This window comes from Lynx canadensis, chromosome C2, assembly GCF_007474595.2.
Source record: "Lynx canadensis isolate LIC74 chromosome C2, mLynCan4.pri.v2, whole genome shotgun sequence".
NCBI classification, from domain to species: Eukaryota; Metazoa; Chordata; class Mammalia; order Carnivora; family Felidae; genus Lynx; species Lynx canadensis.
This window is the reverse complement of record NC_044311.2, coordinates 11,518,351-11,590,439: the sequence shown is the minus strand read 5'-3', so window position 1 is coordinate 11,590,439 and position 72,089 is coordinate 11,518,351.

The window sequence follows — 72,089 nt, the reverse complement described above, 5'->3', positions numbered from 1 at the left end:
TCTTTAAGGGTCAGTGAAATTGTTCCTGGAAGCCCAGTAGTACATTTCACTAGCCCTAATCATCCCTTCTTGAATCAATAATGGGTGATGGGGAAGGAATTACTAACGTTGTCCTAAAATGGAAGGTGAATATCCGATTGCAATGAGCATTACCATGTGCCACCCACAGTTAAGATTCTACTTCAAGTCATTTCCCTTCCCTGTGCCTCAGTTTCCTCATCTGTAAAACCGGACGGTTTCTGAATTGCATTCTGACTCTAACACTCAGTGACTCATGAGTCTTGGGGAGAAACAGTGAGCGATGAAAATAACAATACCTCTGACGCTCAAATTTGTCATCTGTAAAACAGGGGTAATAATGCCTGCCTCACAGAGTGCTTGATAGAACTGACTGAGGTAATGCAGTTGAAGAGTCTAGCACTATGCCTGTCACCTCGTGGTTCCTCAACAAATGACATAATAATGTTGATAATAATTTGTGGAGAAAATGCTGATATTCCTAAGAAAACTTAAGAACTCATAGAGAGCAAGGAGTTCCTTTTCCAAAGAAAACAAATTAATTCTCTCTGTTTGGCTTGGCTTGCTTTGGTTTTGGTAGCCCTTTAACTTAATTCTTTTAAAATCATCTTTTGAGCTGAAAATAGCTTCATCATTTTCAAGACACATTTCCAGAAGGAAATTACATTAGGATTACTATGCCCTTGTCACCCTTAACTGTTATTTGCATCTGAAGAGGAAACATAGCATTTAAATTCCAGATGCTGACTGTATAATTTATCTTTCTGTGGGCACAGGCATGTTTCCTTATTGTTCAGTTCTACTCTGCCTGCATTTCACAAATCATGGGTGCATAAAATTAACACTTAAATGATTTCCAATTCGGTCTTCATGCCGTCTTTGGGGAAGGATGCGATGGCTAATGGTTCAAATGATCCACTATACCCACTGTACTCTCTAAGTGAAAGGTCTTTGCCCCTTTACACACGGGGAACAGGGAATGCTTTGCTCAAAAGTAGGAAGCAATCACACTTATTAACTCCTGTTGGGACACACTGCCGTTCTGGTAAGAACCATTTATACAGCAACATAGGGTCAAACCCTTTTGAAGAGGAAATACAAGTGTCAAATTATTTCTGACTGAGCAGAAACAAAATAGACTACTTCACCCATTGAAAGATACTTGACTCACTTAGTCTGTGAAAACTTCAGTGGTTTTTAAAAGCGGAAAACAAAGTCTTCTCTGTCCCAGGAATCTCTCGTCACCTTAGCTCAACCCCGGTGGGTTTAAGTAATTCAGGTCAGATTTCAATAATCACCACCACGCGAACGGTGCAGATCCTAATTGTGAGAACAGTTAGAGAAAAGATATTTGCGAATGGCTTGGGTTATAATTTTAGAGTCTCCAAAAGACCTGCCAGGTTTTCCGCCTACCCTGAGAACCGAAAGCAGCAGACTTTCCTGGCCTTGCTCTAAACAATTCTGGGACAGGGCATAAAGATTTAATTACCTGATCCAGGAAACAGTTGCACCTAGGAGATAATACTGTGAAACAGTTTACTTTTGAAAACTTAGAACTGACACAGCGACGCGCACACCTCAAGACCTTCTCCTCTATATTATGTAAAATACGATGTCAAAACTCTAGCCAATACCAATTAGTTCTTTGCCTCGTAAGACTCTCCTTAAAATCATCCAGCCCAGGTCCTAAACCCAACAAATGCCCTCCCTGACTGCCCCTTCTGTGATGTCACTAAGATTCGGTCAAGGCAGTGTTCACCCCAACTCCCGTAGACCTATTCCACTTAGTTTGCCTTGACCCACAGGCTTTTCTACTGATCTTTCTGGAGTGATGACAGCCCAAAATTCTTTCCTGCAGAAAAACCTCTCAGAGGACACCACAGAGATGGGTAAAACATTTCCAATCCTCCTTTCCCATAAACCTCCTTTTCCTGGTCAATCATAACAAATATATAGTTTATATTCTCTACCTATTGGTCTGGGCATCAGGAATTGTACCAGAGTGTCACATATAGAACATGTGGGCCTATAGATAGCTTAGAGTCGGATCAAGGACTGAGAAGCTCCCCAACATGAGCAGTCACTACTTGCTTGACACAGGACGACGGGTACAGACACCAAGGCCAGGAGGCCTCAGAGGAGAGATACCCCCTGGGGCCTGGAACCAGTTGCTTCCCCTTTCCCTCCCCGCTCAGAGCCACCCAGGATGCTTTTCCTCACCTCTCTCTTCCAGAGCCTTAACTGAGGCCGAAACAGGACCTTTCATAATTCATGAATCTACTTGATGAGTTTGCTTCTCATTCAAACTGCAGAAGACAATAAAAGATGTCTGAAGGAAAATCCAATTAAGTAGTCACATGATTACAAGGGCCAGGAGAGACCTGAATCGCTTTCCCTCGGTCCTTCCTTGTTGCCATTTAAATTCTGCCCAATCACATGCAATAGTTGTTTATTCATTTGAAGGCTCATCTCCCCAAATGCCAAGGCATCATCAAAGCCTTTCCATGTGGCATGCAGAAATCCTTCTGAATGGAACTTCTGTATCTATTCTCAAAAAGCAACCAACAATTAAAACTCTCCACAATGTCATGGCTATAAAATACAAAATGTCCAAAGCGGATCCAGACACACTTCCACGCTCTTTTCTTCTCTAAGCTTATAACTGAAAGGACAGAGCAATTGAATAAAACTAAACACAGTAGCAGAGTGTAAGAACCTCCCCACCCCTCGCTGAGCCTCAAGGTCCCAACTACCGTCACCACCAAGACCTAGGTACCTTTCTCCTAATATGTGCCCAGCACTAGCAATACAGAGGTTAATAAAACAAGCTCAGCTTCTGCTCCTACAGACCTTTATAGGCAAGAAAAGGAGACGTACATTAAAAACATACAAGTAAAAAAATACCTAGTGGGCATATCATCGTAAACCGAGTACTTTTCATGAAAAGAGGTAGACATTATGAAAAATAATAACTGGTGGCTGTGAGGCTAAATTTTACCCCAAGATGTAATTTTGGGGTTTTTTTTTTTAGATCAAAGATTGCCTTACTTCTCCACCTTTGAAAAATCAGAACGTTCGTAATAAACACCTAGATTTCTGGCTTCTCTTGAAATCTGTGAGATTTGGCCACTCAAGATCCCAAAGTCGTGCTGGCAGCTTCCCCTTTAGAGAAGCCTGTGTATTCCCCATTTGCCACGGCCCCTGCCCAGTGGTCTTCACGAATTTGGGTCACCTGGCTTCCACAGGAATTTGAGCTGATCGCCCCTTTTCTGAACCAAGCTGTTTGGGCACAGGGATTCCAATTTCATGGAGGTGAGGTGTGGCCAGAGCATTAAGGATATTTTTTAACTCCTCAGGAGGTAATTCTCAATGAGGCTGAGGTTGAAAACCACTGTAGTGGAGGGTTTTAAATAGGGGAAGGATACTATTTGATTTTGAAAGTTCTGTAACACTAACTCTGTACTGATTATAAACATAGTTATCACGGTTCCCTCCTTCTAAGAATCAAGCCTTACCTGAAACTCTTTTACCATAAACAACATTGGAAGGGTGATAACAAATTCCATTACTGAGAACAAGGACGCCCACAGTGCCTGGGGAAATGGGCCAGTTTTTTCTTCAAATTCAGAACAGAACACCTGTTGTGGTACAAATCGAGTCCACCTGGAAGAGTAAATGCCAAGCAGTTCATAGCTCGTCCTACCCAAACGTGGGAGGGACGAGCTTGCATCCAATTTTCTGTCTTCTAGGGTCTCCATGTGCTCACCCCTCTCTCAGGCTGAGGAAGAAGTCTAGCCCCATGGATCCCTGTCTCTTAAACCTTCTTCTCCAGCCTGCTCCTCACCAGGGTCCCACCTCCTCTTCCTCTCCACCTTCACTTTGGGTCGTTGGTCATTTATTTCAATCACCTGAGGACCCAGAGGAAGCTTTTGAACCACTCGGGTGGAAGGGGAAGGAGGGAGACGAGGAAAGCAGTTTCCATCACTGATGTGATTCAAGCCCAGTGGTTCCTGAAATGTCAACCCAGACCAGGAGCATCAGCATCACCTGAGAAATTGGAGATGCAAATTCTTGGCCACCAACCCAGACCTACTGAATCAAACATTCTGGGGAGGGAGCCCAGCGATCTGTGTTTTAACGAATTGTTCAGTTGATTCTGATGCACGGAACGGTCGGTTGGGAACCACTATTCAAAACAATCACACATATTAACCCATCGAGAGAAATCGCCTCTTAACCACAATGCCTATGTGTTACGATGCTATGAGAATGTCTACCTCCTCTCAGCTTTGAGTTGCACCCCTTTCTGTCCTCTTACTCTGGTACATGTCTACCCCCAAAGGGTATGGCTGTGTAACATGACTGAGATAGAGAGTAAACTCAAAAGAAAAAAAAAAAAACAACCCAGCACATAATAAGGCAAAAAGACATTAAATTGGGGGAAGCTTCTTATTACAAAACAAAATTATCCCGAACAAAAGTGCTGTGTCATTAGCCCCTGTACATCCTGAAGTAAACTCTCTGTGACCAAATATCACGTTAAAAAAAAAAATTCTCACGTGCTTCAACACACATGAAGAAAAGAGCATTCATGAGCTGGACACAATTGTGTTCAGTATAATTATTATAAATCTCTGAGAAAAAAGGCCATACAGCCAAAGTGGTTCTTATGGTGTTTAGTTGTAATTACATTTTTATTTCATCAAGTTATTGCAACGAGTTGTTCATACACACACACACACACACACACACACACACACACACACACACATAGTGCCTATAGAGGTTAATTTTATTTAGACATTTTTTAACAGATGCTTCAATTCCAACAAGCTGGATTTGGGGTACCAGTACAAACATCAACAAGGCCAATAATTCCTAACTGCTTCTTCCCACTCCAAGACTGAGATTTATTTGAACAGATAAGAATTGGTGTTTAAACAGATCCAGCCTGAGAAAGGACAGACTCAGGCCACACCAGTTCATGATCTTATTCTTAATGAAAGCCATTTGGTCTCCACTACAGATGCCCCAAATCCTCACCTCCCCCAGGCAAGTAAATCTAGAAAGCCATCACTCATGTTTTTGTTTCTTTCTTCTTACACTTAAAATCACACTCTGTGTGCGTGTACGTGTATGTGTGGGTGAATGTGCACATAATAAAGTTTAATACACATGATGTTACGTATCTATTGATCTAAGATATTACCATATATACATATACATATATATATGTGCATAATAGACATATGACTTATTTTATGCCATTAAATATTCTTCAAAAGCATAGTTTTTGATAGAGAAAAGATACCCCAACCTATGATATATTGTAATTTCTTGAGCCATTCCTATTATTGGACAGTTAGGCTGTTTTCAATTCTTTCACAATAATAAATAATGCAGCAACAGACATCCCTGCACATAAATCTTTGTCCACACCTTTGACTACTTTCTTAGGATAAATTGCTAGAGAATAAATAATTGGGTCAAAGGGAAGAAACATTTTTTAATGTTTGGTACTCAATGCCAAAATGCTTTCCAGAAAGTTTATATTAATTTTTCATCCCACAAAGAGTAAGAAATTACTCTTTTACTGACACATGAAAATTGGGCCTAAAAGCAACGGCCATAACAGTGCAACCTTAAAGCAATGCTCAATTTGGACACTTCTATCCCCAGGGGACATTTGGTGATGGCTAGAGATATTTTTCGTTGTCATATCTGGTAGGATGCTACTGATACCTATCTGCCTACTGATCTCCAGTAGGTAGAAGCCAGGAATGCCGCTAAACAGCCTATGATGTTCCAGACATCCCTCACAACCGAGGATTATCCATCCCCAAATGTCAACAGTGTGAAAGTTGAAAACTCCCTCACTAGAAGCATCCTCTTCAAGATCAGGACCCAAACAGGATGCTATCACCTGCATCGTTCTCCTGGAAGTCCTGACCTCTGTAATAGGGACAAAATATAAATAAAATACAGAATTGATGACAAAATTATTGATATCTCATAATGCACAAGCGCAGATTTAAAAATGAAACAGAATTAACTGGAAAGAAGTATTGCGTGAATAGAAATTATTACCCTGCTCTTTCTTACTGATTCCCAGTAAAGAACTAAGCAGCTACCAGGTAAAGCTGACTGTATATCACTCCCATGGATTTACATACTTATTGAGTCAAATATTAGGTCCCTGACGTTATTCTAGAGTTACACCCATGAATCAGAAACATCTCTTAGCTGATGGAGCTTACACGTAAGTATAAGAAGACAGCAAAAAAAAAAAAAAAGCATATAAACAAGGACACAGGGTATTCATTGGTGATAAATTCTGTGGAAAAAATAATAAGGCAGGGCACAGAAGAGGAAGAATTCCTAGAGGGGCAAAGGAATGAGCTCTAATAGATGTTTGTCCTATAAAGATTTGAGCTTCTACTCTGGGGAGCTTCAGAGTCCACTGGAGGATTTTAAGCAGGACAGTGACATGTTCTGAGAGACATTTTCACGGGCAACACAGCCAGTGTGTAGAGAACAGACCGTCAGGAGTAACGATGGAACCTGGTAACAGAGAAAACAGAGGAGTAACCTCTAGGTGGGAATCTGTAAGCCCCAGTGAGAATTTGGAATTTTACTCTGAGGGAAGTGGGAGGTCCCCCGGAGAGTTTTGAGCAAAGCTGTGACATGACAGGACTCAAGTTTTCAAAGGAGCACTCTGGCTGTTGTGAGGAAAACACACCGTGTGGGGAGGAGAGGCAAACGCAAAACAGCAGCGAATGAAAGTCCTTTAATGCTAACAGGACGGGCCTAGCTCCTTCCCCCTTCCTCATTTGCCCTGTCCATTCCTAGATGGTTCAGATCCACAAGCAAGGAAACAACAATGTTTTTCTTTCTCTTGGCAGGCAAATATCAGTTTAAAAAAAAAAAAAAAAAAAAAAAAGGCTTTCAAAAAAATTAGGTTGGAAAATTTCCTGTTTCATCTTGGCTTCATTGGACCACCTGGAAGTTTCTTTTGCACGAGGGAGGAGAGAGTTCCTTGACCCTGGGACATTAGGGAGGAGTTAAATCTCACAGCCAGAGTCGGCTGTCAGATTCTGAAGTCGGCCCTAATCATTCTTGGGGATGATGTGTTAGATTTGCTGACTAGAGCCATCCGTACCTGGGGATTTTTAAGCAAGCAGAATGTTGGAAGTGCTCCCAGGTCTCATTGGTTCCCTTTCATGACTCCTTTGAACAACGTCAGGCTCTGCGCGTTCATGTCTGGTTCTGATAGGAAGGAATCACATCCTCCTCTAGACAGACACCTTGTGGTGATTCCAAGGTTCGAGGTTTCTGTAATGAAGAGTGAAGCCAGACCACAAAAGGCTTCATCAATTCTGACTCAAAGAAGAATGGGGACGCGTGCCCACGCTGAAACTAGCATTCCTTAATGATTCTTTCCAAGAACTTGAAATTTTCTTTAGCTTGACAGCCCACTTTGAGAAATGAAGACCAAGGTTATCGTTTTACTACATTACACATTTTTGTTTAGTGGCTACCACCTCTGTGAGGGCTGTATTTGGTTAGCAGTGATAGGAGACATGGTTTTGTGCACAGACAAGTTGTTGTCACCAGTTAGGAACGAGGAATGGTAGGAATATCCAGAGGCGCACAGAGCAGAGGAGGGAAAGGCTTGACTCATGAACCAGGTCAAGTAGGTCCTAGGGGATGTGCCCTGAGTTCAGGACATGCCCCAGACTTGATGGAGATAGGGAGTTCAGGGGGGAGCGATGGGGGGCAGTAGGCACCCAGCCTTACGTACTAGTCAACATGGAAAGTGGCTGGAAACGCTAGGTCTTAAGGGGACACATGTCATCCAAAACTCAGTCCTAGGATTCTCAGATCCTAGGTCTGTCAGCAATGCATCTCAGAAGCAGCTGTGACTGAGACACTGAATTGGACAGTTCTTGAAAGAGCCTTTCTGATACCCTGTAGTTTCTCAATGACTTTCCACTGAACCGAAGAATGTTTGCATGAATGGATGGATGGGATGGATGGATGAATCGAGGTAAATGGCTTAATTGTAAGTGAGCAGATGGAAAAGCAGAAGCTGCTAGCATATTTCCTTAATTGGTTTATCTCTAAACCTATATACAGGATCGTTAGTGTCCTTGATTTTGACTCACTGGGAAAGGCCAAGGGAGCTGATGTGACTCAGAGTCTGGTCTTAATGCTCTTTACGCTACGATCTCATCAAACAAAAACAACCTTTCAGTGGATTCAGGGGCTTCCTTTACCCTTATTACAGGGTGGCATGATTTTCTTTTAATGCCTTTAGAGCCACCAGTGGTGATTTACAGAGCAAAGAAGCAGAGGGAATTCTAAGACCACAGGGAAGATGCTGAACTAACAGAATTCCTGGCTGTGGGGGAGGGGGGATACTAGCATGAAAACAGAAGGAAGGCAGAGTCAGAGAGCCTGCTTGGAGAGATAGCACCTCACCTCCATTCCAAAAGAGATCTGGACTGTCTTCCACCGATCGCTCTGCCTGCCCTTTCCTCTTAACCCACACCACTGGTCAAAGGCAAGAGGCAAGTCACCTGGCTGAAGATGGCTCATTGGAGGGCAATTTTAAAAGGTATAATGGGGGGCGCCCGGGTGGCTCAGTCAGTCAAAACTCCGACTTCGGCTCAGGTCATGATCTCACGGTTCGTGAGTTCAAGTCCCACATTGGGATCTCTGCTGTCAACATAAATTCTGCTTTAGATCCTCCACCCCCCTTGCTCTCTGCCCCTCTCTTGCTGTCTCTCTCAAAAATGAATAAACAAACGCTAAAAAAATTAATAAAATAAAAGGCATAACGGTACTTCTTCGCTAGCTCTTATTCTTGATTTTTCCTACATTTTTACTTACCTCTGAGCCGACTGGGCTACATGTGGTGCCCTGAACAAGCCCCCTAACCTCCCACCTAGTTGTCTCTGCTGGTATGATTGTCCCTACCTGACAAGACCTTCTTCCCATCTTTCCCTTTTGAAACCTTGGCTGTTCCTTAAAGCTTGCTTCTCACACATCTTCTTACCTTTATGGTGCCTTCCAGGGTATTTGGTCCTGCCTTTGGACCACCGCTGGCCCTTTCTTTACGGTCTGATCTTTAAAAGGCTGCATAGTTTTCATTATCTACTAAGAAATCATCTACGGTAAGGCTCAACTTTACCATCTGTGAAATGGGGATGTCACCTTCATTGCCTCTCTGACAAACCTGCTAAAATGCGTGATATTTCTGGAGACACTGTGCAAACTGTAAGATGCTGAGCAGGTAAGGCGAGGACTATTACAGGAACCCCTGCGCCTCATAATCGTGGCCAGATAAGGACTTTTAAATGTCCTAGATTCTGAAAAGATGATGATGTTCCCCCAACAGAAAAAAAGAAACTACAAAAATAGAAGTAATAGTTAAGCTTAATATGTGTTGTAAGTGTGAAAAAAAAAAGTTGGAGGATGACTATTTTCATGCTTTTTCTTTTTGAAAAATTAACTTCTGCTTTTTCTCTGCCTTTTCGGTTTTGTATCTCAGCTTTGCTGCCTTCCTAAGTCTAATGATTATTTGGTGATGCATTTTTTAGATGTTGGTTTGTTTGTTTGTTTGTTTGCTCGCTCATTCATTCATTCATTCATTTTGAGAGAGAGAGAGCAGGGGAGGGGAAGAGAGGGAAAGAGAGAGAGAATCCCAAGCAGGGATCTCACAAACCGTGAGATCATGACCTGCGCCGAAATCAAGAGTTGGATGCTTAACATCTGAGCCACCCAGGTGCCCCTGGTGATGCATTTTATCTCATCCACTAGATTGGGAATTCCTTGAAGCCTCTGTCCTTGCTTGCACATAGCCAGCATTCAATAAACATTTGCTAAGTTAAATTCTTCCTTCTGACGCTCTCCAGAAATTTGTCTTCTGTATTAGCAGAAAAAGCTCCACAAATAGTAGAAAACATAAATGCCTCTGAGCAGTCACGCCTCAATCACGCAACAGGAAATTATTAAAAGCAAAACATGTGTATAATTCAGAACCTGAAACCATGGGAAATATAAACAAAATGAAAGCAGTCCTCAAAAAGTCTACAAAGGGTCAGGGGAAGGAAATGGAACAAGAGAGTCAAGGGAAGGGAGGACTGGGAGGGAGATCAGGAAGTTCTCAAGCAAAAAACTTAAAAATACTTGCTTAAAAAAAAAAAACTTGCTTAAAAATAGCAAGTTCTTAGGAAACAGAGCTGGAATGAAGATTGAAATGGACTTTAGATGATACTTTGCCAACCCCCCTACCTGAATGTAAGCTCTTACCCACATACAAGAACAGCATGTGGCCACGTGATGCAGGACGATCTCCATGGCGTGATGGCACTTCTCTGGTCTGCCTTCTGTCTGTGCTGATGCAGGTTCCTAGAAAGAAGGTTATGACTGGGCACTTTCTGTGGTTCTATTCTGTCCTAGAAATCCGAGGCATTTTACTTTCCATGGACACATACATGGATATTCTCAGTGGCCTCATTTCTTTCTCTTGCTTTCTTTCAATATTTCTTTGCCTCTGGTTCTCCGTCATCAGCATTTTATCTGCCCAGCGGGGTTCCTTTACCATTCTTTCTCTGTGCTGTCCAGGCTTTTGGCAAAATGCATTCTCCTGGGGGGACTACCTACTCCAGAAGCTCATACTCAGCATTTCCGAGCTTCCCAGAGCTACTGGGAAAGGAATAAACAGGTTTGTTTCTTTTTTTTAATAAAAAAATAAGAGAGAATCACTTCGAACCAAAGCATTACACTGGGGGAAAAAAAAAAGCTTTATTACGTTTATTTTAGCTTTTCATTTGCATCTTATCTTTGCTTTCCTATTTGGGACATAAATTGCTGAGCGCCGTGGTTACAAGACGGCCTTTGCCACCAGAAAAAAAAAACTCTGCTGCTCACCAGCTGTGGGTCTCGGGAAAGCCACCTCACCTCCTTAAGCTTTAGTTTCCTCTTCTGTAAAATGGGAATAACAGTGACATGACACAGAAAACCCACTTTGCCTGGCACCATGCCATGTTTAACTTCCCCACACCCCCGTGGTTTGCCTGCGCTCCCCAGAGAAACTCCTTGTTCTGGAATTCTTGTCTCAGGATCTGCTTCCGGTGTGGAGAGAGGCAGACATTAACAAGACACCTCAGAGTGACCTTCTTTGCTCAGACAGCAGTCACTGGCATGTTCTTCCCTGGTTTTCTCAGCGTAGGACAAACAGACACTGGGGAGTCCACCTCCAGTCGAAAATCCCGTATGTGATCTTTCAGACCTGACCACAGGCCATTGCAGAGGCTTTTCCTGGCAGGCTCATGGCGGAAAGCTGCCCTCCCACACCAGCCTAGATGCTCCATCCGGAGGGAGTTGCGGTCAAGGACCAGGTGCCAGCCATGTGTTGAGGCGTAGCTTCATTCCTAGCCCGGGACTCTCCATTTGGAGGCCCCATCACTGGGGCCCCTCAACCGATGCCTTTCTCAGGCACCGCTGCCACAACCACCTTATCCAATGGGCCTTGAAGACACTTTTCTGACTCGGGATTCGGTACTTTTTCACTCCTAACCCTACTTTCTCTTCTTTCCCGGCAGCCCCCAGGTCCATAAAGCAGCAGAAGCCTTTGTTCAGGGCTCCCCAGGAGTGGGATGATCCCCACGTCTGTGCTAATGCACCTGACCCTTGCCCGGGTCACTTTTCATACGCAGCATACACTTTTCATACGCAGCATGTAGGGGGATCTGGCACTGTTACTTGTGTCACCTCTTGCTTTGTACTGTCGCGGTATGTGATGAAAGGCCTGACCGCGGCTTTCATTGTGGCTTGGTGTTTTAACTGCCCACCTCCACACCTGGAAGCTCAGCTCTTTTTAGCTCACCTCTTGACGGAGATCATGGACCTACGAAAAGGTTACAATAGGACTTTTCGTGGCCTGACAAATGCAGGCCTCTTTTTATTCAGACCTGGCCTCAGAGACCAACTTGCATGAGCTCTTAGGTCTTCTGGAAAGGAAGAGAGACAGATCTCTTCTACCACTGCTCCCGGGGCTCTAAAGTTCAGGGAGTCTATCAGTGTAGGTCAGAGCTGTCCTGGCCACCAGTACCCCAAAGAAGAACTCGACAGGAGTGCAGGGGGAGTCTGGGAACCTGCACATGGGATCCAAACTTAGAGTCGTAGGAGTCTAGGGAGATGGCTAAATCTGGAATAGCACATAGGCCACATTGGAAGTCCCTCGGGAGCCAGCTGGACAGCATATTGGCGTATGTGGGAGACCAACGGCTAAGGGTGCAAGGACTAGGAGACCACGCAGACATGAGCACAGCCACTGGGCAGTCTTACTGGGCATGGGCACTATTCTAGCTGCAGGCATGGCGTGCACGGATCCACTATGCAGGACTAGTGTACAACTGAAATAAAGGTTCTAGTGTTTCTATGCAGTTCAAATGTGTGTGTGTGTGTGTGTGTGTGTGTGTGCGTGTGTGTGTGTGCAAACCTGCACATGCATAGGGGTATGTGTACATGTGTCTTCTATTTTCATGACCACACCCTGAGGGAGATGGCTAGCTTCCTGCTTCTAAAGGCAGTTCCCTCTCCATTCTGCACACTGCTTTCCAGGAAAGGCAATACTGGTTACTGACTTTTCAGGGCATAGCTGGGTTTGACCCAATTAACGCTAAGGCCAAAACTTCTGGACATTTTTTTGTTACTTTTTTTTATTTTGTTTTTAATGTTTATTATTGAGAGACAGAGAGACACAGAGCATGAGCAGGGGAGGGGTAGAGAGAGGGGAGACACAGAATCAGAAGCAGGCTCCAGGCTCTGAGCTGTCAGCACAGAGCCCGATGCGGGGCTTGAACTCACGAACTGTGAGATCATGACCTGAGCCGAAGTCGATCGCCTAACCAACTGAACCACCCAGACGCCCCTCATTATGTTTTTTATTTAGTTTTGTCCTTAAAACAAAAGTAGTATATTAAATTAATTATATAGATCTAATGAAAAGCAAGAAACATATACTAAAAGTCACCGATAATCTCACTATGCACAGATAACCACTGTTAACCATGTTTGCAAAATTATTTTTAGTATCTTCTTTTTTTCCATAAAATTAGGATCACAGAGTGTGTATATATATATATATATATATATATATATATATATATGGAACATGGTAATCTGCTGTATCAGTCAAAATCCCAGCAGGAACAGAAGATGTGCTTAAATTAAGGTAATTTAAGAACAGTTTAATAAAGGGCTATTTGCATAGGTATGGGCAAAGGTTCAGGAAACCTGGAGAGATAGTGCAGGGCCCTAGGACTGATGACAGCAGGAAGGGGTTATCCCTGGGCCTGAAGGATCGGGTGAGATTACCAGAACCTGAAGGCAGAGAGGGCCGATTGGAGAGGGACCTTGAGAAAGCCTGAGACCTTCCATCCAGAAAGAGTGGTAACCACACAAGGAGGCAACAAAAGGAATAAAGTCCTCAACTCCCCTCTCCTTCCCTTCAGTCTCCTGTCATGCTCCCCAGTGACTGAACCCAACTGGGACCAAGAGGGCAAAGGAGCCAGGGATACAGACTAGGGGATGACAACCATTTTCTGTAAAGAGCTGGATAACAAAGAGTTTAGACTTTGTGGGCCATATGGTCTCTGTGGCAAATACTCAGGTCGTCAGGTGTAGCATATAAACAGTCATCGACAATACTTAACTAAGCAAGGTAGAAAATGTGCAGGAGAGATCTAACCGGGTTAAAGAAAGACACCTAGCAACTTGCCTTACTGGTTTAACAAATTGTGAACATTTTACCAAGTTCAAATCTTTTCTTCATGGACCTTCTGGTAAGATAACTTTAAGGTGCATGCTGGGCATGTACAATTCAGCAAATATTACAGAAATAGCATCTAAGCTAAGAAAATATCCAATTCTTGTCATTTATTTGATGTATTTATTTGTACCTCATAATGTTGCAAAAAAGGTCTTAAGGAGGCTTGAATATGTAATATGAGTTGAAGTTAAATTTGAAATAAATGAACTTTTAGGAATTTACCCTATAGATATAATCATTTATGTGCGCAAGGCTTTACATATTCAATAAGAGTCAAATTAAACTAAAAATAAATGAATGAGCTTGTAGGAATTTACCCTGTAGATATAAGCATGTATGTGCACAAAGACATACAGAAAAGATATTCAGCATTCCTCTTAATGGGAAAAAAAATTGAAATGATCTAAATCAATTGAGAAATGATTAAATAATTTAAAGCCTATCCACAGAATGGATACTTTCCAGCTATCATTAAAGAAATTCTACAGGAACTGATGTGGAATGATCTCCAGGATGTAGCGTTCAATGAAAAACAAATTGTAAAACATTACAAAGGGTATGCTGTTATCTGTATTATAATATATGTATGTATGTGCATATGTATGTGGTTGTATATGTATATGTATACACTATATGTATGTATGTATATGTATACACAAACATATATACATACAAACATATCAAAACGTGTGTGTGTGTGTATTTTTCTTAAGACTTTGTTATTGGGTAGATAGATAAGAAATTACAAATAGTCGTTGTCCTTAGGAAGGGGAATTAAGTGACTTGGGTAGAGAATAGCAGGGAAATGCAATTTTACCCGTGAATACTTTAGTATATTTTAAATTTTGTACTATTCATCGGTGTTACCCATTCGAAATCACTCATTTATTCATAGAAATCTCAAAAGGGGATGAGAAAATACGTAAGCTGGTACGTATATACAGCATGTGCAGAAGTATATATTTCTGGCTTATATTAACTCTCCTGCTCGTTACCTGCTCTGAGGGACCCTGACCACCCAGCCATTCCCGAGTATCACACTGGTCCCCCACACTGATGACGCCTTGCCAATTGAACCTAGGAAATAAAAAGTACTTTCTATTCAGGAAGAGTCTCGGTAAGACACGGACATGTCAGAGGGTGAAAGATAAACCCATCGAACCAGGAACCTACATCTTAAGTGAAGTTCCTAGGGGTGCAGTAGTCTGGAGCATGCTGGAGTATTTCCTTTAAAGTAAAAGACAAATCGCTATACTTTATATAACCCACCACTAAGCAGAAACACAACTGTTGGGCTGCTTTGTATTTTGGAGGCAATATATACTACATGTGCCATTTATCAAATAATAAAGTTGCTACCATTTTCAGGGGCCCGGAGCAAGAGAAGCCTGTACAATAAGTCCAGGGTGCAGTGCCACTGGTCCAGCAGTGATAATGGTACCCAGAGTGTTGTGGCAAATAGGGATGCTTAATGGAACTTCTGGAAAATCCCCGTAGGTGAATTAGAGAACAGACCCATAGAACTTGGAACGATATCATATCTTCTTCTGTCAATAATTATTCCGATTTTAAGAAATAGATTGTGCCTGCCTTCTATGACCTATGAGAAACTGAACATCTAACCGGGGGTAAGGTGACCGTGTTGTCTGAGCATCCCATCATTGACTTGCCACCATTATCTGACCCATCAACCATAAAGTCGGATGTACACAGCACGGTACATCACCAGATCCCGTCATCAGATGAAAGTGGTTTATCTAAGATCAGGTTTAACCAGGTCCTAAGTACAAGTACGTTGCGCTGGTTTAGACTCCCATTGCAATCACTCTCGCTGCATTGACATTTACCCCCTAGTTCATACCTTACAGCCTCATGGAAGTTTCCTGTGACCATTTGACCGAAGAAGATAAAACTTGGGTCTGGTTTACAGATAGTCTGCACAATACTGAGACATAAGCCAGAAGGAAATATTACGGATCCACTCTGAAGTGTCTGAAAAATGATGAAGAATCCTTTGCCTGGGCAAAACTTTTAAGTAACACATCTGATTGCCCACTTTGCCTGCGACAATGAGATGGTACGAGGGAAAGACCTATCCCGACTCTTGGCTGGTGGCTAATGGTGTCACCACATGGTCTGGGAATTGGACAAAAACCACCTGGAAAACTGAAGAGAAAAGGTTTGAGGAAGAGACACCAGCACTTACATTCCAGCAACTACTGCAGAAGCAGAATCCAAGATACCGCAGGTCAGCGGGGTGCAGCAGGAAGGATGGAATAAGGACCCTGGAAATCTGCTTTTCCATAAATGCAAAGAGAAATCAGAAAAATCGTGAAAATCACCTTTTCCAAAACTCTGGAAATTAACCAAGGGCTTGCGGCAATCCAAGGAGTGTGTATTCAAGAAAAAGAACTGAATCTTGGTAAGAATAGCCAGCCTTGTAGCATTTTAACTTGCCCTGTCCCACCCCTCACCCCCAGCTTCAAAGTAGCCTTGAAAACCACAGTTCGGGGCGCCTGGGTGGCGCAGTCGGTTAAGCGTCCGACTTCAGCCAGGTCACGATCTCGCGGTCCGTGAGTTCGAGCCCCGCGTCGGGCTCTGGGCTGATGTCTCAGAGCCTGGAGCCTGTTTCTGATTCTGTGTCTCCCTCTCTCTGCCCCTCCCCCGTTCATGCTCTGTCTCTCTCTGTCCCAAAAATAAATAAACGTTGAAAACCACAGTTCCACAATCAGAGTGAAAACTAGCCACTCAGCGGTCACTGGAGAAAACTGGTAGTTTTAGAGCTCCCCAAAACCACCACTCCAGAGAATCATCATTATTTGACCCCTCTGGCTAGCAGGTGTTCATGGGACCAAATCAGAGTTCACTCAGTGTGAACAACATTCTCCTCGGGGGTATTTATCAAACAGAACCGGCAGCAATTGTTGAATATCGCACTTGCCTCAGGGGGCAACAACAGTTGGGACAGACAACAAGCTGACCAAAAAACTTCAAAGGTAAAGCAAAGTTCATAAAGGTCTTTGGAGAGCTCTGACACATTCCTAGGAATCTAGAAGGCTGTGAATATACGCACAGGGCTCTGTATATGCCCAGGGCTGTGCATGAGGCCAGAAAACCACTGAGCAAACCCTAAGCTCTCACCTCTGGCTTACCTCGAGGCTGTGTTCAAGTAGAAAGTAAAGGTTAAGGTGAAAAAAATTTTTTTCAAAAGGCTGCCTGAGCATTGAATGCGTGCCCCAACATGTACACAAAGTCCCTCTGCAAGGACTGGGAGATTTGTTCATTCAAAGCAACGCAGGACGTCTGTGCCATTGACCTCTAAGCTAACCGAGCAGAGGCTTCAGAGGCCACACGTGACAAAGAATGCAGACCTTACCAAATTGGTTCAGGAAAGTCAGTAAACAAACAAATAGCATCTGCAAGATAGCAACAGAAACACCAAACAACAGATATTACAAACCCTGGGGAAGAGGAGAATCCAATTTCCAGAACTGCCATGGAATATTTTAAATGTTGTTGTATTTTTTAAATTTTTTTAATGTTTACTTATGATTTTTGAGAGAGAGACAGAACATGAGTGGGGGAGGGGCAGAGAGAGAGGGAGACACAGCACCCGAAGCAGGCTCCGGGCTCTGAGCGGTCAGCCCAGAGCCCATCGCGGGGCTCGAACTCACAGACCGAGAGATCATGACCTGAGCCGAAGCCGGACGCTTAACTGACTGAGCCACCCAGGAGCCCCCAAATGTTTAGTTTTCAACAACAGTTATAAGACATACAAAGAGACAAGAAAGTGTAGCCCTACAAATGGAAGGGGTCAGAAACAGTCACTAAACTGTCCTCAAGGAAAGCTGACATTGGGCTTACTAGACAAAGACTTTAGATCAGCTTTTAAAAATACATTCAAAGAATAAAGAGAAATTACATGTAAAGAACTAGAGAAAAGAATGAGAGTGACATTTCACCAAACAGAGTGCTAATAGATTTAAAATTATTTTCAAAAAATTACCAAATAAAGTCTGGAGTTAAAAAAAATTCAGTAACTGAAATGAACACTTCATGAGAGTGTCTCAAAGGCATATTTGACCCGAGAAAAAAATAATCAATGAATGTGAAAATAAATTAATTAAGACGATCCAGTTTGAGAAAGAGAAAGGCAAAAGAATGAAAAAAAAAGCAGAATTTCAGAAACCAGTGAGACATGATGAAACATATTAGTATATGCATGATGGGGAGTCCGTCCCAGAAGAAGAGACAAGAGCAAAAAGAATTTGCAGAGTAATAGTCAAAGACTTCCCAAATTTGACGTAAAACATTCATTGACACATTCAAGAAGATCAATGAAGTCCAAGTTGGATAAATTTAAAGAGATCCACACCTAGATACATCACCCTCAAACTGTCAAAAAACAAGTCAGCAGGATAGAAAACATAGCATCCAGCGTCACCAGTCCCTAGAGGAACCAGCCAGTCACCAGGCAGCAGGCTGCTTTCGTTGGACTATTTCCATCATGAAGGTGGCATCGATGTGTTCATTGTAACAGACATTTATTGTCAAAATGAATTTGCCTTCTTTGTTCTCAATGCTTATGCTAGCAACACCATCCAGGAACTTACAGAATACCTTCTTCATCATTATAGTGTCCACACACAACATTACTTCTGACCCAGGAATTCATTTTATTGAAAAAAAAAAACCCACAGTAAAAGGTTCACATATTCACAGGATTTACTGGTCTTCACATGTTCCCCATTACCTAGAAGCAGCTAGCTTAGTCGAGTACTGAAAAGAGGACCATGGGGTAAGGGAAGGGGAAAAAAAATAGTTACAAATAGAGAGGGAGGGAGGCAAACCACAAGAGACTCTTAAATACTGAGAACAAAATGAGGGTGGATGGGAGGGCGTGGGGGAGAGGGAAAATGGGCATTGAGGAGGGCACTTGGGATGAGCACTGGGTGTTGGATGTAAGCCAATTTGACAATAAATATATTCATAAAAATTTTTTAATAAAAAAAATGGCCCAATGAATGTCAATTGGGAGATAGGAAACTAAAGTTTGATACTGAGACAGATGGAACTTTGTGTGTGCAGTGTATGAAGACTACATTCCACAGCCAGAAAAAAACTCTAATCACACACACACACACACACACACACACACACACACACACACACTTTTTGTTATCACTTCTTATAGCATTAGGGAACCTGGCATTGAGTTGCCAGATTTTGGGGGCCTATGACATTTTTTTTAATTTTTTTAACCTTTATTTATTTTTGAGACAGAGCATGAACGGGGGAGGGTCAGAGAGAGGGAGACACAGAATCTGAAACAAGCTCCAGGGTCTGAGCTGTCAGCACAGAGCCCGACGCGGGGCTCAAACCCACAGACCGCGAGATCATGACCTGAGCTGAAGTCGGACGCTTAACCGACTGAGCCACCCAGGCACCCCAGGGGCCTATGAAATTTTTAAAAAATTGTTTAGGAGAAGCACAACCATTCCTGAAAAAATTTTGAGACAAAATATATCTCCTTCAGGTTCTTCTAAAAGGGAAAACAATGCGTCAACAACATCTTCAGCCACATTCTTACTATAAATACAGCAATCAGCTTCTCGGTTATGTACATTATTCTGACCCTCAAGAGTAATAGGTCTTCACCTATACTTTATCTGGTATGCACTTTTTGTGCCATTATTTGTCTACATCCTCATATGGTAGTCCTTTTTAGTACGTATCTTGGTTTCCTGGTTAAACTATAAGCTCCTACTGGACAAGAAGTATTTCTAATATTTATTTCTCCCATTCCCTCACCCATAATACCCTACACAGTGCTTCTATTTCTATCAAACAAACACTTGATAAATTAGACTGATCAATATCAACTTCTCTTTTGTCAAAGTGATTATCAAGGATTCAGGACAATTCCAAAATAAGTGATAAGTGGTTACATGTAAGACAGTGGAGAATGAATGAAAAAATGAATGAATATAGTTGAAATCATTAGAGCAAAGCTTTCCAAATAAGGACCTCTCTGTTGGATGAGTATGAAATGTTTCATTTTTGTCCTGTAGCAAAGCAATGCTCTAAGGGGAAAACAGAACATTTATTAATTAGCTGTAATGTGCCAGTCTGGGGTCCTTTTACATATGTTATCTCACTTAATGCTCTCAGCAACCCTGTAAGGAAGGTGATATTTCCCTTGTTATGCATATAGGAAGACAGTCCCAGAGGATTTCAGTAGTTATTTAAAAGCACAGAAATAATTAAATAGCAAAAATGGAATTGCACCCAAGCCTATGTGACACTCCATCACATCAAGCATGGAAATCTTAAAAATAAATAAAATATAAGGCTATATTTTTAAACTCTGAAGCAAAACATTTAAAATCACAAATTTAATTACTCAGTACATAAGTAAATTCTCAGTGAGAAGAATCCATCCCATATAGAGTGAAAGCCCCCTCGGTTTCTCTCCCCTCACTCCACGTGTTTGGTGACTATCACTCTGGACCTTTTTCTAAGAGTTGATATACACATATATGCACATATAGAAAATGTAGACCTTGGGAGTGAATATTAAATATATTGTTCTACAACTTTTTTTTTCACAGTGCATTAGACACCAGTTCTTTTTTTTTCTTTTTGAGAGAGAGAGAGAGAGAGAGAGAGAGAGAGAGAGAGAGATTGAGAGAGACAGTCCAAAGCAGGCTCCATACCCAGTGCAGAGCCCGACACAGAGCTCAGTCCTACAACCATGAGATCATGACTGGAGCCAAAATCAAGAGCCAGAAGTTCAACCTACCGAGCCACCCAGACAGCCCTGTTCTTGGACGTCCCTACAAATTTACCATATTCATTTAACTGCTATGGAGCATGCTATAGTATAAAGATGCCACCATTTATAAACCATTCCTAAATTAGCGGATGTTTGAAGTAGTTTCCAGTTTTAATGTTTATTAACAATGCTGCAACAGACAACCTTATGCATTATGTCTCTTTACACATAAGTCAGATCTTTCACTAGAACAAATACTTAGAAATGGAATTGTTGGTTCAAAGGGTATGCACAATTATTAAAGTAGGTGAGATTGGCATATTGCCTTGTAATGCCTTTAAAAAATATGTCACCTAATTATACTTGCACCAGTATGGAAGAAAATATCTTTTCCTTCAACTTCAGTATTCTGGCAAAAATTAAAGAGACTGGTGAGAACCTGTTGAATGAGCAACAGTGGGGAGAAGAAGCTCTCTCTCTCTCTCTCTCTCTCTTTCTCTCTTTGCATTTTCCTGATTCCTAGTGAAGTGGAGAATGTTTATTGGACACTCATATTTATTAATCTTGAATTGCTTGTTCTTTTGGGTTATCTTTTTCTTACTGATGTAAAGTTCTTTATTCTGGATATTGATTCTTCTCTTCTATGATGTGTTTCAAGTATTTTCTCCCTATTTATACCTCACTTTTTAAATTTTATTATGTCTTCTTATATAGGGAAGTTTTTGTGTTTAATGTAGTCAAAGTTAACAATCTTTTCCTTTGATGCTTCCAGTTGTGCGCTGAGTTTTTGTTTGCATACATATGGATTTTTAATTCATCTGAAATTATTTTGCTTACGGTGTGAGCTAGGAACATAGCTTATTTTTTCCCCACATGGATAGCAAGTTGTGCTGCCATTTATTAAATAGACCATTTTCCCCTATAGATCTGAAAATTTTTTTATCGTCTACTAAATTTTGTCACATATATTAGTCAGTTTCAGGGTTTTTTTTATTGTGTTCCAAAAAATGCTTTTTCTTTCTGCACCAATATCCCAAGAGTCTATCTAGTATAGCTTTATACAGGATGTTTTTAAAATTGCTGGATGGGTCCCCTACATTATTTTGTGTTTCAAAAGTTTCCTGGATTATTTTTAAAAATTAAGTTTATTTATTTATTTGGAGAGAGAGACCAGGAGGGATAGGGGCAGAGAGAGGGTGGAGAGAGAGAATCCCAAGCCTGATCCACACCGTCAGCGCAGAGCCCGATGCGGGGCTCGATCTCACAAACCGTGAGATCGTGACCTGAGCCCAAATCAAGAGTCGGACGCTTAACCAACTAAGCCACCCAGGCGCTCCCAAAAGTTTCCTGGATTTTCTACTGCAGTTTTCCTTCCAAATGAATGTTTGAATCAGCTTGTTAAATTACAGAAAAGACCCTATTAAATTTTGGGGTGGAGGGTGGACTTATGTAGATTCCATTACCATCCACCCATTCCTTTGACCCACCCTGAAAGCCACCACCAGCTTATGAAGACATCTGCACCCTTATGTTTATTGCAGCATTATCTACAAGAGCCAAGATATAGAAACAGCTCAAGTATGCATTCATAGATGAATGGATAAAGACAAGGTATATGTATGTGTATATATATATACACATATATATATATATACACACACATATATATACCTATATAGGTATATACCTATATATATATATATACCTATACCCATATAGGTGTATATATATGTGTATATGTGTGTATATAGGTATATATATATATATATACATAAATATATATACATTATTATATAAATACATTTATATATATATAAATGAACAAAAAAAAGAGATAAAAAAAAAACCCTCTTAAATACAGAAAACAAACTGGTGGTTGCCAGAGGGGAAGCTGGGGGGAGGGAGGATGGGTAGTAGGTGAATGGGATTACAAGTACATTCACTGTGATGTGCACTGAGTAAGAGATAGAATTCAATCATTATATTGTACACCTGAAACTAATATAACACTGTACGTTAATTATACCTGAATAAAAAAAGAAATTAAAAACACAATTTTTTTTTTTTAAATGAAGAAGAGAGCTCCCATCCACGGTGATGATTTTCTATCTCAAATCCCTGCACTTCTCTGGACACAGAAGCATAATTAGGCAGGACACTGAGAACTTAATGACCCCAAGAACAGTTCCCAACACCTGAGGAACAGGAGCTGGTGGGGGGATCCCAGCATCCTCACCTCTGAGCGGGACAGTTCGGAGGAGTGTTCTGCAAACTTCGGAGGTTTGCCAGCAGGACTGAGCCCCAGTTGCCCAGAGCAGTCCTTACTCCGAATGCTGTCTTTATTAGCTTCTCCGCTTTTCCAGTCTGTCTACCCCACTCCCGCACCTGATTTCCCAGCAAACCACTTGCACCCAAATCCTTGTCTCCGGGCTTGCTTTTGGAGGATCCCAACCTGAGACCATTTATTTATTGATAGAGGGAGGACTTACATCCTTTACAATTGAGTATTCCCAAAACAAAACCGTTAGGAAAGCCTACTCACTTCTTGTGAGTTCCAAGATAAACATTGCCAGACTAAGTCCTGCTAACCCTTCTCCCAATCTCTCACGACAATATTTAAAGAGACCTGAGAGTCTCTCACTTGCACAAAATACTGCCTGGACACCAGAAAGTACTTTTTTGTATAATCTCCTAGGACCACTGGAGGACATGAAAATAGGTAAGGACAGTACATTAAATAACTACTCCAAATCCCTGCTGTTCTAGACTGGAAGTTCCCTCCCTGTCAGCTGTGCTTTCCTGTTTCATGCACAGCCATGTTAACCAATACAGATCAGCAGAAGTTATAAGATCAAATGACAATATAATACCTTATAAGATCAATAATATAATAACATGTCAAATTTAAATATAACCATCCTCCCATTATTAAAGTCTCAGGAAAAAAAAAAAATTTAAGCCCAAGGAACTTAAATAGAAAGTTCTCTAGTAAGAGTTCTAAAGAATTAAAATCCCCAGGGGTGCCTGGGTAGCTCAGTAGTTGAGTGTCTGACTTCGAGCTCAGGTCATGATCTCGTGGTTCCTGAGTTCAAGGCCCGCATCAGGCTTGCTGCTGTCAGCCCAGAGCCCTCCTTCACATCCTGTGTCCCCCTCTCTTTCTGCCCCTTCCCTGCTCATGCACTCTGTCTCAAAAACAAACATTAAAAAAAGAAGGAAAGAAAATCCCCAAATCAACTTCCCCAAGGTTATTTTTCTGCCCCATCTCAGTCAAAGGACTTTGCTCAGCTCAAGACAGAGCTCTGTCCGTGCTTCAGCCTGGGTTGTTATCCACTGGAATGGGAATAGTTCCTTTCAGACTCCAAAGTTGCATTAATGCAACCCAAATTCTTCATGCATCTCTGCTTTAAACAATCTGAAGGGTTAATTGGGCACGAGAGTATCTCAGTGTCAGCCATACATCCCCAAATTTTAAAAATACAAGCAAACTCTCTACCCTAGAGAAATTATTCTATTCACAATGGCATACCCAGAAACCAGGATTTAGTCTAATCTTTATTATTTTTATAAAAATACATAGCACATCCCCAGTGTCATCTGCGGACAAGGAAGCCTGAAAAAAAAATCCTCTTCATGTTAGCCTTGCTTGAGTGCTGGTCATACTATACGATATCCATGACCTGTGACCCTAGAATTAAATGGGTAATATCACACATCAAGATGTTAATTATGACACAATGTTTTTCTGATGGGGAAGGAATCCAGCCATGCTTGTTCTCTTCTTGGAGAGTGGTAAACTAGAAATTTGCCATGGCAACACTCCCAACCAGCAGGTCTTACAGGGGGTAAGTTACTTTCTCTTCTTGCATATTCAGAACCTCATCTTTTCCATTCGCCTCTGAACCTTTGGTCCCTGACATCCCAGTGATGTATTGAGAATGGGTTTCAAATAAGGACATCACTTCTACATTTCTGTGTGCAAATAGCCATTTCCAATCCCAGCCGCAGTCTTCCTGCTATGAAAATGTTATCAGTCCATGAAACCTGCTCCCTGGCACAGTTTCACTCTTGAAAAACCAAATATTCAAACAGCCAATGGCCAGAGAATAGATGAAAATAGAACTGTGACCCATCACCTCTGTAGCAATCAGCTCAGACAGGCATGCCAGCTTCTCAAGTTTTTGCTCTCAGTTCCAGCTCAGCAACGGAGGAAGCCAAATCAGGTGCATAAGGTGTCTGACTTCTGATTCACCTACTTCCAGATTCTCCATGCCAACAACCTCCAATCAGAGCACATTTGAAGTCTTCCCTATAAGTCTCTCCCAGCCTATGCTTGCCTTTGACTTTCTGCCAAATAGAAGTGATGGTGGCTGACTCCCTTGCTATAGCAAACTCCGGAAGTAACTTCTGTCTGTTCTCATTTGAATGCTCTGTGTTTATTTCACGACCTCCTCGCCACAATGGATTCTTCCCAGTTTCATCCTTCGGCATCTTCAGGATGTTGCCAGGGATGGCTCTGGAGCCTGCGTCCAGGGACCCAGTAAGAGCATGCCCCTAGATTGCATGCTCCTGGAGACCCTATCTTTCTTCTGCTTTTGAAAATCCCAGCCTTTAACGTTTCCTTCTGTTCCATCTGTCTTCTGCATGGGTGTGATGGGCCTCTGGGGTTCCCTGTCCCTCTGTTCCCATCAGAAGCCTCAGCTCAGAAGGTGGCAGTTTGCACTGCTTCTTAAAGGGACCTCCAGCCTTCCCTATTGAGAGGACGGAAACTGCTTGCTGGCTGAGTGCCCTCATTCTGTTCACTTTCATACTGCTTTTTCTGGGCCAGACATTTGTCTTTCTAACTTACTCCTCTAGAGTTTGTCTTGAGGATCCCCCGGGGTACCTGATACCAAGTCAAGGAATGAAGAGTTTTCCAAAGCATACAATTTTGAAACAAATATCTACCCTCGCTTTCCTAAATCATTCAATCCCACTCAGGAGGCGTGACCTCATCGGATCAATCGCCAACTCAGGACTGACCTCGTTTATTTATCTTGCCTGGCTCCCTTCTAGTAGTTTTTATTTGCCCTGTGCCTTCCCTTGAGAGGATCCGAATTCCATAAATCTCCCTGGCAGGTTCCCTGGGGGCACAGGCAATTCCTACTTCCCCATCTACGATAACCATCCCACCTTCCAGTTCATGACTCCCTGCCGTGAGCGTTTCATCCTGGCTTCTCGGGTCTCCTCGTTCACACCTGTTCGAATATTGCATGGCTGTCTCGCTCCTCGAGGGGTACACACCCAATTGTTCTTGTCAGGGAATATCCATCCGCAGTTCCATAGAGCTGCATTCCCACCACCGTTTCCAAACTTCAGGAAACCCTGGGGAACCTATTCCCATCTCCTCCCTGAGATCACTTACCTTTTCTGGTCTTAGGGCAGTTATATAGCAATCCCTTCATCCAGAAGGGGTAGCTAAATGGATGTGCTTCTCCTATCCATTCTTAGATACATTTAATCTGGCCCCCAAAGTCTCATGTTCTATCTCCTCTCTGCCTACACTACGTGCTAAGATCTGAGTCATTGGGCTAAAGAAAATTTTCCCCTCTTCACCTTAATCAACTATCTTCCCTTTTTTCCCTTTTATTCTTCTACTTGCTCTTAATTTGAGAGTATGATCAACGCCTGATTTAAATAATGTCCTTCATTTCCTGAGCAAACTTAATCTCTAAGACCAAAGTGCTATGGACATAGACCTTTGTAATTGCCTTTTCTTTGGAAATATAATAATTCAGTTATATTTTTTCTTCAACCAAAAGATTTCCCATCCCTATTCGGTAAAGACCCCCATTTAAGTTTGTGATGTGATTCTGTAGCCTGGCTCTCTAAAATCTAAAATGAGATCCAACACATGGATTTAACAAAACAGAACGTCTCCTATAAATTCCTACTCTGACCATGACCCTACCCTGGGGTTAAAAGGAAAACAGGTGGACATAAGTTTTCATCCAGTGCTGCCAGTTTATTATCTGACCTTGCAGCTAGAAGATGTCATCCCTAGCCTGGAAGTGGGCCATCACCAGGAACTGAATCCGCCAACACCCTTTTCCAGCTGGCATGCCCATCCATCCCCCAGCTGCAGCAAATGTTGCCATTAATAGCTTACCTGAATAACCTTTGCCAGAGAATTGCACTTGGCTAAAGAGGGCCAGCTGGCCAGGAGCTGCCTATAAGTTGACACAACCAAAGGGGGAGGGGAATGATGGCAGAGAACTGACTAATAAGGGGTAAATGATACTACTACTAATAATAATAACAATCCCCAGCCCCTCCCCTGTCTCAAGGTGAGACAACCTTGTGGCACTCTTTATGCCCCAAAGCCTACATGAATCAAGGCCAAGCTACACTTTTTCCTGAAATTATGGCTCTGTTTGAATCCTTCCCCTTCCCAGCCCTGCTTCTTCCCCTCCCTTAGAGGCTATTCCTGAAGAGCAATCCCTCAATAAGTCACATGCACCCAAATCTCTGTCTTGAGTTCTGTTAGGTTTCTAGGGACCCCAACCTCAGACACCTGCCAACAAATTACCTATTTTAAAGGGTGCCTGGTTGGCTCAGTCAGTTAAGCATCCGACTCTTGATTTCGGCTCAGGTCATGATCTCAGTCCGTGATATCGAACCCCATGTTGACAGCAGGGAACCTGCTTAGGATTCTCTCTCTCTCTCTCTCTCTCTCTCTTTCTCGCTTTGCCCCTTCCTTGCCCCTCCCTCACCCTTCCCCACCTTCCTCTGCCCTTGCTCACCCGTCCCTGCTCATGTGCCCTCCCCCACTGGCTCACGTATGCTTTCTCTCTCAAGATAAATAAATATTTTAAAAATATATTTATGTGTTTAAAAATTACCTGTTTTAAGAGTACTCTTTCCTTGGCACAAAAACAGACACACAGACCAATGGAATAGAATAGAAACCCCAGAACTAGACCCACAAACGTATGGCCAACTCATCTTTGACAAAGCAGGAAAGAACATCCAATGGAAAAAAGACAGCCTCTTTAACAAATGGTGCTGGGAGAACTGGACAGCAACATGCAGAAGGTTGAAACTAGACCACTTTCTCACACCATTTACAAAAATAAACTCAAAATGGATAAAGGACCTAAATGTGAGACAGGAAACCATCAGAACCTTAGAGGAGAAAGCAGGAAAAGACCTCTCTGACCTCAGCCGTAGCAATCTCTTACTCGACACATCCCCAAAGGCAAGGGAATTAAAAGCAAAAGTGAATTACTGGGACCTTATGAAGATAAAAAGCTTCTGCACAGCAAAGGAAACAACCAACAAAACTAAAAGGCAACCAACGGAATGGGAAAAGATATTTGCAAATGACATATCGGACAAAGGGCTAGTATCTAAAATCTATAAAGAGCTCACCAAACTCCACACCCGAAAAACAAATAACCCAGTGAAGAAATGGGCAGAAAACATGAATAGACACTTCTCTAAAGAAGACATCCAGATGGCCAACAGGCACATGAAAAGATGTTCAGCGTCGCTCCTTATCAGGGAAATACAAATCAAAACCACACTCAGGTATCACCTCACGCCAGTCAGAGTGGCCAAAATGAACAAATCAGGAGACTATAGATGCTGGAGAGGATGTGGAGAAACGGGAACCCTCTTGCACTGTTGGTGGGAATGCAAATTGGTGCAGCCGCTCTGGAAAGCAGTGTGGAGGTTCCTCAGAAAATTAAAAATAGACCTACCCTACGACCCAGCAATAGCACTGCTAGGAATTTATCCAAGGGATACAGGAGTACTGATGCATAGGGGCACTTGTACCCCAATGTTCATAGCAGCACTCTCAACAATAGCCAAATTATGGAAAGAGCCTAAATGTCCATCAACTGATGAATGGATAAAGAAATTGTGGTATATATACACAATGGAATACTATGTGGCAATGAGAAAAAATGAAATATGGCCTTTTGTAGCAACGTGGATGGAACTGGAGAGTGTAATGCTAAGTGAAATAAGCCATACAGAGAAAGACAGATACCATATGGTTTCACTCTTATGTGGATCCTGAGAAACTTAACAGGAACCCATGGGGGAGGGGAAGGAAAAAAAAAAAAAAGAGGTTAGAGTGGGAGAGAGCCAAAGCATAAGAGACTCTTAAAAACTGAGAACAAACTGAGGGTTGATGGGGGGTGGGAGGGAGGGGAGGGTGGGTGATGGGTATTGAGGAGGGCACCTTTTGGGATGAGTACTGGGTGTTGTATGGAAACCAATTTGTCAATAAATTTCATATATAATAATAAAATAAAAAAAATAAAGTCAGAATAATTCTTATTGGAAAAAAAAAAAAAGAGTACTCTTTCCTGAAAGGACAAGCAGGTATTCCAATACCAACACCACAATCTGGAATTTTAAGCTGTCATGCTCCAGGATCACTCATGGTCCCACTGGAGATGCCTTTGTCTTCCTGCATATTATTGCTGTATATCAGTTAGAAGCTTCCGTGAGGCCACATGGTCTGGTAGCACTAACAGAAACCGGAGGCAGAAATTGATTAATTTCTCACTCCATCGAAGTTTAACCCATCAGGGATCTCAGAACATACCTAGGGGATTTTAAGATTAGGTTGCATTCTGTGAGCAAACAAGATAGGAAAATACTGATCTGCCTGGCATCTAAGAAAAGGTATCTCTTCTGGTCCCCAAGTTTTGCCCGTGTAGAACTGAACTACTGAAAGGTATGGAAAAACTCCAGATTTCTCCAAGAAGTGGGAATTTGGAGAAAATCAGCACAAGTCTTCAGATCTTAATGTCATAAAAGAAGCCCAGTTTCTGTTATAAATGAATGTCCCATCAAGAATAAGTAATTGTAGGAAAAGCAAAACCTCGGTAAATGGTGTGTGACAAATAGCCCATTTCTTCAGGTGTACATGCAAGCGTCATTTTATATAAATTAAGAATAGAAGGAGGTAGTATAGATATTATGTTCAAAATGTCAGAAACTGACAGAAAACAGCAAAATGGGGAAGTCAGGCAGTAGAGGAAAGAATATGAACAAAAGAAAGTAAACAACATACAAAAACATGCCTGTATTTTAGCTAATCAGAATAGGAACTAGGGAAACTAATTTGTGGAGATTACCAAGGCTGGACCCCAGGGAGAGAAATTAGGAGAAGGAGATATTCAAGTGCAGGAACCTAAAAGGATAGAGCACCATCATAGGGCCTGAGAGACTTCCTAGAAGAGCCACTTTTGGCCCAAAGATATGCCAAGAAAATGGCCCACCACATCCTTGATCTTTATGTTCTAGGAGGCAAAGAAACACCACAAAGTGAGGACAAAGTTCATAAATACAGTTCTTTTCAGTGGCCCAAAAAGAGCGGACTAAAAGTACTTTGAGAAATGAACTTTATCTTTAAGTGTGACAAAGCAAGGTTCCATGATTGTTTTGGGGATATCTGAAATTTGTGACTTCAAGGAGTTCTCATGCTGAGATTTCTCATTCTACAGCTAAATCATGCAAATGTAAAAACACAAATTCTGGATTAGACTGCCTGAGTCAAGTCCTCTGCTACTAATTAGTTGCACAAAGTAAAGGGGTTTAACCACTCCTAACTCAGTTTCTTCATCTATTAATGAGAATATTTGTAGTAGGGATGTTGGAAAAATGAAACAAGTAAATACATATCAAACAGTTAGACCAGCATCTGGCTCATGGTGAGTTCTCAGCTTATTATCCCTTGACACACAACTCCACCAGGTAGCAGAGGGTACACAACAGGATTAAAGAGCTGAACTTTGGTTCTAGGCTTGGGAACCTTCCAGAAAAAGCAAGGCTTTGTCTCCTCACATGGTAGCAGGAAGGTAAAGAGACTTCTGTGAGCAGTCTTTAAGTTTGTTATGGGTTGACCCATGAGCTATAAACTGATCAACTCAGTTGGTTTGTCATGTTCATACAGGCTAGGCTCCCATCTGATGTTATGTGTTTTTTTGCAAGTTTTATAGCATTTCTTCGAGGCCACAGACTTCATCCAATTCCTTAGCAGCCATGGCTCACACAACCATATTTAGTCTAAGGGAATTGGGCATTCTATAACCATACTACTTAAAGAATAATTCAGAAAGCCATCAGTCTCCAAGTAATTACTTGGGAAATGCAACTCACATTTTTATACCCCTATTAACTATCAGGCATGTAGCAAGCACCAGGCAAGGCACGTAATGTATATAAGTTCATTTAAGTCTCATATCAACCCTATGATGCCATGAGCTCCATTTTGCATTTGAATGTCTTTTCTAATTATGAGGACATGGAATACATGCTCATTGTAGTAAAACTGGCACAGCATCATTTCTGCTGCATTCTTTTGGTTAAAACCAAGGTTCACAGGGAGGGGAGTGCACAAGGGTGAGGATACTTACCCCACTTATTTATGATGTAATGTACATTGAAGGCCACTAAGTAACACACAACCACCCCCTGTGTCTGTGGTGATTGGTTCGATTTCTCCAGAGAATCAAATCGGCTCAGATCCTGGACCTGGGATTCATTTCAACCCAATCAGTTTTGGCCAGAGAGGGAAATGGTCATAACACACACACATGGCCTCAGAAGCCATTCTTTCATCTGAAACTTCAGAGAGGGACAGTTCTCAGAAATAAGGGGAAGGACTAAAAGGAGGCCACAAAATAGATTGGTTACATTAACACCAATGAAACACAATAACTAAGTGCTTTACTCTATGATTCTGACCGTGAATAGAATAAGAGACCAAAAAAGAATATGATCAATGCAGTACAAAATATCCAAAGAAATTTCACTGCATTGTTGTTATTCTTGTCACTGTTTTTATGGAGCTCACAACCTGGAATCATTAGTGGCATTTAGGTAGGACAAGGGGAGAAAGACATTCTATGTGGAACAGTGATATTGGCAAACTGGAAATAAGCAGTGCCTATAAGGGGTGAAACTGGGACCACAAAGCGCCCTACTGAGCAAATACCTGACATGATTCAGGACAATTTTTGATACATGGAGTACCCTCTCCTCCTTAAAGTCTCATTGCATTAAAGTATAGATGCCAAGAAGGTAGGAATTTGTATTTCCGGAGCGTAAGTCCTCCAGTTTTGTTCTTTTTTTTTTTTTTTTTTTTAATTTTTTTTTTCAACGTTTTTTATTTATTTTTGGGACAGAGAGAGACAGAGCATGAACGGGGGAGGGGCAGAGAGAGAGGGAGACACAGAATCGGAAACAGGCTCCAGGCTCCAAGCCATCAGCCCAGAGCCTGACGCGGGGCTCGAACTCACGGACCGCGAGATCGTGACCTGGCTGAAGTCGGACGCTTAACCGACTGCGCCACCCAGGCGCCCCTCCAGTTTTGTTCTTAAGATCACTTTTGGTATTGCATTAGTTTTCTATTGCTGCCATAACAATTTATCACAGACTCAGCAGCTTAAAACAATACAAATTCCTTGTCTCACAGTTCTGTAGATCAGAGGTCTGAACAGGCTCAGGTGGTTCCTCTACTCTTGGCCTCATGAGGCCACAGACCAAGACATCAGTCAGCTTGGGCTTCTATTTGGAATCTCTCAGGGATAATCTCCTTTCAATTTGATTCAGGTTCTTAGCTGAATTCAGTCCTTTTTGGCTATAATGCTGAGGTCTCTGTTTCCTTGCTCACTGTCAGCTGGGAGCGTCTGTCAACCCTTTAAGGCCACTTTCATTCCTTATCATGTAGCCTCCTCCACATTTAAATCAGCAATGGTACATCAACGCCTTCTTATATTTCAAATTCTCCAGTTTTCGTGCCGCCTCTCTTCTGTCTCCAGCCAAAAAAAGTTCTTTGCTTTCAAAGCTCATATAATTGAATCGGGCCCATCCGTATAATCCAGGATAACCACCCTATTTAAAATTCCGTAGCCCTAATTGTACCTACGTTTGCTATGTAACATAACATTCACAGATTCCAGAGATCAAGGTGCAGTCATATTTGGGGCTCCATTTGCTTATGACAGCCCTTCTAAGTTTCTTGCATTTCCATATAAATTTTAGGATCAGCTGATCAATTTTCACCCCCCAAAAAAGTTTCTAATGCAATTGTTTACATACAAAAAGCTATAGATATTTTAATGTATACAACTTGATGAATTTGCAACTAACATAATTTTTATTGAGACTGCATAAAACTGAGATCAATCTGGTGACTATTGACATCTTAACAATACTGATGCCTCCAATCCATGAACATAGTATACCTTTCCACTCATTCAGTCCTTTTTAGTTTCTGTCCACAATGTTTGTGAAGATATTTCATGCTGTTTGTTAGATTTACTAACAGGTATTTGATACTTTGGGTCCTTTTATAAATGATACTTTTTTTTTTCATTTTCTAAAATTTTGTTGGTAGGCATCTTGTTGTATCACTTTGTATCACCAACCCTTAACACAATACCTGGCAATACTAGGCACTAAATAAATGGTTGTTAAATGAATAAATGAATTGCCCTTTATCTGGACTCTTTTTATGGCCCTTGAAATTTAGTATCTCATAGATGTTTGTGTACAAATTTTGGTTCCCTTTGAGACTATGAGCATTGTGGGGTAGAGTTATATCTGATCCACCTCTCTATACCAACTTCCTAGTACAGTGTTTGATACATTGCAGAGGCTATTAAAGTATCCTTACATTGTAAATTAGTGACATAGAATATCTACACTCATCATGAAGTATACTCTAAAACCATCCTGCTACCCTATTCTTCTTTTTTTTTTTTTTTAATGTTTATTTATTTTTGAGAGAGAGAGAGACAGAGCAGGAGCAGGGGAGGGCAGAGAGAGGGAGACAAAGAATCTGAAGCGGGCTCCAGGCTCTGAGCTGTCTGCACAGAGGCTGACACGGGGCCCAAACTCATGAACCATGAGATCCTGACCTGAGTTGAATCGGATGCTTAACCAGCTGAGCCACTCAGGCACCCTAGCTGCTAACCCAATTCTTACAGAAAGTTCTGTTGTACAAGATATTATTGTTAATGGAGGATTCCAGGAAACATGTGTGGTCAATATATTCTTCTAGATTCTGAAATCTCGTTTGTAGACCCTCTAAATTATGTCATTAGGTTAAGTCAGAAAGCCTGATCCACAAGATACGTACTCCTTAGAGAACTTATTTTTCTGAATTGTGTTTGGCATTAGGTCATTGATCTGTTTTGAAAAACATAATAGAAAACAGCACTATGGAATTCAGTTTGTGCTAATGAGATAATGTTGAGAACACTGCTCTCTATATCATAAGGTATCTCTTTAATGAAGACCCACAGGAAATATTCTCTCCAGTCCTACAACTGTGAATAACTGCATTTCCTCAGCAACTGTAACTTATGTATCTCATTAATTTTCCCACTTTGTGTTGGCTACTAGGAAGATCACTATTAATTAATGGCCAAACTTTTGGGTTTAAGTATTAAACTTGAGAAGACAAAGTAGAAAGTGAAAGAGAACTCCACTAGGATGGAAACTCCAGCGAGCAGATGCAATTTTTTCTTTTTAATTCAAGCCTATATATGCAGTATCTATGTATTAAATAAATGAATGCTACATGGCACAACATGGTACCCTGAAAATAATGTACAGTACAAAATACAATAATAAAGAAAGAGGGAGGAAGAAAAAAAAAGACTACAATGTTTGTAAAATCAATCAATTAATTAGTTATGAGAAATTTAATGTGACTTTTTCCCTAATGTTGAATTTTTAATGTATATTATCGTTTTTATTGCAAGATATTGGAACATTCATTAAGGCAGAACTTGTGTATTGATATGGAAAGATACAACAAAGTGAATACAAGTATGTACTGTATAAACATATTTTTGTTTTTTCAAAACAAAATCCACACGAACATTTGTGTATTTTTTCCCAAAGAGAATAGTCATAGGTACAAAGAGAAAACCGGAACTTATGAGTACTATTCTACTTTCTGTATTATATTCTTTTGACCTTGACTTGTGACATCTCATAAGGGTAGTGACAGTTCAATGAAATTTGGCATGAAATTGATTTTTTCCTATGTTGCTAGTGGCAGTTTATGTTGGCAAACATATGGGTTGTCAATTTAACAATTGCTTATCTGAAACCATAATGATGTTCATAGCCTTTGACCAATTACTCCACATCTGGGCATTCATCTTAAGGAAACTGCTCCAACGAAGAATAAAAATTCATGCCCAAGGATATTCATCATTATCATAATGAAGATATTTAACAGTCCAAACCTAGTGGGAGTAAAATATTGAAATATCTTCCTTCTTTTAACATTTGTTTCTTTGTTGGATGGTATTTGAAGTAGAGCCTACAGCTTTTCAATCACTTTAAAGTATTAAAAATAAAAAAAAACTGTCTTTATTTAGGGGTATTAAAATGTTTAATAAAATCTGAATCAAAACTTTAATCTCATTTAATTTAAAACTCTTGGTCTGATCTAAACTTAGAAACCTGTGATAAAGATTGGGAGGCAGTGGTGGGCAGGGAGGTAGGGAGACAGCCTTTTCTACTTTTTGTTTTATTTCCCTTATCAGATCGCTGTTTAGGATGGGGGCTGGGGAAGAGAGGTAGAGGGGAGTGAAAAGTCTTACTTGACTAATATAAATCTGGGGTCAGAGCTGTGGGGGCAGGGAGGGGGGAGATACCTAAATATTAGTCACCCTGTCTCTTTATCCCTTTTGGAGGGTAACTCCCCACTCAGTGGCCTCCCACTACATTGTCCCAGTTGAGCACAAACTCTTGCTTTTGGGTTAGGACTTGGCACAGGCAGACCTCTTGGGCAGGATGCTTCAAAACAAGCTCAGTGGCTTCCAAGAGCCACCCTTGCTCCAACCACCACTGAGAGTGCCTTTTGCTCCTGTGGCCACCGTCCCCATGCTCTGACCTCAAGGGAACATATAACTTGCCTCTCACCTTTAGATATTTTTAGGTATGGACCAGACACGGGACATGGCTCCAGGAGTTCCGTTGAGGCCCCCCTCATTTGGCTTAAGGTGTCCGGAGAGAGGAATGGGAAGAAAGAGCCCTCCTTCATCTCTCCGCAGAGTCTCACTAGGAAAATCCCCAGTTCCTCTGCCTTCCCATACGTATAGAATAGAGGTGAGTGATGCCTTCCCAAACACATAGACCAGAGGTACCTATGTGGGACAGAGTTAGTCTTTTGGATCTCCCTTTAGGAAGCACCACGTGGGTGATATGGCACCTTCTTTAGACACATGGGCACTTCACGCTCTTTCACCCCAGCTGCAACCCTGAAACAAAAAGCATTCTTTGATACAACTTTATTCGTTTATCTACTACTCTTTTTTTTTTTTAATTTTTTTTTTTAACATTTATTTATTTTTGAGACAGAGAGAGACAGAGCATGAACGGGGGGAGGGCCAGAGAGAGAGGGAGACACAGAACCTGAAGCAGGCTCCAGGCTCTGAGCTGTCAGCACAGAGCCTGATGCGGGGCTCGAACTCACGGACCGTGAGATCGTGGCCTGAGCGAAGTCGGACGCTCAAACGACTGCGCCACCCAGGCGCCCCTCTACTACTCTTTTAAAACCAATGAAAATTGGGGCGCCTGGGTGGCGCAGTCGGTTAAGCGTCCGACTTCAGCCAGGTCACGATCTCGCGGTCCGGGAGTTCGAGCCCCGCGTCAGGCTCTGGGCTGATGGCTCAGAGCCTGGAGCCTGTTTCCGATTCTGTGTCTCCCTCTCTCTCTGCCCCTCCCCCGTTCATGCTCTGTCTCTCTCTGTCCCAAAATAAATAAACGTTGAAAAAAAAAAAAAAAAAAAAAAATTAAAAAAAAAAAAAAAAAAACAACCAATGAAAATTTATTCAGGAAACTTGAAACAACTTTCACAACGTTCTCAATACTTTATAACAGAAAACATAGTTCTCAGCAAAGAAAACTGGCCTTCAATGTTTTAAATGCGTGCAAAATGCCTATTATAGTTGGTGTTGTGGCGGACTGATTAATCAAGTCAAAATGCAAATCGGCTACTACCTAGAGAGTACAATAAAATGGAAATAATTCATTCATAAGATTCTAATTTATAAAACAACTCTACTACTTACAAAATACAACCCTAAGTATTATAATTCTTTCAAGCTTCAATTTGAACAAATGTACAATCACTTAAACAACAGCTGTTAAACTAAATAAGAATTCAAAACGTCTCTAAGAAAGTGACAGAAACATTATTAATATGATTGTCCTGGTTTAGACCTTCAGAAGGAGGTTCTTTGGAAGGCTGACTCATCCTTAGGGAACTCATCCCTTTGCGGCAGGGGTAAAATCCAGCTCTTGTTAAAAGTTACAGAGAAGGAGCCCCCCGAGTGGCTCAGTCAGTTAAGCATCCAACCTCAGCTCTGGTCACAGTCTCACGGTTCATGAGTTCAAGCCCCGCATCGAGCTTACTGGTGTCAGCACAGAGCCTGCTTTGGATCTCTGCACCCCCCTCTCTACCCCTCCCCTACTCACACATTCATTCTGTCAAAAATGAATAAACATTTGTATATATATATATATATATATATATATATATATATATGAGTCACAGGAAACTTCTTGGCAGGCAGATGTTCCTCGGCACTAGCGGAGGTTATGAAGCACCAGGAAAATCCCCTGTGGGAAGTAGTTTGGGGACTTCATACAAGTTTCTTGGAGGAGACAGCTATTCTTCTCTCATAATATACTCCCATGGGTCCATTCCCAGTATGGCACCTTCAACTGGATGATGTGATTTAGGGAAAAAGCCTGCACCAACTTCACTTGCTGGTGGTAAAGAGGAATCAGGACGACCTACATTACCCAAAGCATCTTCAGGATGGGTCCCATCAGGCCCTACTTTTAAAGATGTGGGCCAGGGGCACCTGAGATGCTTGGTTGAGCATCTGACTGTTGATTTCAGCTCAGGTCATGATCCCAGGGTTGCAGGATCAAGCCCCGTGTCAGGCTCCATGCTGAGTATGGACCCTGCTTAAGATTCTTCTCTCGCCCTCTCCCCCTGCTCTCACTCTCCCAATCTCTGTCTCTTTCTCTCAAAAAAAAAAAAAAAACAAAAAAAAAACAGTTTTTTTTTTCAATTAAAAAAAATTAAAGATGTGGACAGTCTCCTCAAAGCTCATATTAACCTAAGTGGTCAACCTAAGTGGTGTCCAATTTTTGACTCTCTCCTTATGTCCATTTCCTGGTGACCTTAATCCATGCTATCTTTTCCACGGACAGCAGCCCAAACTGCCATTTTCAGCAGCCATTTAGTCAGTGTTGATCTGACATTCCCTCTCCTGTAGAACTTTCTCCATCCATGCTTTAGACCCACTGGTTCTGAAAGCATGATCCATGGACCCCTGGAGGGTCCCCAAGACTCTTGTAGGGAGGCTATGAGGTCAAAACAACTTTTATAACCTTATGACTTTATAATACTGAGATATTATTCTCTTTTTTTGCAGGTGATGTTTGCACCAATGATGCAAAACCAATGATGGGTAAAACTGGTGACACTCTAATATGAATCAAGGTCAAGGCCCCAAACTGTATTAGTAGTCATTGTATTCTTTATCCACCTTGCAATTTCAGGTTAAAAAAATTTTTTTATGTTTATTTACTTATTATGAGGGAGGGAGACAGACAGCGAGTAGGGGAGGGACAGAGGGAGACGGAGGCAGAGTATCCCAAGCAGGCTCCACACCATCAGGGCAGAGCCCAACATGGGGCTTGAACTCGTGAACTGTGAGATCATGCCCTGAGTTGAACTCAAGAGCCCGATGCTTAAACCAACTGAACCACCCAGGTACCCCCACAAAATAAATTTTTTTTTAAGTCAGCTCTACTTAAGAATGAACTTGATGAAGCAGAAACAAACCTATAAATTTTATGAAAATTTCGTGTTCTAATATCATGAAAAAAAAATGGGAACAACACATAAAAGACTTCTGCTTCATTCTGAAGTGTGACGATTACCAGGAGGGAAAGCACGTGTACAGCTGACTGAGTTGCAAGCTGAACTAGCCACTAGTCCCTTTTTTCATAGAACACTATTCTACTTAAAGAAAAACAGACAAACTATACAAATTTAGGTATTTGGCAGACATTTTCTTGAAAATAAATTAAGTAAGCCTGTCACTTCCAGGACAACACCTGACAGTATTTTTGTGTCAATGGTAAGATTCAAGTTTCAAATGAATATTACAATTCTGGAAAAAATTGTATCTGTTACATGAGTTTGACAGCTTCCCAATACTTAAAGAGCCCTTCCTGATAAAATCAGCAGTGTTATTAATGAGCATAACATTTTGAGATTTTATAACGAAATATGTCAACATTTGGAAGATTCAAATTAGTCAGTGAACCAATATATTTCAAGGAGCCAATGCACTATGTCACAAAATCATGCAGAGGTTAAAAAAAAAAAAAGAAAAACCTATTCAAAGTGCAAAACAGACTAATTAATTTTAACCTAACAGAGCATGAAAATTTCACTGATATGATGTCACATTCCACATTGGAACTACCCTTCAATAAACAATTGTCAAGTTTTAGTAGGGTAACAAAGAATAGCCACAATTATCTGTTAAAGGGTTGTTAACATACTCCTCCTTTTTCCAACTATGGATTTGTTTCAGATAGGATTTTTCATGTACTTGAGGTATGGCAACATATTGCAACATATTGAATGCGGAAACAGATATAATCCAGCTATCTTCTATTAAGCCAGACTTAAAAAAAAATTTTTTTTAATGTTTATTTATTTATTTTTGGGAGAAAGACAACATGAACAGGGGAGGAGCAGAGGGACAGGGAGACCTAGAATCCGAAGCAGGCTCCAGGCTCCGAGCTGTCAGCATAGAGCCTGACATGGGGCTCGAATCCACGAACCATGAGATCATGACCTGAGCTGAAGTCATACTTAACCGACTAAGCCACCCAGGCGCCCCTATTAAGTCAGACTTTTTTAAAAAAATTGTAAATATGAAGGATAATACCAATATTCTCACTCATTCTTTTTTGGAAAATTTTGTCCATTTTTCTTTAGAATTTGTTCTTTCTTTTTAAAACGTAAATGTAAATAAATGTTATTTATTTTTAAAATGTAAAAATGTAATTTATTTTTAAAATGTGTGATAATAAATACAAAAGTAACAAATAATTGTACAATTATTATGAAAAATACAATAATGTATAAACGCTATCCTTCTATTTTCCCCATCTTAATTTCTGATACAGTAAATGTCAACGGATATAAACCCACGTAAGTATTGGGGTCCTCAATAATTTTTAAGAATTTAAAGGGTTCTGACATCAAAATGTTCGAAAACCGCTGCTGTGGAGTCTTCAACCATTTGTTTCTGTTCACTGAGGAGAGTTTTTTACTCTTTCTATCCTTTTCATTCTCATGAAAGTAGTTTTGTGCTTTCCGGAAGATGGACATATTCATCCACGCTTTCATTTAATGGCATCACTGCGTTGTTCTTTGCTCTCCTAACAGAACTGTACAGCTATCTTGGCTTCAGCCACTTGGTATTGGATGGCTTCTGATTCATCTTCTGGCAACTAAGCATCCTTGTGATGTGACCCTCGTCACCTCTCACCTTGGACATTTAGAGTTCTCTTGACTGTACTGTTTTACTGACAAGTCTATTTTTACCTCAAGAAGGCACGTGTTCCACTTTTTTTTTATTTGCTTCCAGGCTCAGCATTCCTGATAACTTGGCTCAAGACTGGCCTCCTTCAACAGGGATTCCAGCACTTCAGAATCTCCCTTTTAATATTCCTGAGCTCAGAAATTTTACCTTTTCTTTGTCGAGGGCAGAAAAAGTTATGCCAGGCTCTTTCTCCCTACAAGTTCGGTTTTGTCGGCAAGAAAGACCATACCACCACCTCCCGGGTAGTGGGTAGCACCACCAAGGGCTGGAACAAACTCATCCCTTCAAGCAGGACCTTCAGACCTGCACACCATTTCCAGGATGGTCTGGGGGAAAGCTCTGTAGCCAACCACAGGCCCAATATGGCACCAGGGGCTGCCACAGAATAGCCCCGAATTTCCAGGGCCCTACTGGCTCAGCACCATAGAATGTTCCACCTGGAACATAAGTCAGTGAGAGAGAATCAAGGCAGGGTAGGGAGAACAAAACGACAAAACAGAGTCTTCCCACATTTTCTACACCGTGGTACACCAATCAATCATCGTCACTGCGGGGGAAATGGGAGGTTCTCCATGGCTGGGAAATGGGAGGGCTGAGTGGTCATATCTTCCCACATGGGTGACCCCTTCCAGGACTGTTCTGCAGTGAAGGGCTCACCTGCTCATGCCAAGGGTCAAAGTTCCTCTTCTCTCATAGCCCTAGAAGCATGAGCCACCTGCAAAAGCCCCAGAGGTTTCCATCAGTGTGGGAGTGTCCATATGTGCATGTGTGAGTTGAGAATACAAAGGGCCTTACAGGAGTTTTCGATAACCTTCATGATGGCAGACTTGTCTGTTTCTCCTTTTAGTGCCATCAATTTTGCTTCAAGTATCTTGGTGCTCTGTCATTAGATGCATTTGCTTTTAGGATCGCTCTGTCTTACTGATGGATTGACCCTTTCGTCATCATTATGGAGTTTCCCTCTTTATTTCTGGTAGTATTCCTTGTAATGAGGTCTATTTTTCTGACAGCAACAAAACCAGACCAGCTTTCTTGTGTTCACCGTTTACATAGTATATCTGTGTCCACCCACTATCAACCTGTCTTTTTTTTTTTTTTTATAAAGTTCGCCTCAGGTAAACAGCATATAATTGGATACTGCTTCTTTCTACAATCTGAGATTCTTTGTCTTTTATGTAGAACATTTAGTCCATTTACATCCAATGTCATTATTGCTATGGTAGAATTTAAGGTAGCATCTTCATATTTTTTCCTATTTCTTTTCTCTCCTTTTTCCTCTTCCTAATTTCCTATGTTCTGGGCTAGTCAAGTTTTGTTCTGTTGTTGTTGTTGTTTTCTTTGTACTCCATCTTATCCCTTCTGTTAAAAAATGATGTGCTTTGTGTTACTTTTAAAGGATTGACCTAGAGATTTAATCGGAACCTTCAGTTATCACAGTAAAATAATGTCAAACTACGTTAGGAATAATTTAGGAAACTTACAACCATCTAGTTGTGAACGCCTGGCCTTGGTGAACTTGATACGTATGTCATAGTCCCAAGATACATTTTTATTTCTATGTTTTAAATGGTCAATAATCTTTTACAGAATATGTATGTATGTATATAGATGTATGTGCATTATACACATTATTCCTGGTGAGAAACCTGCCATCATTCTGTAAGTACTGTGTCTTTTTCATCAGGCTAATTTTACAATTTTCTCTTTCTCTTTGTTTTTCGAAAGTTGACTGTGTTTGCCTATGGTTTCTTTTGAATTTATTATGTTTGGGGTTCACGGAGATTCTTGGACCTATAGATTGTTCTCTTTCATTAGTTTGGAGAAACTCGTGGCCATTATCTCTTTAAATATTTCTTATGCCTGTTCACTGTCTCCTCTCTTTCTAGGACTCCTTCTGTACTTCTACTAGATCATTCGATAGTGTTCCTAAGGTCTCAGATATACTTTTCAGTTTTTCATTCTTACTTCCTGTTTCCAGCTTGCATAACCTCTGTTAACTTGTCTCTATGTTCGCCAATCCTTTCCAATACAGGTATTAAAAGCGATTCTGGTAGATATTTTTCACTTCTAGCATTTCCATTTGGTTCCTTTTAACATTTTCCTTGGTGTTTTGTTGTTGTTTTTTGTTTTTGCTAAAACTCTACTTGTTTACCACACTCCCTATCTCTTCCACTAGATTCTTTAAGATATTTATAATAGCTATTTAAAAGCCCGGGGCTGCTCTTTCCAACTTCTTTTGGGCTTGCTGGGGAGCTCTATTTGCCCTTACATCAGTTTCTTTCCTTTGTTATTAAAACTTGGAAATTATTTAAATGGCCAATAAGAAGAGAATAGTTATTTATATAAGTGACAGGAAAACCAATACAGGACTTGTATGCACTGATTTCTAAAATAGTTCTGAGGAAAAGGCAAATGCTTAACCTATAACGTTAAATTTTCTAAAAACAGAGCATGAAGGTATATCTAAGAAAAGTTATGCAAAAGGCTTTATATACACACGGACAAGTACTAGGAAGAAACCCCAAAGAATGAAATATTTGAGCCACTAACGTGGCAAGAACATGAGCAGCTTGGTTTTAATTTTTTGTTGTGATTTCCATGAATAATGCCAATCCTATCGAGTATGTAGTAAAGTACAAACTTTAGACAAATCAGAAATAACAAGAACAATTTCTCCATCTACAAAAGATAACCCAGAGCAGAAAGGAGCCAGCTGGCCTTTTCTCCCCTAAGGCCCAAACAAAAAGAAACTACTTTAAAGTCCAACGAGAGGACTGCGTTAGGAGCAAGAAAGAAAGGGCCTTTGGACTGTCAAGGTGGTAAAATGGAGGCTAAAATGAGAGAGTTGGAAAAGAGGAATCAACTTAGACAAATCAGATGCGCAATGGACCAGTCCTGCCCATGGGTTCTTCACTAACTGACAATAATTCCATCAGACATCCCAGAGTAAACCATCCTCATTTTCATCACTGTTATTACAGACTAGAACCGGTTACCAAGAGAAGCTGTGGAATTTTTTCCCTGAAGGCCATTTAAAATCAGATATAGACAACCACCTGTCTGAAATAATTCAGATCCTACCGTGCCTGGAGGTCGGGGATTGAACTCAATGACACCTGAAGGCCCGTTTAAACCCTATGACTTTGTGATTCCTGTGCTGACAGTATAATATAGAGAAGGCCTGATTCCCCAGTGTTGCTCTCATCTTTTCCATGTGCTCTCTGTTGACGCGATTTTCAGACTGGAAAGGGAAACTCCTTCTTGCAAGGAGTGGGTTCAATCCTCTCCCTGCCATGAGGCTGAAATGTGAGTATTGCAAGCATCACGGGGGAATATTTCCCAGATGCAGTAGATCATTTCTTCCCTCCCTGCTCACCCTGCCAGGTGTCACTGTGCCTGGAGAGAATTCCTGTGGCAAGGAAGGGTGAAGGCAGGTTGCGGAGGAAAGAAAACCCGAGGGCCTAAGAAACTGGGTGAGTGGGCCTGGCAGGAAGGGGGAGGGGTAACGGGGAGGGGAATTTATGGAAAGTCAAGGACACAAAGCAGGCGTTTGAGATGGAAAATAAAAAGTCTAGCGAGCCCAAGTCGTGCGTGTGTGTGTATATGCATGTAGGTGTGTTTAAAGTGCCTTAGGACACAAAATTCTACACCGCCGAGCAAAAGCTATTAATCTGACCACGGCCACTAAAAATATTAATGACGCCAGACGAAACGCTCCATAAGAAATCATCCCCAGCAGCCAGAAAGGGAGGACACTATCTATCTGGCAAGATTTCGCACACACCCACCTGGGATGAAAAATTACCGGCCTACAAAAATAACCAAATAAACTTGTACTTTGCCCCCGAATTTCTCATCTCTAATCTGTCAGTGATCACGTCCGGGGCGGAGGGGGGGGGGGGTGTTCTCTTTCGAGAACTGCGTTTTGACCTCCTTTGCAATGTGATTTTCACCCTGAGAAGGGACCGGGGCAGGCATTATTGAAAGCCCAGTTTCAGATCAGCATTAACAATTCATGGAGCTCGTCTCCAGTTCCACCTACGGCGCAGGGAAGGACACCTGACGAGCAGCAAGGGCTTGTTCAAAGTATCTCCTAATCTGCTTTGAAATGCACAGTGGATTGGGGCCAACTCGAGGTCAACACCCAGTCCTCCTTCAGCGCCGGGCCTGCCGGCGATTCCTCGGGCAGAGGAAGTGAAAAGACACGACCCACTGCAAACCCACTGCAGCGCCCCGCCCCGGCAGCTGTGGGCTCTTTTGAAATGCAAACCTCGGGAGCGGAGGGGTTGGAAACTTGTTTTCTATTCAGGGCCATGGGCTCACCGAGGGGAAAAAAATAATCACCAAAAAGTAATTTCGGCTGAGTGGTTTACAAAGCGAGGTGGATCAAAGGTTAAACTCGCACAATTTAAATATTGGGAAGAGGGAATTTTAAACATGACTCATTAAACATACCCAATTTGGGAGAATGTATTTTCTCATTTCTCGGGTGAGGACGAGAGGAGGGGGGCTCTGGGCTCCTTCCAGGCCCCCAAACTTCCTGCAGGTAAAGCCTGCAGTCTGGCCGGCGCACGCGGAGACCACTGCGCACCCCCCCGACTGGCCACGCCCTTCTGGCTCCTCCCGCTCTTCCTCCCACCCCCCACATCCCACTCCACGGGGTCATGTGCCAGGCAGGGCGGCCTCCTCATCTCAGACTTGGCTCCTCCAGGTGTGGGCCAGGCCTGCTTTCGTGCCCTGGCCGCTATCTCTGCCTGGACAGCCTCCCCATCCGTGAGCACCTGACCCTCTCCCCCCACCCCCGCCCCGCGCCCTTCATCTCCACCCAGACCTTCCTGCTGAGCTCCAGGCCCGTAAACCCCACGGGCGGCACACACAGCCCCTCGGACGTCCCCCCACGCACCTCGAACTCGAAGCGCAAAGCCATCTGCTGGGTGTCCAAAGGGCGGACACTAGGAATCAGTCTAGAAACCTCCCGCCCCCTCACTCCACGTCCAATCCATCTTCAAATCCTAAATCTCTCTCCTCTCTCCCCCCAAAGTCCCAGCTGCCAGCAGTGCGATGAGTCATTAACCAGTTCCTTTGCATCCGTTTGGCCCCCTCCAGCTCATTCTGTCCACACCAGCCAGGGGGTCCTTCTAGAGGGCAAAAGGATGCATTCCAATGCTTTTCAAATAAAGACCAACGTCCTTATCGCGGCCCATAAAGCTGTGAATGACCCGCCTTGGCACAATTTCGCGGCCTTGTCTCCGGATACCTTTCTGCCTCCCACAGCCCTAGCCCCTCCCCCGCCCTTCTGATCCTCTCTGGAAACCCCGCAGGATTTACTCCGCTGCACTCCGTGCCGGCACCTCCAGAAGTGCCCATTTTCTCTGTTTGTACCTGCTTCCTCCCGTGAATCTGCTTGGCGGATGTCTGTCTGTCCAGCCGCAGCAGAATCACCACTTCCTCGGAGAAATCTTGCTGCATCACCAAGGCCAAATCGAAACCTCCATGTGTCCGGCTTCCAAGTCTCCTTGACTTTGCATTTTTGTGGGATTATCCCACTTTCTACTTACAGGGCCATTCTGCATATGTAGTGGTTTGTCTTCTTTGCATCGCGTGTCTCTGGCGCCAGGCATTGGCCTGCACGCAGGATATAGTCAATGAAGCTCTCCTGAATGAATGAATAAACGAGTCCTAGAAATAGAAATAAGATCATCAAAACATAGAAGAAGCCTAGCTGTAGCCAAGTTACTCACAATTTGTGGATATTTATTTCTGCGAATTGTCAGATTCTCTCTCTCTCTCTCTCTCTCTCTCTCTCTCTCTCTTACTCATATCGGAGTCAGAGACCAACTTAAACCCCCGTGGCTTTTTCACATTAACTGATGCCCAGCCCGCTAGGCTTCTGTGCTTAGGTAACTGGTAGTTCACGTACACGTGAAGTTTTTATCTTTGGGGAAAAAAATAAAATTTTTGAAAACAAATGCTGTCATACAAGATATTAACTGTCCTCACCGGGTGTCATTTAGAAACACTGTAGTCATGATTTTCCTGCCTTTTTTCAGGTTGCTAATAAATGGTCTCCTCACGTCAGCACCACAAGACCCCACAGTTAGCCCTAAAGGCCTCTTTCCCAGTGTGGCAGGTATAACTTGTCAACTCATCCAACAGCCCTTTCTCCCAACTTTCTATTCCTTGCTCTCTTTCAATGATAGAGGCTAAGAAAGCCAGAAACCCAATTTGTCATCAGCTTTCCTTCTAGCTGGTGGTGGCTAGTGAGAAATAAAGGAACACCTACAAGGAGGAAGGAATGTAGGGAAATAGTTCGCTTTAAAAAATAAAAATAAACAAAAAAACAAGGTCAACCTAAGATGTGCTCTCTTAATACTGATGACTCCATTACTTCTACCTTTGAATTTGATTGTGATGCCTGGAGCTTTAGCAGCCATCCTGTGACCCTGAAGTGACAAGCATGAAGGCAGAGGGAACTGACCAAGATGGAAGAACTTCTGAACTAGCCTATTGTAGGTTCACAACCCTCTCCGGACTTTCTAGCATAATCTGAAAACAGCCCCCGTACGCAGAGGGCAGGAAGATACTGAAGAAAGAGGCAGGCCACTCCACGTTGGTAGGTGGCCATTTTAATAACAGTGAAGGGAATTTACATACAAAGCCCTAACTGGGCTCAGTCACATAGCCCCTGCAGGTGTTCTCAACACCACATCACCATCTCAAAGTCAATGTCCTTGGAGCTAACTCTGTGAGCTGGAAAGGAAAGCAGAACCCACATTCCAAGCGGGGGTGGGGAGGAACCTCCAAGCGCCCAGCTCCAGCTCACAGGTCCATCAGCAGTCACATCTTTTTTTACCATGTTCCCTTATACTTGTCATGTTTACCTTCAGCGTTCTTGTCAGAAATAAGTGTTTCTGCACTATTAGCTGGTTTTTTCTGTGATTGGCAGTCAAAAGTAACTTGAATGATACACTTAGTTAGCATAGGACCATTGAGCAACTTTCAAGGTAGAGTTGATCAACCAGACACAATTCTAACCATAGTGAACTCCGACCCTCATTTTTCTCTATCCACAAAGCTATCGTGAAAGACTTTATTTCAAATTCCTTCCTCAAGTAAAGATACACAGAGACTGTGATATTTCCCCTCCTTTGATAGTTCTGTAGGTTTACCCCATAAGCATTGCTCTTGGCCTGAAAACAATAGAGATAATAGACATATTGTGCTCAGATCCATTTTCGGTGAGATTTGATCTGGATTAACATTAAGCCTCTGAAGACCTTGTTCTCTGGCAGCTTCATCCTTACCCTTTTTCGTAATTCGTTTTTGAAGTGGGTAGGTACTTTTCCCCTCTGAACACATAAAAACGGAAAACCCAACAAAACAAAGAATAAGTTCTCCTACCGCTCCTCCAAACTCTTCCATGGTTCTGTATCTTGAAAAGTCTTCAGAGGCTCTCTCCAGTCAACAGAATAGTCACAGTATCCTCTGGCATTAGAATATCAGCTGGGTGTCCGTGTCAAGGACTCAAAATAATAGTGGCCTCAATAAGAAAGGGGATTACTTCTAGCCTAATGGTCCAGCTGCTGGCAGAATGCATTGGCATGGGAGTTCCAGAGTGTGAGCCGCCCAGTTTCCTTCCATCTTCTTTCTCTAACATATCTGGTTGGCTTGTTCTCTCAGTCCAAGATGGTACCCGCCACATCCACATTCAGGGCAGCAAGATGGAAAAAGGAAAACGGAAGACGTCCTTTCCCTCAAAGGGCATGACCCAGGAATTGGCACTCAGCGTTTACACTCATGTCTAACTGACCACAGCTTAGTTGCATGGCCACACCTGCATGTAAAAAGGCTATTCTGGGAAGCCATGTGCCCCGCCAAATAGCAGGGCTTCTATCACTGTAGACAAAGGGAGGAGAGATTGTGAGGGATAATTTACAGTCTCCATCAGACTTCCCCACCAAGAGAAATCTGATTTCCTGGACTAAAGTCCTGGTAACAAACAAAAATGTAATAATCAAAATGAAATCAAGCCAAAGGCTGAAGCTGGCTCTTGGGCAAGACAGAGATCACTCACTTTAATCAGAGAGGCCCAATATTTTCTAAGAATTTTCTCTAGAATAGCAGTTCTCAAGTATGGCCGGGACCAGCAATGTAAGGGTCACCTAGGAATTGTTAGAAATGCAAATTCTTGGGGCCTGCTTGACTGACTGAATCAGGAACTCTAGAGGTGGGGCTCGGTCATCTGCTCTTAATGAGCTCTGCAAAAGATTCTAAGACATATTCCAGTTTGAGAACCAGCACACTATAAAATATAGCACTTCCTGGGTTCATAGCAAGCATTTATAATTCCTACAATAAGACTCCTGGTACCTGAAGAGTTCTTGGACACAGATAAGTAATAAATGATTCAGTTAAGGAAAAGTTCTGAGTAAAATGGATTCCAAATAAAACATGTATCTTTACGTTGGGGAGTCTTTAATTCTTCCTAAGAAATACTCTATTAGGGGGGCGCCTGGGTGACTCAGTTGGTTAAGCGTCCAACTTCGACTCAAGTCATGATCTCGCGGTCTGTGAGTTCAAGCCCGGCGTCGGGCTCTGTGCTGACAGCTCGGAGCCTGGAGCCTGCTTCGGATTCTGTGTCTCCTCTCTCTCTCTCTCTCTGCCCTTCCCCTGCTCATGCTCTGTCTCTCTCTGTCTCTCAAAAATAAAATAAAACATTAAAAATTTTTTAAAAGAAAGAAATACCCTATTAGATATGTATGTAACCTTTTCAAAAACAACAGTTATGCAGGAGTGGATTTAAAATCAAGAAAAGGGCAAATCTTCCTCTTACTATATCGTCATCATAAAGACACGGATCAGCTCTCTTTCTGATGCAGTCAGCATCATGGAAAGGACATCCAGCAAGGCATCTCACCCCAAAGGAAGGAGTGCTGAGGGGTCCACTAGGTGGAGGAGGAGGGGGTCTCTGGGGGCATCCCTCCACACAGTGCTTTTCTGGTCTAGCTCATGAACAATTACTTATATACCCAGTCTCCTTTCTCATATGGTTTTATTACCTGTAAGAGGTACAACATTGTCTTTATAGTCACTTACAGCAGTTCCACTCAAACATTTGCAGGTGAATCACCTGGGGATCTCGATAAAATGCAGATTCTAATTCACTAGGCCTGGGCCCAGGTAGCAAGGATTTGTAGAATAACAGGATAAACAATGGAGGCGCTGTTTCAGAAAGCCTCCCAAATGTAGCTGACGTCGGCTGAAGTGGGGACTATTCAAATTAAATCTTCAACACCTGGCAGGTTAAAAAAAAGAATAGAAAAGATGCGTATTTGCCGGGAGCAGTGCACAAGGAGAGGAAAAAAGGAAGGGGGTACAGGATGCTCATTCCCCCGATTGTTGTTCTACCCTTGCTTCCGGGACAGAACATCCTCGCAGTGGGCAGAGCTGTTTTACCCTGGGAATCATTATAGTTGATGACAGGCATTCTGTGATGCATGCATTCAGTTAATAAATGCCTACTGAACCATGATTATGTGCGAAGGGGGTCAACTCAAGTCTCAGAGCATCACCTGAAAAACGAAAAGGGCACCAGTATGGTCCCACACTCCGGCTAGGCTTTAGCTTCTTAGAATGCTCCCCACCACACCTTCTGTCCCTCAGAGCCCTGGCCTATTTCCAGAAAATCACCCTAGAAATAGGCTCTTACTTCTCATTGGGCTGTTTAGTAGCTTTGCCTGACAAGGGCTTGCTTATATGTGGTTCATTTGCTTTATGCCACAGGAGAAAATGTTCTCCGGTTGGGGAGGTGTTTTGTCCAAGGGAGCCCCCGTGGCATCTGCGTCCTCTGCTTATTTAGAGCTAGGGTTCAGCATTCCCTCCTTCAACGCAAAATCATTCTTTTAGCCCAGTGTTAATGACAGCCCTCAGTGTCTTAACCGAAAGATTAAATGTGCTCCTTCCTTTACTATTCTTTAAAACAAGATGAACTTCTGGAAATTCCCCACACACATGCTGACCCTAGCTCTCCTTTCCTCATCTCCCACAAAAGAACATTAGGAAAACTCTAAGAACCCTTCTACTCAAGAGAAATCAAGAGACCATAAAGGCCCTGGGTGACCTGAACGTATGTTTCCAAGTCAAAAATCAAGAATCTGCCTGGAAAATGCAGAAGTACTTAGGGGGACAAAGGAACAGAAAATTTAGCAATAGGCTTGTCCTAAAACGTTTCAAATATATATTCATCTTATAATTGGTAACTGGAAGTGTTCTAGAGAGGACATAGGAGGGGGTAAAAGGGATACAGGAAAGGGACACAGAGAAAAGACAGTGATTATATGCTTCATAACTGTATCACTCAGGATAAGCTAGATCAGTTTTTGAGACCTATTTTTCGTTTATCACCCTCCAAAGAAGTCTTTCTTTTTGGACATTTTTTTATTAATGCCCCCCATGAAATTTCTGTACCACAGATATGCTATCTATCTGTTTCTTATATATACTATAATAATATATATTAATGTGTATAATATATAAATATATACGATATAAATATAATAATTATATATTATATATAACATATGTTATATATATATATATATATATGATATATATATTCTATATACATCATATATATATTCACCCACCCCAGGAACCAAGTTGCATCCCTTGTATGTGATATCCTCCCTCCCCCTTAAGAATGTATGGGTTAGATGCTACTCGGTAACAATCCCAAATCTTAGTAGATGGCTACAGCAAAGCTGTGTCTCACTCACACTCCCTATATATCACATGTCAGATGATGGGGAGATGTTGCTCCCCAAATCTCTTATCCCCAGGATCCAGGCTGACAAAGCAACTACCAATTTCAGTGTTGGCAGATACCAATGGCAGAGCGTTCAAGAGGGTCTCACACCTGTAATTAAATGCTGTGACTCACAAGACGCATGTCACTTCTCATCTCGGGTCATTGGCTGGAAATATGCCCTATGGTCCCCCCAACCACAAGGAGACCAGCAAGTTTGATTCTATTATATGCCTAAAGATAGAGAACAGGAGGAAATGGCAGGCAAAAGCCATCAAAATCTCTCAAAACAACCCTGCATTTGGACAGCCCTGCTATGAAAGAGTGCACGTTGCTAAATATATACAGAAAGACTCTTGGCACCATAGGGTGTGAATTTTCCTTGTCTGAGGCTCACCTGAGTTTTTGCCAGAAGTAATCAACATAGATGCCTCCCGGTCTCTACCACCCTATCCGATGTCCGGTCCATTCATATCCCAAGTACACTGTAGCCACACACACCTCATTCCCCTCTTCTCTCACAACCATCTCCACTTCAATTCTCCATCTAGAGATCAAAAGTCAACAAAAGGAAGTTAGAAGCCTACAAAGTCTGTCTGTCAGAGAAACTCTTTACACTGCAAAATATTTCAACTGCCAGTACCTTCTGGGGAAGCTGGTGAACCGGACACAAATAGTTCAACACATAAGCAAGGGTCATCATCAAGGGGAAGCTTGAGGTAAGTGCTCAAGAAATACCTGATAAATCAATGAATGAAAAGCATAATGCCCTAAATAATACATTTTCCAAAGCCCCAAATAATACATTTTCCCTCTCGTTGTTGTTTTCCTTATCTTGATGTGGACCGTGGTACCCTCCTTCCTCCTGTGCTATGTTCCAGGCTTAGCTTAACAACAAACTCTGTTTCCATGCGGTCCTATCGTTGGCTTGACAACTAGGTTTGGAGTATCCGTGTTTATTGTTCCGCGTCCTCTTTCCTTCCTCTCTGTTTGCAGGCAAGGCCTTGTAACTGGCCCCTTCTCTAGATTGCCCCATTCTCTGTTTGATCTGTGACGTTCTGGGTCTCGTGTTAGCCCTCCCCGAATTCTCCAGAAGAAAGGATCTGATGACATAAACGCCTTGACAGTGAAACAGTGACATTAATAAACAGAAAGTAATCGGATACGACTGCAAAATGCCAGAAACGTGTACACGCAAGAGCTGTGCAGGTCCAGCCAAGAATTGTTATGGGTTTGCTGTTTCTCATTTTAAAGTACACTAATGGAACAGGTGTTTAGCGGTCAGTATTAGTCCCCTTGCACATATAGTTATGTGAACAGGCACTCCTGATGCTGGGGTTTCACTGCTCTCAAAAACTATGAAATATGAACAAAAACAAATCAGCCAGTTGGTCCATATTTTGGCAGTTCAAGTGTCCAAGTGAAGGTGTGTGACTTTCAAACCAAAATATTTCCGTAACAATATGAAAATGTTAGTGAAGCACCTCCTGGGACAGAGTTAGGGGCCAGAGTGAGGACATGAGAATAAGAGCTCGTCTTTCTGTTCTACAGTGGGGATAGAGTGAATAAAAAAAATACCATTGAGGGAAGGGAGAGGAGGAAGATGCCCCCAGGCCAGCAGAAAAGTTTTGAGTCAGATATTCTAGAACCAAGCCTCAGAGAGGGCAACTGAGACTTGCTCTGAACTATTTCTACCTCTCTTCATCTGATATTCTTGACAAACAACAGATTGGAGGGGAAGAGTGCAAAAGGCAAAGAAAGGACAGGATCTTACTTTGCCCTTTCAGGGCAGGCTGCCTATTTGCCAAACAACACGTATTTCCTGAGCATGATAGGAGGCAGGCACTGCCCTAGGCACTAGGGATTACACACACTGGGGCACAGCACAGACACAGCCCCTGATCTCATGGAAGTAACGGTTGCATGGAGAGGAAGAGACCAGGAAGAAGTAAACAAACAAATCAGTGAGGCAATTCTGTGTGATGGTGAATGTTAGAAAGAAAAGAAAACAGAATCAGGTAATTTTCTTTTTAACAATACGAGAGTAGTCTGTTACTTTAAGCAAAGTGGTCAGGTAAGATTCTTCTAAGGTAATGTCATTTGAACTGAGACATAAATGATGAGAAAGGAACGATAAGTACAAAGCCCTGGGGGCCGTAACGAGTTTGGCACATTCAAGGAACAGAAAGAAGGCCGGGTGCCTGGAAAAGCAGGGACGGTTGTGACAGGAGATGAAGCTGAAGTCTTAAGTTGACTCTAAAGTTTTTTCTTATTGTTTATTTATCGTTGAGAGAGAGAGAGAGAGAGAGAGTGCCGGGGAGGGGCAGAGAGAGAGGGAGACACAGAATCGGAAGGAGGCTCCAGGCTCCGAGCTGTCAGCACAGAGCCCGACGCGGGGCTGGAACTCACAAGCTGTGAGATTATGACCTGAGCTAAAGTCGGACGTCCAACCGACTGAGCCACCCAGGCGCTCATAAGTTGAATCTAAATCATGTGGGTCTTAGGGGCATCCGGTGGCTCGGTCAGTTAAGCATCTGTCTCTTGGTTTCAGCTCAAACCTGAACTTGGGATTCAGCTCAAAACTTGGTTTCAGCTCAAAGCCTGCTTGGGATTCTCCCTCTCCCTCCTCTCTGACCCTCCCCCACTCGCACTGTTGCTGTCTCTCTCAAAATAAGTAAAGTGTAAAATTAAAAAAAAATTTTTTTAATAGTAAAATAATAATAAATCATGTGGGTCTTAAATTTCTGCATATATATATATATATATATATACACACACACACACACACACATAGTGTGGCTATCACAAGTCAGAGTGAGGAGAGCAGGCGTGGGTTGTCTCCCCTATGTCTACCCCAGCTGGTAAGTACGTTCTCACAACTAGTTAGGGTAAAAGGATCATTCTGTCCTAGGCCAAGTTTTCTAGAAGTAGTCCCTGAGACAAGGACTCACCTACAAGTGATTTACTAAGGAATTTTGCCAGGAAGAAACCGGTAAGGGAAGGTGGGAAAGCGAGAGAAAGATGAAAAAACTAAGGAAGGGAGGATCTTCAGAAGGGCTTAGGAGCCCTATAGTCTAATCCCCGGAGGCCAATCCAGGCAAAGTGGGTTCCAGTGTCCTATCTAGAGTCCTCTGAAAAAGAGCTATGGTGGTAACAATTGGAAGCAGAAGCCCCATGAAGCATGCACGCGCGCACACACACACACACACACACACACACACACACACACACACACAGTAAAATCAGATCCTACAGGACTGGAAAGAGTACCTACATGATCCATTACACAGCCTAACCCTTCAAAATAAGTCTCCACCACCTACTCCCTCTGTGATCTCAGTGTTCTCATCTATATAATGTATATGATCATAGTTCCTTCCTTATGAGGTTATTCCAAAGATGTAAATAATGACAATGCATTTCATATTTTAACACAATACCTAGCATATAGTAGGTACTCAACAAACAGTATTATTTTTTTTCATCTAATCAGGCATTCCAAAATTGCTGCACCAATCTAATGGAATATGTTCCCGTTTACTGCTTTCTCCATACTCATATGAGATCATAAAAGCTCCACCTATTTCCATAAATATAATGGCTTTATAATAAGGTCAGTTGGCAGGCTAGAGGATTAGCCTCAGAACCTTCAAAGAGAAACACAACTGCATTCCCACCTAATTATACATCAAGGCATCCTTAAGGATCTCTTCCTGCTGGGGAGGACTAGGAATATTCTTAATAATAACCAGGGAATGTCATTAGCTATCACAAATACATTTAGAAATCACAGCTGTCCAAAGACTTCAATCAAATTCTTTACATTTGAGTCCATTAAGGGTGATAATAGACTTGCTTCATGGATTCTTGGATATATTTCACTGCTTCCACATTGTACTTCAAATGCTATCTTACTTCCTAATAATGAAGGTACAGGTTCACTTCAGCAGAACTTTTCAAAACTTGATTAAAGGACCCAATGTCAAAGAATCTCTATTTAGCACTCAGTGGGACTTTGAACATCTAATCATGTTCACATGTCTTTTATCATCCCATTTCCTGGCACCAGCATTTTGAGTGGTTTTCAGGCTGGCCTTTTTCTTTCTTTCCATTAAAATGAGCCCAAAGACAAGCAAAGGATGACCTTGAAGTATGGGACTTAGAAACCAAACTCAGTACACACAGGGTTCTAATACAGAACCAGATCCACTCGGCTCAGGTTCTAGTTGGAAAGGAGAAGAATACATTCCATTCATTCCACTTCTTTGTGTGTGTATGTGTGTGTGTGTGTGTGTGTGTGTGTGTGTGAGAGAGAGAGAGAGAGAGAGACAGAGAGAGAGAGAGAGAGACAGAGAGACAGAGAGAGAGAGAGAGAGACAGAGAGAGAGAGAGAGAGAGAGAGAGAGAGAAAATACAAGTGGGGGATGGGCAGAGAAAGAAGGAGACACAGAATCCAAAGCAGGCTCCAGGCTCTAAGCTGTCAGCACAGAGCCCAACGCAGGGCTCAAACTCACAAACTGTGAGATCATGACCTCAAGAGTCAGTCCATTAAGTGACCTGAGCCAGATGCCTAACCAACTGAGCCACCCGGGCGTTCTGAATACATTCCACTTCCTAAAGTCAACACAACCTATTTAGATGGAAATTAAGGGGACTTTATTAATGAAGATTGTTTGTGAAAAGTAGTTGTCTTAGACTTCTAAGTAAAGGTGGATTCTCCTTCATGGTTTCCTCCTTTTCCTTGCCATATCCCACTGAAATTCCAGTAAAGGAATAAAAAATTGTATTAACCTAAAATGTGAAATAGAGTAGAAGAGGAGAGAGCAAAGGAATGGAGTTAGAGGGAGGACTGAAAACAGAGCAATTAAAACCTACAAACAGAACTCTAAGAACTTCTTGTTTCTTCTTCTACCTGCCCCCAAACAATAGGAGCCGGGCAACCTACCATCCCTTCATCTCACCCCAGCCTGAAGCTGGTGTTTCTTCCCTAGGGAAGCTGACCAACACTGATATAAGACCTTTGAGACATGTGGGGAGCCCCAACAAACTGCCCCTTCATTACCTTATCATCTTCCAATGAAGCCCACCAGTGCAAAGGCCTCCTCCCACAACAGATAGCTTCCAGCCTGCTTTCTAGTGCCTTGCTCTCAGTTATATCTGGAAAACCCAAAGATGCCCAGTTATTACAGCAGTTTTCTGGCATGAAAGACACGAAAACAAACAGAATAGGAGGAGCTAAAAGAAACAGAAACAATGAATGAAACAGAAATTTTCAAAAAATCAATACTATATATGTTTAGATAGCCAGGTGAAGGTATTTCCATTTGTGAAACAAGAATAAGATGTTAGTAAAAAAGTATCAGTCAACACACAATAAAAAGCTATCATTTAACATTTAAATGAAATTAAAATTTTAATGGAAAAGCTAGATGATAAATTCGATGAACTTACCTGGCAAGTAGAATAATAGGACTTACACAGAAAGTAGAACAATTTTCCAAAGACATAGTAAATGGGAAGAAAAATAAAACAAAATTAAATAATCCAGGAAGCCCATTATCATATTAATATGAATTCCAGAATTAAACAAAAGAGGCAGAAAATGGGTAAGATTATCAAGGTCATGGTACAAGAAGACAATCCATAACTGAAGACATAAGTCTGTAGTTCTCTAAGTGACAAACACAGTGAATAATAAGAGACTCAACTGAGGTCATATCATCAGGAAAAATCTGAGCATCTGGGATAAATGAAGACTCTAAACACTTGCAGAGAGAGAGAAAACATGTCATATGCAAATATTGGAAATAAGAATGGCAACACTGGATGCCTCCAAATTTCTGAGGGTAATTATTTGCAATCTAAAATTCTATTACTAAGTCTAACCATCAATCAAGTACAAGAAGAAAATAAAGACATTTGCTAACATGAAAATGTTTGAATAAACAAACCTCCCATGCACACTTTTGATAAGAAGCTACTTAATGTTTCAATAATAGAAAGAGGAAGATGTGAGTTCCAGAAAGATTTAACAAAAGAAGAAAGTGAAGGGAATTCCCAAACAGGTGGTGAAGGGAAGACTCATGATGATAACAGTGTGGAAGCCTAGAGATCAACCATTTCAGATGGAATAGGAAGATAGAAGGCTATGGAGAGATTTCCAGAATGAAAAAAAAATGGAACAGATGCGTTTAATCATTTGTAAACAAAATGTTGCTATCTTTAATAGACCAGTGAGAGCATTTTGGGGAAAAAAAATAGAAGTCTATCGAAAGCTGAAGTAAAAACAGAGGCAACTATGGTTGCCAGAGGTGTGGGTGTGGGTGGTTAAAATGGTTAAGGGAGTCAAAAGGTACAAACTTCCAACATGGAGATTATAGTTAATAACACTGTGTTGCATTTGAAAGTTGGTAAGAGAGGAAATGTTAAAAGTTCTCATCATGAGAAAAAGAAATTTGCAACCCAAATATGGTGATGGATGTTAGCGAAACATATTGTGATCATTTTGCAATATACCAATATTGAATCATTATATTGTATATCTGTAACTAATATAATGTTATATGTCAATTATAAATTATATGTCAATAAAAAAATTTAAAACGGAGGCAACTATTAACTCCAAGAAAAACAAAAATTGTATAAAAATGCAACCATAATATACTCCATTTCTCAGCAGTGAATGACATTTATGAATTGAAACAGTGTAAACTCCAACTCTTTATCGAACTAAGAATTGTGATAGATTGGGTAGACTACAGAGACAAGTGAATAGAAAACTAAGGAGAAAAGTATAAGACAGTGAAATTCTCAACTGCCTAGCAGGAAATAAAAAAATAAAATTAAGAGGTAACAACATAAGAATATTATCTGACATGTGGAAGCATATATCATAAATAATTTCCGAAAAGGAATGAGTCATGCCTGGATGGCTCAGTCCATTAAGTGACTGACTCTTGATCTCAGCTCAGGTCATTATCTTAGGGTCGCGGGATCGAGGCCCATGTCAGCCTGCTGAATATTCTCTCCTTCACTCTTTCTTTCTGCCCCCTCCCTACTCACACTCTCTCTCTCTCAAAATAAATATTTTTTCAAATAATAAAATAAAAAAGAATGAAAGTGATTATTTCTGGGGATTGAAGGTAGAAAATGAAAAAGTATTGAACAGAGGGCCACTTTTTTTGTAATAAGAGTTTTAGAACTAGTTGAATTGTTTTTTAGTATATACATATAAAACTTTCATAGAATTTTTTTTTTTAACTGTGAGGAGGGAATAAGAAAGGCTGATGTGACCCACTCCCTATCTGACAAATATTCACAGATGCAAAATTGTGGTTGAGATGGTGTGCAGTTCAAGAGAGTCTCTAAGGAAACCATATTCCACTTAAATAGACTTTTAAAGACTAAACCAGTTTGGAACTGAAAATCAAAAACATACTTAGTTCCCCCAGAAAACAGATTCAAATCAAGCAAATAAAATATCAAGTTCACTTTATGGTCAGTTCAAAAAATATATATAGTAGTCTTCCAGTTTTAATTCTCTTTGAATATTTGTATATATGTGCATGTATATAAACTTTTAATAATTTTGGTTAAATGATTAACATTGGGGGTGCCTGGGGGGGCTCAGTTGGTTAAGCGTTGGACTCTTGATCTCAGCTCAGGTCTTAATCTCAGAGTTGTGAATTCAAGCCCCACATTGGGCTCTGTTTTGGGCTCTGCACTGGACCTGAAGCCTACTCCAAAAAAGTATGTATACATATTTTAATGATTAACATTGCAAGCCAGTTGTTCTTTTCTTCGTTAAAGGTATGTTGTCAGATAAAAAACAGGAGGCTCTGTTAAATTTGAATTTCAGATAAACACCAGAATTTTTTCTTTAAGGATAAGTATGTCCCAAATATTCCATGGGACATACTTACACTAAAAATTATCCTCTGTTTATCTGAAATTCAAACTTAACTGGGCATCCTGTGTTTTTATTTGCTAAATCTGACAACCTATTTTTAAGGGTTGAACACATCTCACATCTGCCTCTGAGTCAGTCTCAGCTGCAGCTGCTGTTTTTCATCACATGCTCCCTCTCCACCATTTTCAGCTCCATCTTGACCATCGTTTCTCCGTGCCTGGTCACGCCAGCACCTCCAAGGCTCTTTTCATCCCGAATAGAGTACAGCCTCTGCAGTGCTGCCCTCAGCCAACGGGTAATGCAAAGCTGGCGGTGTTTCCCTTTACCGTCTGCCCTTTGACACTTGCCAATATTACTAACATAGATTCTGTACTTTTGTAAGAGATTCGGTAACACTTGACACAGAGCACTAAATATGACTCAGGATAATACAGGAAAAAAAGGAAAGCCTTCACCTGGGACCTTGTCATGGAAACTCTAGTTCCTAGCTCACTTCCTTCTTCCTCTTGTTCCTAGCTCACTTCTGTGGTGCATTACCATCACATCATCTTCTGGGTGGTGAAACCAAATCCATCAGGCCTCCAGACCATGACTCCCCTCACCACTGTTAGGGGAGCCCAATTCCTACCCATGGGGGTAGGCCTTACCTTTTGCCTACTAGTGGAATTTATCAGCACGAAAAATCCCCCAGCAGTGATGGTTTATGTCTTGACTATGGTGATGATTACACCAGTGCACACATTTGTCACGATTCACGAGTTGTACACGCGGAATGCGTGCATTGGATGATATATTGATGATACCTCAAGGAAATGGATTTTTGAAAAATATCCCCTAGCAATATTTTTACTAAAGTGTGAGTGAATCATTCCGGAACCTAAAATAACACTACGGGGATTTCAGCAGTATGGGCCAGGCTTTGGCATTCCAAGTTTGGTTTCACTCCAGTTCTGGCCACCAGTGTGAAGGAGGCATGTGCCTCCTTCTGTTTCTTGTGGCGATCTAGCCTCTTGTGGGTACTTTTAAGTAAAGCACGAACACATGAATACACACACCGTCTTAGACATGGCGTAAGGTAGTCCACCTAAATATCTCACAGAAAACAAAATTACTTAACAATCAACTCGCTATGTGACCTAGAGACATATGCAAGATGTCACTTGGTAGAACAATTTAATCAAGACAAAAGCATTGGCCTTGCTGTACAAATGCTCTCACATGTGAGGCGATATTGAAAATTATTAAACAGGAGGGGTGGGGGATGGCGGGTGGAGATGTTTAATGTTGTTTTACAGGAATTGTCTTGGCTTCCAGGACCTTCTACTCAACAAAGGGAAAATTCCATTTTCAGCTCAAACCCTGATCAGGAAATTATTCTTCCCAAAAAGGGGGGGGTGGGGGGGATGGAAACAGCTGAAAATTTCCTCACTCCTCCACAGCACAGAAAACACAAACAGGACAGAGAGGCCGGAAGAGCCTGAGCTCCACCCAGACAAAAGCCATTTCTGGATAAGGAATAATTTAGGGCCAGGCATTCTGCAGATAATGGAGGAGGAAAGCAAACCTCTTAAGCAAAGATTGGGTACTTAAAGTGACTCTTTTGAAAGCATGTAAACAAACTCTAACAACTTTCTATAAACATCAATAAATAAATGCTTTGGTACTAAAGAAAGAAGAAAGAAAATAACCTAATACCAAATCAAAACAGAGCGAAGGGTCTCCAGCGAGCAGAATATCTACAGAAACACAAAGGATTCTGATCACCACCGGAATCATATGACTAATGTGACAACTGTCTTGGGCACTGTGTGTGCCCAGGACCATTCTTAAGTCTTTTGTATGCATTTAATCCTACAACAGCCTATGAGCTAATACATTATTAGTCCTACTTTCCGCGAGCTAGAAACGGAGCCACTGAGACCTCAAGCAACTTGCACAATGAGTAGCAGAGTTCAGATGTGAATCCACCCTCCTCTGGACGTCCTGAACTTTCGCCACTATGCTCCAGTCCGTTGCCACTGAGAAAACGTTCCTGGGACCCACAACAGCCTGAGTGTCGCTCTGGAGCCTGTTAAAATGAAGCATCTCAGGTGGCACCCCCAGACCTACTTAACCAAATCTGCATTTCAACGAGAGCACCAGGTGATTCTCCACATACTGACGTCTAAAAAGCACTGTCCTAGTCCCTTTCTGAAGGCAGGTCATTCTTAGTCTTATCTGATTCATACTTATCACCAGTTCCTTCTTGAGAATGTGGGAGAAAGGAATATCAGAATCTGTTGTATAGAATTCATAATTATTTTAAATAAAGTATGGGTTTTTTTTTTTTTTTTTTTTTTTTTTTTTTTTTTGCAGTAAGTGACACATGTGTTGCTCAGTTAGGTTCTTGCAGGTTGCAGGGACCAGATGTGCTTTTAAAGCCTTCCCACCAAGCACCCCTAACAGCTGAGCCCACACCCCAAGACGGTCAGGGCGGGCGGGGGGGGGGGGGGGGGGGGGCGTGGCATACCCTATTTTCTGTCTCTTTTCCTTACCTTTCTTTTTCCTGTTTTTTAAAAAATTTTATTTATTTATTTTGAGAGAGAAAGAGAGCATGTGCACAAGTTGGAGAGAAACAGAGGGGGAGGGAAAGAGATCCCAAGCAGGCTCTGCGGTGTCAGCACAGAGCCCAACACAGAGCTCAGTCTCAGAAACTGTGAGGTCATGATCTGAGCCGAAACCAAGAGTCGGTCGCTTAACCACCTGAGTCACCCAGGAGCCCCTCCACCCCCCGTTTTTTGTTTTTGTTTTTTTTTGGTAAATAAGTTGACTAAGGTGTAATTTCATACTATTAGTTTCACCTGTTAAATTTACAATTCAGTGATTTTTTTAAATTTTTTTTTAACGTTTATTCATTTTTGAGAGACAGAGACAGAGCATGAACAGGGAAGGGGCAGAGAGAGGGAGACACAGAATCTGAAGCAGGCTCCAGGCTCCGAGCTGTCTGCACAGAGCCTGATGCGGGGCTCGAACCCACGAACTGTGAGATCGTGACCTGAGCCGAAGTCGGATGCCCAACCGACTGAGCCACCCAGGCGCCCCAGCAATTCAGTAATTTTTAATAAGTTAACTGAATTTACTGAGTTCTACCACCATCACCATGATCCAGCTTTAGAACATTTTCATTGCCCCAGGAAGATCCCTCCTACCTAGTTACAGTTAATGCCCTTTCTCACTATCAGCCTCTGTCTCTGTAGATTTGTCTATTCAATATTTCCTGTGATTGGAACCATACAATATGTGATCTTTTCATCTGGCTTTTTTCACTAAGTACAACCTTTTTGAGGTTTAACACTATAGCATATAGCAGTGCTTAATTCTTTTTACTCCTGAATTGTCCATTGCATGGAGCCATAGCCCCTCTTTTTATTATCATTTTTTTTTTAAGTTTGTTTATTTATTTAGAGAGAGCAAGTGAGCACAAGCAGGACAGAGAGAAAGGGAGAGAGAGAATCCCAAGCAGGCTCCGCACTGCCAGCACAGAGCCCAATGCTGGGCTTGGCTTGAACTCAGGAAACACGAGATCGTGACCTGAGCCGAAACCAAGAGTCAGACACTTAACCAACTGAGCCACCCAGGCACCCCAAGCCATAGCCATTCTATCGTTAACAAGTTTTTTAAAAATGTGAAGCCTTAATATTTATCTTTAAGATTCACTCAAGTGTTGCATATGTCTGTGCTGGCCTTAGTAGAGAAATGCCCTACATGACACGTTAGTTTCCTTGAAATTGTTTAAAAGTAAATTGTCGTTCCAGCTCACCCTAGACTCCATCAGCTGAGATCCATAACCTTGGATGATGGTCGTTAATTGTAGGGTAGAGAGAAAGGTGTTGTCACATAAGTCTTTAATCATACAGGTCTTTAGTTACTCCCCAACTAATCCCCCCGTAATTTGCTTTGAGTCTCAAGATAAAGGTACCCAGAAGGTACTGGTATAAAGAGATAGAAGAATGAGATGGACCAACATAAAATTGCAGTCAAGATTTGGAGGACCAGAACCCTGAAAAATAAATAAATAAATAAATAACATACCTCCATTAAAAATATTGCTCGGGGCGCCTGGGTGTCTCAGTTGGTTGGGCGTCCGACTTCAGTTCAGGTCATGATCTCACGGTTCGTGGGTTCGAGCCCCGCGTCGTGCTCTGTGCTGACAGCTCGGAGCCTGGAGCCCGTTTCCGATTCTGTGTCTCCCTCACTCTCTGCCCCTCCCCTGCTCAAGCTCTGTCTCTGTCTCTCTCAAAAATAAATAAACATTAGGGGCGCCTGGGTGGCGCAGTCGGTTAAGCGTCCGACTTCAGCCAGGTCACGATCTCGCGGTCCGTGAGTTCGAGCCCCGCGTCGGGCTCTGGGCTGATGGCTCAGAGCCTGGAGCCTGTTTCCGATTCTGTGTCTCCCTCTCTCTCTGCCCCTCCCCCGTTCATGCTCTGTCTCTCTCTGTCCCAAAAATAAATAAATGTTGAAAAAAAAAAAAATTTAAAAAAAAATAAATAAACATTAAAAAAAATTTTTTTTAATATTGCTTTAATAAAGAATTTTTCCTGCCACACAGAACAAGTAGCTAGCTACCATACACCCTAATACCCAAAAGCTTACTCTTTTTAAAAAAAATTTTTAATGTTTATTTTTGAGAGAGAGAGAGAGAGAGAGAGAGAAAGAGAGAGAGAGAACGAGCGGGGGAGGGGCAGAGAGAGAGGGAGACACAGAATCGGAAGCAGGCTCCAGGCTCTGAGCTGTCAGCACAGAGCCCGACATGGGGCTCGAACGCATGAGCCGTGAGATCATGACCTGAGCCGAAGTTGGACACTTACCCTAATGAGCCACCCAGGCGCCCCCAAAAGCTTCCTCTTAAAGGGAAGTTCCTCCTTGTGTGTTCTAAAGTCCTCATTATTGGGGCGCCTGGGTGGCTCAGTCGGTTAAGCGTCCGACTTCAGCTCAGGTCATGATCTCACAGTCTGTGAGTTCGAGCCCTGCATCAGGTTCTGTGCTGACAGCTCAGAGCCTGGAGCCTGCTTCAGATGCTGTGTCTCCCTCTCTCTGCCCCTCCCCTGCTCATGCTCTGTCTCTGTCTCAAAAATAAATAAAAACTTTTTTAAAAAAATTAAAAGAAAAATAAAGTCCTCATTATTGACTTTGCCAAATCGTGGAAGAGTCCCATAGGATTGTTAATCAATTTCACAGATAATTAACTCATTGTTCCCTAGCTGAGTTTCTATGAAAGCACCATCAAGTCAGCCAGCGCAAAGATCTTGGCTTCTAACACCATTTTCTAATAAAAGAAACCAGAGTTCCTTGGAGATACAGCTGATTCTAGGGCTGGGGCAGGAAATACACAAGCTGATCCTGGAGCAACGTGTAGTCCCAGAGAGTAAGAAAGCGTTCAAAAATGATAATAATGAGGATGTGTCAGAGGGATATAAGAGTCAACCTGAAAGCGCTCCCAATGGCCAAAGCTGGAACAATTTGAGAAACAAAATAAAGTAGCGCAGCATTGAATTAAAGTCCAAAAGGCAAAATAAATATCCATGAGGCCATACTAAGTAAATTATTGAATGAATAAACAAGTGAGGGAGAAAAGGCAATTTCCTGTACAGAAACACTCCAAATGCGTTGTGTAGATACTTCTCCCTTAAGGAAGCAGAACTTAGCCCCCATCCACCGAGCGTGGGCTGTATTTAGTGGCTTGCTGCCAACAAGTGGACTTTGTACAGGGCAGAAAAAAGTTCTTTCCCAAAGCACTGCCCTGGCCAGGTGACCAAGGTTAACATCATCCATGATAAGTCATCCTGAAACTCTGTACCCTTTACACCATGTGATGAGAAGACAAGTTTATTTCTTTGGTCTTCCTCCCCACCATTACCCCCCCCAAAAACATAAGCATTTTCTAACCATGAGAAAAATAGCAGACAAACCCAAGCTGAGGAACATCCTACAAATTATCTGATCAGTACTCCTCAAAACAAGGAATGTGTGAATGTCTGAGAACCGTCACGACCAAGAGGAGCCTAAGGAGACATGACAACTAAACGTAGTGTGGTGTCCTAGATGGGATCCTGGGATCAAAAAAGGACATTAGGACAAAACTAATGAGGGGAGCCTGAGTGGCTCAGTCAGTTGAGCGTCCGACTTTGGCTCAGGTCATGATCTTGCAGTTCATGAGTTGGTTCCCTGCATTGGGCTCTCTGCTGTCAGCACAGAGCCTGCTTGGAATTCTCTCTCTCTCCCTCTCTCTCTCTTTCCTCTCTCTCTGCCCCTCCCCCACTTTCACTCTCTCTCCCTCTCTCAAAAATAAATAAACATTAAAAAAAAAACAGATGGGCGCCTGGGTGGCTCAGTCGGTTAAGTGACCGACTTTAGCTCAGGTCATGGTCTCACCGTTCATGGGTTCAAGACCCGCGTTGGGCTCTGTGCCGAACACTTGCTCGGAGCCTGGAGCCTGCTTCAGATTCTGTGTCTCCTTCCCTCTCTGCCCCTCCCCCACTTGTGCTCTGTCTCTCAAAAAATAAATAAATGTAAAAACATTTTTTTTATTAAAAAAAAAAAAGAAGAAAAAACTAATGAGATCGGAATAAAGTGTAGAGGTTTGCTAACAGTAACGTACTGATGTCGGTTCCTTAGTTGTGACAAACGCACCGTAGTGATGTGAGATGCAAACGTTAGGGGAAACTGGTTGTGGGCTATATGGGAACTTTCTCTGTTATCTTTGTAACTTTACTGTAAATCTGTACTATTCTAAAACAAAACATTTAATTTAAAAATAAAAAACAAATATAGGTTACAACCAGAGTTATTTCAGAAATCTCTCTACAGAGAAGCATGCAATAAATTAGCCTAACCACCTACAAGCAGTCGAGATTATCTGAATAGGATCTTCTTCATTCTTTTTAAGGAATGCGCTGCCCAGGGTGATGTCATCTGTAGCCAAAACCTCCGAGCTACATAATGATGGCTCACAAATCCATACAGTTACCTATCCCCAAAGTACCTATTCAAGGACCCAGAGCTGGATAATGTTTCCGTGTAGCTGTCTCCCTGGCCCCCCAAACACATGTGACAACAAGCTGTGGCGCACAGAGCTGTGCATCGTTGTTGGCTATTACGTTAATGGTTCAAATAACCAACACGGACTCATTTTCAGGAAGGCTGTTTGTGAGTTCAGCCTTTCAGCTGGCCCCAGCGATTTGCTCAACCTCTAAAATGGATGAATGTATGTTAAAAACCAAACGTGGAGGGTCACCTGGGTGGCTCAGTTGATTAAGCGTCCGACTCTTGATTTCAGCTCCAGGCATGATCTCATGGTTCGTGAGTACGAGCCCCGCATCGGGCTCTGGGCTGACATGTGGAGCTTGCTTGGGATTCTCTCTCTCTCTCTCTCCCTCTCTCAAAATAAAGAAATTAAAAAAAAAAAAAAAAAAACATAAGTGGAAAAGGTCCACTTGCAAACAACCCAGTCACTCCTAAATGGTCAGGAGAGTCCTTGGGAGTAAACGTTCAAAATAAACTGAAGCGGTGTGTGTGTTTATGTGCGTGCTGGTGATGATGTGGAAGTGGAGATTATGAATAATGTCAAATTCCTCCCGAAGGCTCCAAACTCAGGAAGTTGGGACCTAGGCTGGTCCAAGGATGGGAATTTGGGCTCTCCCTTGGAGTTTCTTTCCGTCTTTCGTTCATTCTTCCAGAACCTACCATGAACCTGGTCACCATGGCCTCCTGCCTGATGCCAGGTGGCCCCTCAACAGCCAGAAAAAAAGAAAAGCTAAGGGGACCAAAGATGAAGTAAATCAGGTCCAGAACTACCTACGTGTAAAAGTTCAAAGTTCTTTCCGTTATCTAACAGTACCTGGCCTATAGTAGGTGCTTAATAATTATTTGTCAAATGAATGAGTGGGCACACCAAGGCTTTCCTAGATACCAATACCTGGAGGAGGAGGTTAGGGCCCAAAGGCAAACTCAGGAACTATTCTGAAGACGTGTCAGAGAGGGAGTTAGTTATCTTTCCTATTTTTTTGTGACTACTGACTTTGCCCCACACAAGTCCAACCACCAGTGAAACAATAAATTTACTATTTCTAAGCAGGCTGAGGGAACGGCTTTTGGAATGATAACATCCAGAGTGAAATACAGAGCCTTTCTACCAAACACGCTTATCCCGGGGCCCCTGTGGAACGAGGCGATGGATTGAGTGCAAAGAGCTTGTTCTCAAGCCAGACACCAAATTAAGTTCTTATTATGATGTTGTTCCTGTGCTTTCCCAGTCTCTCTGATCGTAAATTAGCGGAACAAGAGCAAAACATCCTTAATATAAACTGAATGACCATTTGTGAACAAGTCTTCAAAGGCAGAGTAATCAGCATGATGTTTTAGAAAAAGTGCTGAAATAAGAATTAGGAGAGGAACATTCTGGCACCATTTGTACCTTTCAGCTCTTGGTGGAATGTTAGGTGGGTTATTCCACTTCTGTGACTCCCTTTTCCTTCCTAAAAAGAGAGAGCAGAGCGAAGAGTTAGACACATTAGCTCTAAGGTCCTCTCGGGGTCTAAATCATATCATTCGAAGCGTATTACTCTAATAATAATAATATAATAATAGCTAGTTGTATGGTGTATTTACTGCATGTCAGGCACGTTCCATACAGTTTTTGAGTATCGTCGCATTGAATCCTTACAACTGTACAAAGTAGGTATTATCATTCCCATTCTTGGGTGAGGACACCAAACCACAGAGAGATTAAAGTCCCCAAGCTGTCCTCACTGTACATGACCCTAAGGGCACAGTTTCCTATGTGTGTATTTCGGTGAACAGAACGTCTTGAAAATGTGGTCACCGGACCAGAAATGTCAGTATCATCTGTGAACTTGGCAGAAATGCAAATTCTCCACCCCACAAATTCAGAAGCTCTGGCTTTGGGGCCAAGCAGTCTCTGCGAACAAGCCCTCTGGGTGATTCTGATGTGAGCCAGAGTTCAACAACTGCTCACGGTCCTGCTCCGTGACTCTCGGCAGAGGTGATGGTAGAAACCGGGAAGTGTAGAAAGTGATGGCTGAGGCATTCTCCCAGGTCAACTACTCCAATGAACGAAGGGTCCCCTAAGCTGAAAAGGACCTTAAGAAAACCTACAAAAGCAGGTCACTTCTGCAGGCTGGTTACCTCTAGAAGACATCATCTGCCTTTAACATAGCACTTCAGTGAGCAAGGATTAAGAAGAAAATCCATTTTTTCCTAAAAATATTGTCCCTGGCCATTTTTTTTTTTCAAGTTGAGGTATCTTCAAGGCATAGCTCTGTGTTATAGCCGTGGACTGCCATTTGACTCCTCTGGAGAAATCCAACTAGAGCCACGAACGGATGCTTTGATGTCTTTACCTCCAACGGACAGTCTCAGACCCAGCATCCGACGTTCTGAAAGCGGTAGAAAGCATCTTACGATTCTCTTTTCGCTCTTTGGGCCCAACAGTGTTGATTCAGTGGCTTTTTTCTAAGAGGCACACCGGATTGTCAGCTTGCTTTCTTTAAAAAAAAAAAAAAAATCTCCAGGCTAAGATATTCAAATTACCAAACCAATGGTATCATGGGAGACCATTATAAAATCCTTTCCGAGTTAAGTCTGCATGCCTCAAAGAGCAAAAAATTAATATACTGTCGTTACACAGTTGAGAGGGGAAATTAATTTATACAGAAACCTTTTCTAAGGCATGTTCACACTGCCCGGATACTGCTCCAAATGGGAGCATTATCTGCCTTCCCAAAATAATACACCATATGCCCTAATCTGGCAGACACAAAGATAATTACATGACTCTGGCAGAGCCAATATGCTTGCTAATAAATGGGAAAATGAGGACAATGCAAATCAAAGTTAAGTTCAATGGTTATTCAGAATTGTGGTAGGGAAGCTATCTGCTACAATTAAACATTATGACAAGCAGAAAATGGGTCTCTTGCACAGATTAAAAGACCCAAAGCTGCTGTGAGATACCCCTTTCTATCAAGGAATACTAACGGACAAAGCGGAGCCATTCGTGGGCATGTGTGGTAGTCTCATACGTCTCCAAATCATAGGGCGACTCCCTTTCTAATAATCCGCTCTTACAGGGATTCAATGGGATTTCTTAAAAAACCAAAGCTCAAAATGATTAATTCAAAATTAGCTCAAAATTCACACAATTATCTGCAATTTTAAAGCAAAGAAAATCGGGGCGCCCGGGTGGCTCAGTCGGTTAAGTGTCTGACTTCAGCTCAGGTCATGATCTAACAGTTTCGTGAGTTTGAGCCCCGTGTCAGCCTCAGTGCACTGATTGTGCAGAGCCTGCTTGGGATTTTCTCTCTCTCTCTGCCCCTTCTCCACTGGCACTCTGTCTCTCTCTAAATAAATAAATAGTTAAAAAAAAAATTTTTTTAAATAAATAAAGCAAAGAAAATAAAATGCAAAATGTGGTCTGGGAGTTGGATTCACATCAACACAAATCTGCTCTTGATGTTATGCCCCCAAATCATGGAAAGCTCTAGCCTATAGTCAAAGATCAGCACCTGACATCAGCACACTCTTCAGCTCTCTCTTTTTTAGGCAAGTGATCTTTTTTCTTCACTATTTTCTCATAAAACTACTTGGAATTCTTGTGTCTGAGCTTCTGGGTCCCAACATGCACTAAGAAGTGCTAAGTAACTATAATTATCAGGCCTCGCTCCACATGACTATGTATGAAAGATGTGGATACCCACCCCCTGAAAAGTGGTGCTCCTTTTAACTTGGAAAGCATGCCATTTATGTTGGAGAAAATTCTTTTCCTGCAATTTTTCTCTTTATCTTTCCCCACCGATATGCCCCTTGCCCTAATCTCAGCAAGCCTTCCTATGTCCCAGTGATAAGAGAAACATTGGCTTGAGGGACCTAGAACCATCCAGAATCATAACATACCAGTGGGGTGAGATATTGGGAACATGGCCGGTCCTGTGTGACCTTCTAAGCTGAAGTGCCTCTTGTCAACCATGGGGAAAAATCAGACATTAGGAACAGGAACCCTTGGAGAAAAAATCCCTTCTAGAATGCTAACGAATAAGGTCCCACGAGTCACTCGTGCCAATTAAATTCCAGGAGAAAGACAGTGACAGATGTGGGGGTGCCAGCAGATTTGAGCTCTGTCAGTAAAAATCCCTTCACAAGGGAGATTGCATGGTACAGAGGAAGACAGCAGTGATGAAATATTTACATATTTATACATATCTAGACATCAACAAGCTTGCCAGATTCATTCGGTGCATTCTAAGGAGTAGTCCCAGGGAAGAGAGAGAGAGAGAGAAAGAGAGAGAGAGGGAGAGAGAGAGAGCCCTTGATGAAGGGATGACCACAGATTTAGGAAACCAGGCAGAGGCTAACCATGATCTCCATTCCAGGAGGGTACCCATGACGTCATTGCTTCAGGGCTAGAAGCAAAGAAGAGAGTATTACAAACCCAGATATGCATCTAATACAACATCTCCTAAAGCATTTTCCCCACTATTCCCGGGAGATGATGAGGGGGAGGGGTGCTTCACTGTCAACTAAACTTGGGAAATGTTTTATTCTTAGAGACTCAAGGTGTCCACAGGCTTAGTAAAGGCTCTGAAAAATCCTGCAGTAAAGGCAGGTGTTAAATGTTGTTTAACCCAACATTTCCCCAATTCTTTGGTCATAAGAATCCTTTTATGCACCGGTACCTACATCTTGTGGAATCCAAATTATCCTTCATCACACTGTGTAATATAGTAAAATTTAATTAGGAAAAATTTCATTTGCTTATTCAGTATTTTAATGTTGAATTAAACAATAGTGCATTTATTTTCCAACAGTCTAGCCTAAGACATGTTCATTTGAGAAGAAGGAAAAAAAAAAGGAACAGGATTGGAGTGCTTCTCAGGTTCTTGTTTGATTTAAATCTTTTTTTTATTTATCATTCTTGCGCCGGAGGCTAAGGTCAGACTTCTTTCTATAAAGACAAACATAAAAGGCACAACCACACTAGAGGTCATTCCCTGACACTCTAAAACAACAATAGAAGGATTGAGGATAGTTCCCCCGGGGTGGGGGAGGGGGGGATTATTCCTGAGAAGTGACTGAGTTTGATTGATTTCTGGTCTAGTTTGTCTGCCTGCCATGGTTTCGAACAAGATACTTAACTTTTTAATAAAAAGGAGTTGCTGAGCTGCTTACCCAAGTTCATTCCCACTTACAACAAATTCTGAATGTGAAACTATCAAAATGAGTCCTCCTGGCCACTTTCCCCACCCCCACCTAGGGCTGACTTCCTTATTAGCAATCCAACATGATTCACCTGCTTTCACCTACCAACCAGCTCTAGGCTAGTTACACTCTAGAACTGGCCCTAAGTGCAGAGAGACTTCCTTTCTGAGGCAAGAATGACCTTTGTGCCCTCAGTTTCTCTAGGATTAATCAGTTATTGCCGCAACGATGCCACATCACAAAGTACCCCAAAACTCAGTGGCTACAACAACAGACACATATTTCTCGCACAGTTCTCTGGGATGGCTCACTCTGCTTCCGGTTGGCTGGTTTGGCTCCAAGCTGTGAGTTGGGCTCGGGTTTCTTCATTCTAGGTCTCAGGCTGAAAAGGCAACAGATGCTGGGGCATTCTTCCCTTAGAGTGGATCACAAGAGCATAAGAGGGTGTGCCCAATAACCCAAGCACACGTAAGGTCTCTGTTCTTATCATCTCTCCAAGATTCCGCTAGACAAAGAAAGCCATGCAGCCAAGCCCGACATTAATAGGGTGGGAAAGTGAGGGAGAGAGGAGTGAATAATTGCTAAATGATAGTTCAAACTACATCACACGTCTCTTCCCTTGCTTCTCTTTGCTCTATGTGTCTTGAGGTCCCCTCACCCCTAACTGCTGGCCTGGCTTTCAGCAGTCTGGGTGATTTTGATCACGCGTATACTGCCTGCTCTCTAACTTTCAAGGGGTCTTCTAGGATGCCGGCCCAATGAATGAGGCTGGAGTGGAGACATGGAAGGCAAAATGGGATCAAGTGTGATGAGTAGCGTAAGGAATC